This window comes from Petaurus breviceps, unplaced genomic scaffold, assembly GCF_028583685.1.
Source record: "Petaurus breviceps papuanus isolate PSGF00001 unplaced genomic scaffold, PetGlider_PUasm1.0 79, whole genome shotgun sequence".
NCBI lineage: Eukaryota > Metazoa > Chordata > Mammalia > Diprotodontia > Petauridae > Petaurus > Petaurus breviceps.
In genome coordinates this window covers 17,514,453-17,586,541 of record NW_027186523.1, presented here as the reverse complement: position 1 = coordinate 17,586,541, position 72,089 = coordinate 17,514,453, and positions in this window count along the sequence as shown.

Genomic DNA, 72,089 nt, shown 5'->3' with positions numbered 1-72,089 from the left:
CCCATTGCCTTCCTTTGTAATTTTAGATATGCTGTTTTATCACCTCTGATTGCTTTCAGTTGGCAACGAATTCAAACACTTTAAATTTCTGTGCCCTGGCATCTTCTCCATAAAGTAGCTACTGATTTATGAAAAAACACTTCAGCACAGAAGGGGAGCTCAGTATTCAGTGAATTCTTTATAAACTCTTCTTTTCTACACTAAATAATCACTCTGTAACTTAGTAATACTGAAAGGTCAGCCTTTTGTGCACTATGTTGTTTTTAAGTGGAGCATACCTCTTATTAACTGTTATAACTCTGTCTTGTGACTGTGGCCAAGTCACTTAATCTCTCTGATAGTTCATTTCCTTATCTTTAAAATAATGATTATGCCATTAGAATTTTAGGGATCTTAGATATTATCTAATCCAACCCCTTTACAGATGAGAAAACTCATAATATTTTTACTTTTTACTACTCAGAAATGAGAGAATTAAATGTAATGTTGTTAGTAAAGCAATGTATAAAAAAATTCCCATTTTGGAGAACCAGATCTTTGATTTCATTGATAGAGAGCATCAGTTCTCAAACTCTTTGGTCTTAGGACCCCTTTACATTCTTAGAAATTATTGAAGACCCCAAAGAGCTTTTGTTTACATGACTATATCTATCAATACTTAACGTCTTTCTATTACTCCAGGAGTTCCAGGACCATATTTTAAGAACCACAGATAGCGAGAATCCCTGATGAAAAAATTCTCCCTGCCATTGAAGATCAGCAGCACCTGCCTGGCAGCTTAGTTTTCAAGTTGCCTGAATAATAATAGAAATATAAAATATTATTCTAAATGAATAATACCTGGTTAGAGTATAATACTGCATGAATACATACTTGCATCAGAATTCATAGACTGTGATGAGATCAGTCACAGACTCATTGAATGTTGGTGTTCTAAGAGAACTTATAGAATATAGAGGTCGTTATGTAGTAATAGAAAAAGACAAATTTGGGATCAGAAAACCTCGGTTCAGCTTCTGACTCTGCCACTTAATCCAAGCGAATTTTAGCAAGTCACTTAACATTTGGGGACCTCAGTTTCATGCAGCTGTACTCACCTTAAACTCTTGAGGAGAGTCACCTATGTCAAAGGAATAGGGTATGATGGGAGTTAAAGGTAATTCTATCTTTTCAGCCTGCTGCATGCTATTCAGTTTCAGAGGGACAAGTGGTGCATAAACAATCATCCCATTTATTAAGCTAGTTTCTTCCAGTGGGTGGAGTATCCTAGGAGTACTTTGGGCACTTTGGGAGCTTCATTAATTGTTACAGGGAACCAGAGCCCCATTTAGCAACTGGTGCAAAATAATTAATGCCTCTTCCTCAAGTACAGTAGGAATAGCTTGCCCACTGGGGCAAAACTTGCTGGCTCATTGAGCACCAAGAGTGGGTTCAATAGTGTGCATACCTCATCTCTTGTGAAGCAGAGAGGAGAGAACACTGGTCCTGGATTCAGGCAGACATGATTTCAAATACTACCAGAAAAATTTAATGAATTGAGGATGGGTAAATCATTTGACCTTTGTGAGGTTTCCTTTTCTGTAAAATGGGGATAATAATATCTACTATACCTTACAGAGTTGTTAATAAGACTCAAATAAATAAATTAAAAGTAACAAATAATTAAATGATTAATAAATAAGTTGTTTATGAAACTCAACAAGAGTTTTTGTAAACCATAAAGTCTGTGATTATCAGACTCATAGAATTATAGATTTAGAGCCAGAAGGGACCAAAGCAATTATCTAATACTCTCTCTTTTTTTATAGTAGCCTTAGAGAAATTAAATGACTCACCTGTAATCACACAGCAGCTATTTTTATTGGCATTATTATTATTGTTATCTCATTCTTCTAATCATTTTTGTGGAGTTGAGATAAAAGATCTTGGGACAAGTCACTATCCTATTAATCTTTTATACTTAATGTTTTGTGGATTGTTGTATAAGTAGATAAAATGATGTGTCCCTCCCTTGGCCCTGGTCAGCTTAGAACCCAGATATTTCATATCTCCCATGGCTTAGATGAGATGAGATTCTTCAACTCTATTCCTTCTGGTGAGATAGAAGACTATTTGGCCTTACTCTATCTTCCCTCTCACTCTAAATTCTCTAGGCCTTACCACATGTTCTTTCTTTTCTCTTTCCAGAGTCCTACCACAGTCATATGAACTAATGATGTAATTTAAGGAGCTGTGGACCTTGCCATTCATTGCACTTTTAAGACTTTGCCTTTATATCCTCCCTGTAACTGAACTTTCTATGTGCTGTCATCTACAATTTGATGCAGAGACTGTCTCAACTTTTCTATTTTATCTTCTAGTTGTATTTTTTGGACTTAAGCATTTAATAAGCACGTTTTCATTCATTCAGTCTCTCATGTACTCATTCATTCAGAAATGTTGAGATGTAAGTTCATTTTCTGTAGGCTCACTGAACATCTTTGGGACAATTTCAGGAGTAGAGAAGATGATGTGATATTTAAGGTGGGTACTTCATCTTTTTCCTATATGTGATATAGATTTCTTACACTAGGACACTGTGTTTTGAAAGCCTTTCATACTATAGCTTAGAAATTATGAGTACTCTGTGTGGCAACATCTATTAAAACATTATTTTTACATTTTATGGATGATTGTTATTTATTGGTATTTATAGACTGCAGTCATGGTTCAGTTCCATTATGATTTATGTTTTGAATTCTCGAGAATGTTTTGATGTCTGCATTTAAAACATAGGAATGTCATCTGTTGGTTTATGAAAAATAGTGAACTTTGGATGTATAAATTGAACTACCAAGTCAGGCTCTGTTCAGTATCTCACAGGAAACTTTGGCAACCTACACTTATGTGCTGCTGAAAACAATTTCTATTGTTTCCTTGCTTAAAATGGGTTGATCATTTAGACCAAGCTCCTTACAGATAAACTGTCTTTAACCTCTGGTGGCAATGACATAGTCTTAAATTCCCATCATAGGCTCCTTTATTTCTATAAATAAACCCACATTTCAGTCATTCAATCAATGATTCTTTGTCAACATACTGTTGAGTTCATGTGGTTGTCTAGTTATATAGCTGAGATCATGTTAGTTGAGTTCATATGGTTGTTGTTTATGGTGATTTAAAAAAAATTCCATTCTTGAATCTTTGTCATTTCATAGACTACAAGTAAACTGTTTTTATTGCATTCCACCAATCCAATAATCTGTATTTATTATCAGCCTTTACTGTTGCTCAGTGAGGTGATGTCTTCTTGTTCCAAAATTATTTCTTTATTAAATTGTTTATCATGTTGTCTGAGAATGTTTATCAGTGCTCTTTCTCTTTTATAGCAAAGAAGCAGTAGGTGCCTGAGGGATGAGGCCTGAATTTTGTTAATTTTGTGCTTGATCTAGTTAGGATACTTTCCAGATTTGTTGTTGTTATGTCTTCCATGAAGACTTTACCTAGGGCTGGAGTTACGCTTTTTCCCCCCTTGAACATCTCTGTCCATAGAGAATGACAAAATTGGCCCCATAAAAATATTCAGCCCCTGGTTTTAGTTCCAACATAGTTGGATGGGAAAAAAGTGTAGAGTCAGGATTGTTCTCATTCTACTGTTCTGGGGGCATTTTGAAGATTAATGCAAGGCCATGTGTGAGATATTATGAAACATGCCTCTGAGAGAAGGGACTACGCAAATGAAAGGGGTAATAATAAAATTGATCCAGACACCTGAGCCCAGCATCACCTTCCCACGGCCTTCTCGGAAAGAAGGTAGCTGTTATTTAATAAAGCTCATGTTTTTAAGATGATTGCATGGAGGGAGACTTGTGGAGAGGATTTAGGCTTCAGTGACCTTTCTGTTACCCTACAAACAGCGTCAGAAGGTTAATGGAATGCAGAACATGGGTACTATGGCTGAGAAAAGGTCGTCTTGTTTTTATTAGTTTGTTGTGTGTTTATTCCTGTAAGACACCCAGTGTCTCAGTCACACTGGATTGTCCACTTGAATCTGCCTGAATTGGGGCCAGAAGATTATTCTCTGTGTGGAGAGAACCTGGTAATCATTATTGTGTCAAGGGTCAGTGAACTATGGATTGCAATATTTGGCAGAGTTATTGCCTATGCTTCAAAGCCACAGGCGCAGTCTGATTATTTTATCTGCCTCCAGTCATGTGGAAGTGGGAGATGCTTTTGTGCTCATGTATCTGTCTTTTTTTTCCCCTTTATTAACCCACTCTAAGCCATTCATAGAATCTGCCTACTAGGTGCTAAGACCTAATACCTGTGACTGTAACAAAGTGAGATATCCCCATTTCCTTTGGATGAGTTCTTTCCAGACATTTTCTCCTCTCTTGGTGCCTAGTTCATGATAGAGGGGGTGGAGCTAGCATCATCGTCACTTCTTGAGGGTTTGAGAATGAGGAAAGATCCTTGAGTCTATGCTACAAGAGGCTCAGTTGATAGAATTGAAGAAAAGAGAATATGGGAGGGGTGGGGAAGAAATGAAAGCTCTCTTGTCTTGTGGAAGAGTGATTAGGCCCATCTTTCAACACCTGGTTCATATGGTGCCCTCTCTAATTACCCTTTGTCAGAAATGATTGCTGCCTCACATGAACTCACAGAATCAGTCAGAAGGGAACTCAGATGCTCCCTCGTCCAACCAGGGACCTAAACAAGAATACCCTCACATCCAACAGATGATCATCTTATCTTTGCTTGAAGATCTTTCATGAAGAGGAAGATTCCTGAACTTCCTGGAGCCCCCCAGTCTACTTTTGGATAGCTCCATTGTTAGGAAATTTGCTTTATATTAAGTTTAAATCTGTTTCTTCCTAACCTCCACCCATTTCCTAGATTTACCTTCTAGGACCAAGATGAGCTAGTCTAATCTCTTTTCCATGTGTGGGCTCATTAAATACAGGAAGATAGTGATCAGAGTCTCACTAAGTCTTCTCTTCTCCAGGCTAACTGTTCCCATTCTTTCCACTGATCCTCATGTGACACGGACTTTTGGTCCTACAGAACTCTAGTTACTTTCCGCTGGAAGCTCTCTAATGTATTACTGTTCTTTTTAAAATGTACCCACTTACAATTGAACACATCAGTGTGAGCAGGGAGGAGCTCACTGAGACTATCAATTCCCATATTCTGAATACTTTGCTTCTCTGAATGCATATAAGATTGCATCAGTTTTCTTAGCTGCTGCTATTATATGATGATTCATTGAGATTGCAGCCTCCTAAAACCCTGTTTCAGACAATCTGCTGCCTAGCTCAAGTTCTACTATTTTGTCCTTGTGAAGATAATTTTGAACAACAACAATAACAATAACAACAACAATTAACATTTATCTAGTATTTACTACATACCAGGTGCTGTGTTAAGCACTAACCCTGGTAGGTAGGTACCATTATCATGCCCATTTCACAGATGAGAAAACTGAAGCAAACAGAGACTAAATGACTTGCTCAGGGTCACATAGCTAGAAAGTACCTGAGGTTAGATTTGAACTTGCATTCTCCTGATTCCAGACCTATCATTCTATCCACTGTGCCTAATATCTATCTATCAAATTCTATCTCATAATATTTAGTTCTACATTCTAACTTGTCAAGATCTTTTTGGATCTTTGCTGTCATACACATGTTAGTCACATCATCCTCCCCTACAGCATTGTTCTAGCTGTGAATTTAATAAGCATGACATGTATATATTTATCCATATAATTGATAAATATTGAACACCTTAGGGCTGAATGAAGATCCTTGGAATATTTCATTAATGATCCTCATTAATAACTACTCTTTGGTTCTGAGCATTCAACCAGTTATAGAACCATCTCACTGAATTCTTATCATGTCCATATGCCCTCATCTTGACCACAAGAGTTGCATAAAAGACTTGGTCATATGCTTTCCTGAATGTTAGGTAAACTACCTACAGCAATCCTTGGACCTAATAACCCTGTCAAAATAATAACAAAAGAAATATGACTAGTCTGCCGTGACTTGTTATTCAAGAAGCCATGCAAGATGTCAGGAATCATAGCTTCCCTTTTCCACATATTCCTAAATAATAATACATTCTCAAAATTAGACAGGAATCATACTTAACTGTGGGGATCTATGGTTTATAGGCTTTGTATTCTATTTTTATTTTTTTGAAAATCAGAAAACCATTTGCTCCTATTCACTCCTGTGGAACCTCTCCCATCCTCTTTGACAATGGCTCGGTCTCTTATGGGCCATTTCTTTCCATATTCTGAGTTGTAATTCATCTGAGCCTGGTGGTATGACCTCATAAAGGGTAGATAAGTGCTTTTACTATCACCCTTCTCATCTTGGGTGTCAACTTCTTATAAGTCATTTTTGTTCTATCCTTTCCAGTCCAAAGATTATTGTCCTTGAGGACAAAAAAGCAGAAGCAAAAAAGCAAAACCAGTTGAGTAGTTCCTTTTTCTCATCTAAAATCATTATAATCACTTTATTAACCCTGAGCAGTATTCTAGCTCTTCTTTTAACCTCATCTTTTTTTTTCCTGTAATTGCCCCCCCCCCCTGCAACAACAAAAACAACTAAATCCAACTTTTTATTGTCCCTGGCCTTATTTGACAGTCAATCTGTCTTGAATTTATTCTTCAAAGATAAAATTATACTTAATGGTTTTTAAGTGACTTCCTTTCTATCTGCATTATATACCTTTTAAAAATACATTTATCAATGAATTTCTTGTGTTTCTACATCAGTCCTATTGATCACAAGCCTTAAATAAAGGACTAATAAAACAGTAACATGACATATTTTTTTCTTACATTTCTCTATTATAATCATCATGTTCTCTTTCCCCTTATTGTCTTCCTCTGAACTGAAATGTAAGCTGTTTGAGGGCAGGGATTGCATTATTTATTTATTTTTTTATTTCTAGTACCTAACACTATGCTTGTTCCAAAGTAGGCACTTCATAAAGTCTTGCCAACTTAATGAATCAGTGATTTATAGTTAGTTGTGTATGTAACATCTCCTCTACAAGAATGCACCTTTTTATGGCAGGGACTACCTCTTAATTATCTTTGTAGCTCCTTTTGTATTTAGTAGAGTTCTTTGTATACAGGCGGTGTTCAGTAAAGGTTGTTACGAGTTTAACTGATTCATGTTCAAAACACTAAATGAAGTAATGGCTTGCTTTGTGTCCTTCCTCCAATGCATTGACTTAAGGGAGTAACTGAGAACTTAGGAGATCAAGAAATGGAAATTTTCTGAGTCTTTTACCAGCTTGACTTAGGTAAATTAGCCAATCTCTCTGCAACTGTAATTTGAAATTTTCAGATAACTGAAATGAGCATAATATATACTTTACAGTAGTGTTTGGCAAAAGAAAGAGGAACTCTGGCTTGATAAGGAAGATCTGAATTAAACTTGCAGGTCAAGCCTCTGACATTTACTAGCTGTGTGACAATGTTAGGCTCTTTTAAGCTCTCTGAACCTCAGGAAACTTTCTTACTAAGTTTTACCAAGATGGCTTGTGGCATACCAGACAGATAAAAACACAGATCTTTGATAGGATTGGAGAACTAACAGCAATTAAGAAATTTGCCTACAAAGACTAAATTCCAAGAAGTATGCAACCCTCCTTCCTTAAATATTTAAATTATAACTTAGCTAAGAAATTGGAGTATCACCAGACTAGACAGGATCTCAAAATGTTATCCACTTCCTGCCTTTGCTTTTTAGATATGTATAACATTACTCTTCACAGGTTGGTGCTTTCCTTTCTTTGAAGATCTCAGATACTGAGCCCTTGGCAGGGATTAGCAAAGCCATCTCAGACAGACACTCCAGAGGCAATTGTCAATTTCAGTGTGAAAATTATACCTCAGAAATTGACAAATATTACAAATCAGGTCTTTATTATTTCCTTAATTGGGTAGACTTAAGAAAGTCAAACAAAATATCAACAATACAGCTTAAACTTAAAAGTATGTCACACACACATAGCCATATGTGTGTATGTTTTCAAATATTTTTTTTAAGATCTCAATGTTTCTTGACTAAAGGGTCATACACAAGGGAAAAATTGTTAAAAGGTCAGCTGCATGTTATTCTTCCTGTTGAACCCTTGCCTTTCTTGAGACCCCTTGCTCCATGGTGAAAAGCCATTTAATCCTGACTTCTCTGATTTCCTCTGAAAATGGAGGTTAATGCTTCCCTTCTCCATGGGAGTCTAGCGATGATTCTCATGGTTAGTTTGTAAAGCACTTTGCCTTAAAGTTTTCCCATTGCTCAGCAGTGATGACATTAAAGCATTAAAACTCAATTTCTCCCAAGCCTAAGGTTTACCACTCTTTGTGTTGTCATTTTTTCTTTTTTTGTGGGAGGTGGAATGGGAGGCTGGTTATTGAAGAGAGAGTATGGTGGAAAGAAAATTGGTAGAAAGAAAAACATTGACAACTGGATCTGCTAACATAATGCTATCCAAGGGTTATGTTATAGGAAGAAGAAACGGGGGTGGGAAAACTTAGTATATTAATGATATAATCACTGAAAAACAGGACCAGCTTTAAGAGAACACAGAAAGTAGATTTGGAATCAAAGCACAATCTCAGTTCTGCCACTTACTACCTTTACTATCTTGTATAAATCATGTAAATTCCTAGAGCCTCAGTTTACTCACCTATAAAATAGAGTTAGATCAGATGAGCTCAGAGATTTGTTCCTGTTCTAAACCTTTGATCCTATTACCTGAGTTTCAATTATATGAGCAGAGGTAACACGACCTATTGGATGGAGTCCTGGCCTTAGAGTCAAGAAGACTTAGGTTCATATCCAGCTGGATTATTTCCACTAATCTTGTGATAGTGTGATATAGAGAGGAAAGCACTGCCTCAGGAGTCAGAAGACCTGAGTTCTAAATTTACCTTTGATGCTCATTGCCTATGGGACTATGGGCAAGCAATTGAACTTCCCTAGTTGACAGCTACCTGAGGCAACTAGGGGACCAGAGAGTGGGGACAGAGAGAGGAACAAAAGGGAAGAAAGCTCTAAGGAAACCACTAATTCATAAACAGACAAACAAAAAACCTCTCAGCTGTCTTCAAAGTTGTACAGAGGACGAGTCTAGCTAGTCTAGAAATTCAGAGTAACTTGAGGAAAAAATGTTCTTTTGAAATCTAAATATTCATGTTATTATTAAGTTTAAAGTTCAAGTTTCAGGTGAAAGGGAGGAGCAATGTATGTCCTGAAACTCTATATTTAAGAAAGTCATTCATTTTTCTTGCTGTTTTGGGGGGAAGGGGAGTGGAGTTGCATACCCCATACTTTCCTTGGAAAGCTTCCCTATGGGGCTTTCCATAGTCCCCATACTTCGACCTCTAATCTAGTTGGATTGAGTATTGTTTTTAGGATTAAATTTTAGATTTACACATCATATATAGCTGCTTCCTAACCCCAATACCCTTAAAGTGTGGATGGATTATGATCTCCAAGGGACCCATTTTCAGTTTGGGTAAATATTTTGCTGGCGTTGCAGTGAAAGTGACTGATGGCATTAGGGGCAGGGACTTCCCCTAGCACTTAGCTGGAAAATGCTGCTGCATGTCTTCCTGGTGCTTATTGCATATCCAGAGAAGAGTGAGGAATTTAGAATGGCTCTGCTACTATTTATGTAGCCTTTTCCCTCATGACAATCTCACTTATTATCTTTTTTAAATTTCCAGAGGCTTTTGTCTTTATATCATCTTCATTTTCCAATATATCCCTTCTCCTTCCAAAGAACCAACCCTTATAAGAATTTTTTTTTAAGAGAGAAAGAAATTACTTCAGCAAAACTAACCAACCCAGCAAACTGGTTGTTACATGCAATATTTTACAGCTGTGGTCCCCCACCTCTGCAAACTCTTCTCTGGGTTCAAGCTTGGTTATTGCAATTATACAGCTAGACTTTTTGTTTGTTTGTTTGTTCTTTCCATTTACATTCATTGTTGTAAATCATTCTGTATATTGCTTTCCCGGTGCTGCTTACTCCATTTTGTATCAATTTATCTGCCTCCTTACGCTTCTAGAAGGAGCCTTAGAGGCTACTAAGTCCAAACTGCTCCCACCCCCATTTTACAGATGAGAAAACTGAGACAGAAAGGTTAAGTGACTTTTTTGAGTTGCCACAATATCTGATGTGGGATTTGATTCCAGGAAAATTCTGCTCATTTCATTCCACCGTCTATGAACATCTACTTTATTTCTTTGTAGAAACAAAAATACATATATTAGCATCTATATGTGTATATCATATATGTATAATATCTATATATCATATGTACATAATACATGTATATATGCACACTTGCAATATGCATACCTATGCATATATAATATATACATATACATACATGCATATATACATGCATTTCACATATATAATACATACATACTAAATAGATTGAGACAGAGGGTGAGAGAGAGAAATAGTCTTCCTGTTTATCTTTGACTTCCTTAGGTTATGTACTTATAGCATTTGGATCTCTTGGTCAAAGGGTACATGCATTTTTGTCATTTTCTTAGCATAATTTGAAATTGGCATTTTCCTAAGCCATTGCTTAAAAGGAGGCAGCAGTGAATATTAATAACGCAATTTGAATCAGAAAAGTTGCACTGGCAAGCAGCCTAGTTGCTAAAGATTTCTCAGTTGGATGGTTTGACAGTATTGCTGAGGGATGTGCTTCCAAAGTTTTTTCTCCCCCTCTCCCCAATTCTCCTACCACTCCCTGTTTATGTAAGTGAAATTCTAGGTAATTGTTGAGGATAATAGAATCAGCCATAATCCTCCTCTCTTTTTAAAACTGCAATTGCCCAGCATATAGAGAATATAGAAATGACGCAGGAAATACCTACTAGGCATCTCTAATTGCATTTCTTAGCCAGCCAAATTCACATCCATATACTGAGTCCAAGAAGAATTGGAACTTAAATGTGAATGGTGAAACTTTGGAATGTAGAAGAGAGATTCAAGATTTAAATTAGCATCAAAATATGTGCGGAGAATTCTAATTTTGCACATGGTATATTTCATGTCTTTGATATTTGGAGAGCTCCTGCAACTGTTTCCAAATCCACCATTTTGTGCCTTTGTCTTGAGTCATATGTGAATGGTGTTTCTAACTTGGACTTTTATAATTGAATCCAAGACATATTTCCCATCTCTGTGTTTATTTGTGTATCACAGGATAGCAGCATGGTAGAGTCTAAAGAGCACTGACTCTGATGTCAAAGGACCTAGGTTCAAATTCTCACTGATATTTTCTACTTTTTTGGCCCTGGGTAAATCAGCTCTCTGGGTCTCAGCTTTCTTATTTGTGAAAATGAAGTAGTTGGTCAAGATGGCTGCCAAGGTCCTTTGCATCTCAACACCTATTATACTGTAAGAGCATTAAGGCAAAGTGGCAACCTGGATCACTGACAGCAAGTAGGTGTTTGTGCCTGGCCCATGGAGTTGGGTTGGGCTACCCCAGAGGACAACCTGGCATTTGTGGGCTCACTTCAGTCAGTCTGGTGACTGTTTTCTCTCCTAGCTATCAAACACAAGACCTTGTTGCCTACAACTGTACATATTGCTTTCTTCCCTGCTCAAATATTTGTTTTATTTTAAAGCTATATGATACAAGAATAGAGGAAGAAGCTTTACATTGTACTATATAAATCACTTTTGATTAAAGTCATATCTTCTATTCCTTTGCTAAAATAATTTGCATAGTGGTAATCTCTGGTATGCTTCTCAAAAGTCTCTCTATCATGTTACCTACTCCCATTTTTCTTCTCTATCTACTTTAGTGTTTCAATATTTCCAAAAAAATTATGATTTCATAGGAATAGTTAGTCTTTCCACTGAAGCAGATTGTAACTTCTCCATTACTTGAATGGTCTTCATGAGGTACTTTGTATGGAAAAAAAACAGTTATTGCTGGTAACCAACCTATTGGTGATGAACCCCTCAACATTTAGCCAGATTGATGATGACTTGGTTGGATCTACCAGACCTATCAGACTTATTCTCCATCAACACATCCATTAAGAACCCAGGATCACCTTTACACTATTTCATCAGTTTCTTTCTGTGCTCATACAGAAACACTACATTCTAAACTTATTTGCAAATAGATATAAGGATCACATAGATGCAATCTGTAATGGTAGTACCTTAAAGGGACATTGCCTTGCATAGATATTAAACAATACTTGGTGGCTAGGAATGAAAAATTAATTAGTTCCCAAATGTAAGTAATTAGAATCGAAAAGTTAGCAAAATACCAAAAAATGGTGTCAATTTTTAGCCTGGGACGGTGAGATTATGTAATGTTTCCTGAATTTCAGCACTAGATGTGACCTTGGAGATAGCTGCCTTCTTACTCCTCCTCATACATCACACTCTGTTTCTTGACCTTGTGTCTTTGCATTGGTGGTTCCTCATGCCTGCAATGTATTCCCTCCTCAGCTCTGCTTCCTTTCATTCCCAATTATCTTCAAGATCTCTCCACACATACACTCACATTATTAACAGCAGAATCTTTTCCTCTTTTCTCATTGATACCAATGGCCTCGACATGGTGCCCAGAACATAGTAGGCAAATTAATTTTTGTTGATTGATTGAACTCCTCTTTTATATATGAGAAACTTTAGACCCAGAAACTATTCAAGTAGCACAAAAAGAAGACATTGTACAATAACAATATTTTAAAGCTCTGTTTGACATTCTCCATGCTTCAGCATACACCTCCCTCTTCAATTTTAATTCATATCATACCCCTCGTACATTCTCAGTGCTAGTCAAACTGGGCTGTTTAGTTGATCCCCAGATGAGATGTTCTGTATGTAAATTCTTTGTGTATATAAATTTTTTGTGTCTGTAGTAAAATGTGCATTATATGCTGAAGGGGACCCATTCCTAGAGGATAGGGAGTGTCAATTCAATGGTAATAAAGGAAGTTTAATGATTAATAAAGAATTTTCCAGCAACACTCTTTGTAGTCTCTTAGAAAAAAATGAACCTATTTTTTTTTAAACCCATGACCTTGAACTCTTCCAGGACATGTCAGTGATATTTGAGTTCTTGTAGGTCTAGAAGGTCCTATTAAATAGAAAAGACTTCAAGTACTGACCTTGGGCCTAGCACTTGTTACATGTCTATTTCCTGCAAACCAGCCTGAGTAAGGTGAGAAGAGCCTCTCAGTATGTGTGTTCCAGCTACTCATGGGAAATAAAGAGAATGGGTTATCTGTGTTGGTGGAGAGAGAATGTTATTGTTGTTGTTCAGTCATTTCAGTCATGTCTAACTCTGTGGCCCCATTTATGATCATATCTTGGTGGTTTGCTGCAGTGGTTTGCCATTTCCTTCTCCAATTCCTTTTGTAGATGAGGAAACTGAAGGAGGCAAGGTTAAGTGACTTGCATAGGGTCACACAGCTAATAAGTGTCTAAGGCTAGATTTGAACTCAGGAAGGTGAATCTTCCTGGCTTTAGGACCAGGACTGTATCCACTGTGCCACCAAGATGCCTGACAGTCTCGGCAAGGCTACAAAGTCTAAAAATGAGGTGCATGTGTGGGCAGAGAAGAGATAGATGGCAAAAGTATCACTAGGCAACTTCTTTTTGCAGTTTTATCCCTTACATGCCTGGAATTTAAACTTTCCCCACTTCTGCTTTGATGCTGATAGATAAAATGTCAGACAAGCACAAAGGTGGTGTGGTACAATGGGGATTTGGCCATGGATTCGGGAAGACAAGTGTTTAAACCCTATGTCTGATACTTATTAGCTGTGTGACAGCAGGTAAGACTTGGGATCACAGATTTAGAGTTGAAAGAGATCTCAGAGGTCAACTAGTCCAACCTTCTCATTTTACAGATGAGAAAACAGACCTAGAGAAATTATTTGCCTGAGATCCCATGGATGGCAAAGTCGGGATTTGAACAAAGATCCTCTCACTCCAAGTCCAGGACTCTCTCAGCTGAACTTTATCACTGTCCATAAATCACTTAATGATCTGAACTTCAGTGTCTTTATCTGTAGAATGGGGACAAAAATATTTTGTAGGGAAATAACCTATCCCGTGAAGTCATCATGAAGCTCAATAGAGATAAGATCTGTACTAAACTTTTTAAACTTTGAAGCGTTCTATAAATGCAAGACATTATTATTCCTCCTCAGATGTCTCCATATCAGACAAGCATATTTCACATTGTGAAGTCTGCAGGCATAAAGCTCATAGTGGGTAGTGAGCCCTGCTGTTTCTTAACTCTCCATTCTTCAGCATTTTTCTATTTATTGCTTTTTCCCACAGCCCCATATGACTGAAAAGTGTGGTTTGTTTCATGTAACAGATGGGAGTGAGTGAAGAAACTGAGCTGGAAGCCTGGGGCAAAGCTAGGGTGAGGATTTATTAGCTTCTGTCTCTCACACCTGCACTCCATTCACCGATTCACCGAACTGGTCTGCCTCCCCATGGCTATTACTCGTTTTATTAGAGTCAGCTGGGAAGGATGAATCATTATTGTTTGTGCATCACATATGTAAGCAAGATAGTTGACTTTGGGGCTCTTTATGATGCAAGGCATGACTGACCTGTTTCCCGTTAGGATCTGGGTCCAGGCCTTGTATCTTTTGGATATACATATGTAGTGTTAGTACCCTTTTAATCTGATTGGTTATTTTTTCATGAGTATAATTGTGTATGTTTGGCCCACAACATTAAAAAAAATGTCTTACTGGTTCTTCTCTTGGGAGGAGAGAATTAGTTATGTAAGTCATGGAGTATATTGGGCTTGGAGTCAAATCCGACACTTGTAGAATTATAATCGTCTCGTAATAAGCTATTATAGCCTTTGAGTAATTGCCAAGTCATTAACAATTCCATAGACAAGGTAGTTTATGGATCTGATTCCTTATTTGATGTCTTGTGACTATACATGATAAATTTTAACCAGAGGTTACTGGGCAAAAAAGCAATTTAGGTTACTCAAGCCTACTCAATGCCAGCCATGCTTCCTTTTCCAGCCTTTGCAACCATGCTTTAGGTACCCTCCACCCCTTCGGTCCCCTTCTCCAGCTCGAGGGTTCCCCTCAAACTTCATTTCTAGGAAGGGCCCAAACAAACCATGTTTCAGGGTCTGGACTTTACCATATTCCTTTGCCTTCTTCCTCCCCTCCCTCTTATGTTAGCTTCACAGCGCAATCCTCTGATGTAGCTACTACTGCTACTAACTGACATCTTCATTTTAATTTCTTTTGAACCTGATTTTAAAGTTTGCAAAAACACTATAGATGCATTAGTTCATAAAAGCCTCATATGTATTATAATCTACTTTTTGTAGAAGATAAAATAGACTCAGAGAGGTCAGATGACTTGCCCCTGTTCGCACAGTTTGTAAGATTCTGAGAGAGAATGTGAGCCCAAATCTTCCTGGCTCTAGGTTCCTAATTCTATTTATTTCAACTTCAGATTGTTCACCACGACTTCTATAGACAAAGCTTCTGTGTAATATATAAACCTTTGACTACTTTTGTTCCTTATGTATCATTTTCCAATAACTTTTGTTCTCCTCTCCTATGCCCATCTCTATATTGGAGTCACTAATTGTCAGGTATGATGAAAATTTAACTTGAGGGACTTTCATCCAGTTTTCCATAAAACTTCTCTATCTCCCTACCTTCAGTAACAGATGTTGGCACATAAGCTGCAATTATCTTCATGGTTGATTTTTTTTTAACAAATGTTCGTTATGATTGCTGAGCATCCCATCCAACGATGTTTCTTCTTGCCTTTGAATGCTGGATAAAAACAGCGTAGTACAAGACAAAGAACACTGACTCCCTGGGATTAGGAAGACTTGGGTTCCAGTACTATCTGCTACTTTCTACCTGTGCATGACCTTGAAGAAGTTAGCCTCTGTGGGACTGTAACAGTGAGCACCCTAGCATATCCGGGATGGCTGCTAGCACAGGTTCTTTGATCTGCTTTTCTAAAGGAAAGCAACTCAAAAAGTGTTAACAATATTACTTTAATCAATCAAACATATATCATTTACCTAGTTTAGGGGAAAAAGTCAGCACCCTGAACTTCAGAGAATACAAACAGAAGTTACAAGCAGACAAAAATACAGACAGAGAAAATAACACAATTCATCAGACAGGGTTTCTAGCTGTCTGACCATTACATGCATACCTAGTTAGACACCAGAGAGAGAAGCACCAACATCTGGATTTTCAAAGGGGGCTCAGTGGCTGCCCAGACTCTCATCTGACCAAATCGCACAATTCTTCCCAAAGTGAGCCCCAAAGCAAAATCTCACCTCAGAGGTATGTATAGCCTTCTCCTGGGTCAGAGAACATCACAGGCCTCTTGACCCACTTGACTACAAAGTAACAAAAGTTGTGCCTACCTGAAAAACAAGCGTCCTACCACAGGCTCCATGTGAACACATGCAGCCTATTAGGGGCAGAGTATATTTTCAAATCAGGACAGGTCCTCAAATTCACCTAGCCTTATTAAGGGGCAGGTAAGATCTTCAAATTCCTATTACCATTACAGGGACTCATCTGCACAGTGAGGTGGTTGGGCAGGATGGCCTCCAAGGACACTTTCAACTCTGGGCCTATGACTCTCCTGACCCCTCTATTTACTTCTCTAGGAAGAACAGTGAGGCATCTTTCAATTTTGTTGTGACTTCCTTTTGTTGTATGCAACCATTTATAGCAAGAATATCAATGTTGATGTGATTCAGTTCCTCGATTTCTATAACCATTCTCTGGGAATGAGGAAAAAGAAGTTCTATTTAGAGAACTAACAATTAAGTTTCAATCTATAAATGATTTAAAACTATAGTTCTTGGTGTAGGAAAGTTAGGTGGTACAGTAGATAGAAATAGTGGTCCTGGAATCAGGAGGACTTGAGTTCAAATCAGGCCTTAGATACTTACTAGCTGTGTGACCCTGGGCAAGTCACTTAACCCTATTTGCCTCAGTTTCCTCATTTGTAAAATGAGCTGGAGAATAAAATGGCAAACAACTTTAGTATTTTTTTTATCAAGAAAACCCCAAATGGGGTCACAAAGAATCAGACACAACTGAAACAACTAAACAAAGCAACAAAAAATGGTTCTTGGTGTCAGGTAATGAGCAATAGACAAAAAACCATTTTGATAAACACTGCAACTAAGCTGCACCTTTCTAGGGGCTCCCATCTCTGATCCTTAAAGCATTTACATAATGAATTTTATAGTATTAATTTTATAGTTCTATAGATCAAGAGCTAAAAGGAAGCCATCTAGTCCAGTCTCTTTATTTTATTTTATTGCTCTTTTTGGAGGGGCTATTGGGGTTAAGTGACTTGCCCAAAGTCACACGGCTAGTAAGTGTTAAGTGTCTGAGGCCAGATTTGAACTCAGGTCTTCCTGAGTCTAAGGCTGGTGCTCTATTCACTGCACCACTTAGCCACCCCAGCCTCTTCATTTTAAAGATGAAGAACCTTGGACCTGGGGAAGTGAAAAGATTTGTCACAGGTCATATCAAGTCACAAGCTTCGGAGACAGGATTCGGCTGTACGATGTGTCAGACGAGTGACTTCTCATCGGGGAAGGGAGAGAGGGAGAAAGAAATGGAAGACCAGGTACAGCACCCTTCCCCTCCCCAGCCTCCGCCAATTTAGAACCCATGATGGGTATCCCCAGATTTGGGAGGTGGGATTGGAAAACAAATCTGAAGTTGGGCCTCTGGGTTGAAGAGATAGCAGGTATTTTTTCAGAGGCTTCAAAGTGTTTCCTATTGCAGCCTAGGTGGGAGATTGGTTCTTTTAGAAATGATTGTTTGGGGATCCCAATTTTGTAAATTACTATTGCTACTAACTATAAATTAATGGTTATATGATATTGATATCCAACTTGTAAGTTTACAAAGCACTTCTATATAACAGTATCTTATTTAAGCCTTACATTAATCTGGAGAGTTAGAAAGTATAGGCATTAACAAGCCCATTTTACAAATGAGGAAACTGAGGCTCAGTTATTTGTCCATGCTCACACAGCATGTAAATATCACAAGTAAGATTTAAATCATGGTGTACCTGACTTCAAGTCTAGTATTCTGTCCACCTTTCCCACCCCTACCACTAAAGTTTTAAAAAGTTCCTTGGTGATCCCAGATATATTTGGATTCTTATTACTTCTCTCATCCCCATAGAGACATTGATTTCCCCCAAATTGCCCCCTCAAACTGGACACTTTCCTGTGGATAAGCTATCCCTAGGGGCAAAGGAACAAACTTCAGAACATCATTTGAAATTGTGCACACACACAAGGACATTGAGAGTGACCTCCAGTAGAAAGCCAGAAGGCTGTAATCATCTTAATGAGACATTCTGAAAAGAAATCTCCTTTCTGAGTGGGCTCCCCAGGGGGTGTAAAGAAAGGCAAGAGAAGAGTGTGAGAGGTGGGGATGAGGCTGGCTGTGCAGTGGTTTGTTATTATTGTAGAGGGCACAGCTCAGAGAAGCAGCCTTCCCAACACCCTGGAATTTATGCTGTGAAGGGAAGAGGTTACTACTCTGCTTCTAGATAGGACTGACTCTAGCTTCCAAATGGAATGTAGGTGACATAACAGACATTAAATTTACATGGATCCCAGAGCAAACAAACTTTAAAATGATTGTGTTCATCTGTACTAATTCTTTGTGAGACTGGAAGTAAAAGTCTGACATTTGTGGTATAAATTTGGTATTAAAACAATCCTATGATGTCTTTTGTTCATGCCAGACCCTGCCTTGAGTGGTAGGGGAATGTTCTCTTCATATGTTTGCCTAAGTCATTCATTCATTCATTCATTCATTCATTCATTCATTCATTCATTCATTCATTCATTCATTCATTCATTTATTCATTCATCCAGCCAGCCAGCCAGCCAGCCAACCAGCCAGCAATTCATCTAGCCATCCAGCCATTCAACAAAACAACCGATCTATATCTTGCCACTGGACCCAGATGACTCCAGAGGAGAAAGTGAGGCTGGTGACTGTACAGCCCAGCCCCACTTAAATCCAATTCACTTGGTAGTCATGACATCACTTCCCCAATGTCATCATCCATTTTGAGAAAGAAGGGTAAAACAACAACAGCATTTGAGAAACATTTCTTAAGATTGTTCTAGGTGCTGGGGTTAGATATGAGATTTAGCTGAGAAAAGATCCTTTACTTCTCCCCATTAGAGTTTGAGCTCCACAAGGTCAAGAACTGGTTTTTTTTTCTTTTTTGCCTTCCTTTATATCTCCAGAACTTAGCTCAGTGACTGGCATATAACTACTTAATAAATGTTTATTAATTGATTGATTTGGATAGCTATGTGAGTAAAGGCATGGAGGTGAGAGAGCACAGGGCATTGTCAGATGACTTAGTAGACTAGCTAGGCAGATGTATAGTGAGTATAGAGGGGACTAATATGAGGTAAGACTAGAAAGGTTTTGAGGAATGCCATATTGTGGAGGGTTTTATAAGCCAAGCAAAGGAAACTAACTTTGTCTTAAGCCCAGGGAGCCAGGCTAAAGATTTTTGAACAGATGAATATTATGACTAGACTGACATACATGTGAGGTAATTCTGGTAATATTGTCTGGAGGAATGGATTGGTGGGAGTAATTGGGAGCAGGAGAATGCTCCTAGACTGGTCACTATGGAATATAAGAGATATAAGAGATGTTTCAGAGATGGAAGTGTTAGACCTTGGTATATAACTGAGTATGAGGATTTTTTTTAAGCAATCGGGGTTAAGTAACTGTAGCAGCAAGCACCCCAAGCCTCCCCAGGGTGGCTGCCAAGAGAGGTTCTTGGATCTGCTTTGATAAAGGAAAGCGACTCAAAATGGGTTAACAAGCTTACTTTAATCAGTCAAATATGTATCGTTTACCTAGTTCTTTCTGGATCACTTAAATGTAGATCAGAACACACTTTACTGAAAATGCAGTGTGATTCAGTTGTGGTTAAGGGAAGAAAGAAGGAAAGAAAGGAAGGAAGGAAGGTAGGAAGGAAGGTAGAAAGGAAGGGAGGAAGGAAGCAAGAAAAGAAGGAAAGAGAAGAGATGAGAAGAAAAGAAATGAAAAGAGAAGAAAAGACAAGACAAGACAAGACAAGACAAGACAAGACAAGACAAGACAAGACAAGACAAGATTGGGGCCTCCCCGACATCCCACATGGAAAATAAAAGTCAGGCCTTGTCAGCAGTGGGGACTGCTAGGAAGTATAGTTCTATTGATGAGGCTTATGGGATAACCTGGACCACATGGTGTCACACCTTTCCTTTATAGATAACGTGATTAAAGAGGTCTGGTCACATGAAAGAAAACAGAGAATTTACAGCAAATTCAAACAGCTTTAAGAAACATCTGCTGGAAAATGGTATAAAATATTATTGTTGCTTGTTCTTGTGATGCCTTCTTTGCATTTTCTTTGATTGTGTGTGTATGTGTGTGTGTGTGTGTGTGTGTACGTGTATGTGCACACGCAGGTGCCCATGCGGTTGCTCTGTGTCTTTTGCATAGGCTGAAAATATTCAAATAGCTACCGTCAGCTGGAAACAAGACTATGGAAACGAAGGCATTGTTTGCAAAGAAACACAACAGTAATGTATTCAGAGCCCTTACCTGATCTTGCCCAAGTATACCGTCAAATATTGTGTAATTTTGAAGATTCTCTTAGGACTCTTATATTCTCTAACCATACTGGGAAAGTGCACCTTTTTGAAAGTCGAGACAGTGCTTTTGTTTAGTTTCTGTGACATTTTTTCTGTTTGTTTACTATCTAGTTATGCCTTATTGTGCTAATTAAATTATAAGCTCACAGAGGTCAAGGATATGTTGTATCTTTTGTATCTCCTGTCACTAGTCTCAATGCAAGTGCTCAATAAGTATTTGTTGATTGGGACTATTTGTTGACCAATCCATTAAATTACTTGGCTGTTTTTTAAAGCACTCTTTTCTGTGGAAGAAAAATTCATCTTTTCCAACCTGCCACTACCTATTAGTCTATTCCTTCTGTTTTTCTTCTGTATCCCTTATTGTTGAATCATTTTTCAGTCATTTCTGATTCTCCGTGACCCCTTTTGGGGGTTTGTTTGGCAAAGATACTGGAATGCTTGCCATTTCCTTCTAAAATGATCTGGAGCTCATTTTATAGATAAGGAACTGAGGCAGACAGGGTTATATGACTTGCCCATGGTTTCACAGCTAGTAAGTATCTGAAACTGGCTTTAAACTCATGGAGAGGAATCTTTCTGACTCCAGGCCCAGTACTCTATCCACTGTGCTACCCTATGGATATTATATCCCCAAATTAGAGATATTTCTTTATTTAGAGTGGATATGGAAGATTCATTGAAGAGGTCATATAGTTATTTCTCTTACTTTTTGTTCTAATGCCACCAATCTTACCTTAAATGACTGCAGACTATATTCGTTTGTTGGCAAAAACAAAAACAAATCTCGCAAATCCATCATCAACTTGTGTGGGCTTAGAAAAGTTTTAGTGTTATTTCTCAAATTGCTTTAGTTGTTTTTTATTTTCTACACACCCATGTGACTGTAATAGAAAATGAGTGGTGTGACTCTGGTTTCATTTGTTGTCTAAGGAAGGCAGAATCAAACACTTCAATATCTATGACAGGAATTATTGTGAACAGAGGGTGTTCATGGCCTTGAAAGAGAACTGGAATTTCTCAGCATTGGGCTGAGAAACTTCAAATGACTATCGAAGTCTATAGCAGCAGCATGCATGCATTTTGATTGGCTTGTAGAGTAATCAATTTCTCTGTTGGCACTCAGAAACTATTTCTACCTTAGTGGCTTATATAATGATCATATTTGTAAAGTAAATGGAGTCCAATGTGACTAGTGAACATGCTCAGGAAAGTAGAGAGTTAAGCTATTTTAGGAAAGATATTCTTAGAGATTGTAGGAATTATCAATGGTTGTAAGTGCAGGCCAAAAGAATATGAATGATGTAACTTCAAAGTGGCAGTCACTGAAACTTCCTGAGATTTAATGGAAATGAGTCGCAGCCAGTGGATTTGAAAAATTTAGCCTTAGATCAGTGACATGATTTACTTTTGAGAAGAACATACAGCTGTAGGATGGAAGGATGCTATAAAGTGAGGTCAAACAAAACAACATGTGACTTGGTTGGATTTCACTCTACACTATGGGCTCAGTAAAGCAAACATCAGTCCTGATTATTTATCACTGTGTGCCATATGAACCTGAGATAGAAGTGATATTTCTTTCTGCTTGTATTTGTTCCATAAGGGAAAATAGAATGGTTGGGAAAAAGAAATTTAGCAGGAGGGAAATAATAGTTTTTCTGACAACCAAATGAAACGGTTGTGAGGAGTACCTAATTGGGCCACTTTGAAGAGATGATGGGTCATTTATACCTCTATCCTAATCCTGGAAAAGTGGAGGAAAAAGTCACTAGTCACTCCACAGGTCAATTTGAAGCTTTCTTATACAGTATATATCTTATAACATGCTGAAGTGCATGCTTTTTGTGTGAAGATAGTTTTAATTCTTGATCCTTAATATGTGGGTTCAGCAAAAGATGGCTATGGTTTAACAATTTTTCTTTCTTTTTTTTAAGCAATTGGAGTTAAGTAACTTGCTCAAGGTTACACCACCAGTTATTTCTCGGTGTGGTGCTAAGTATCAGAGCCTGGATTCGATCCCAGGTCATCCCGACTCTGGGGCCAGTGTTCTTACTCACTGTGCCACCTGGCCGCCCCAACAGTTTAACAATTACTATAGTATCTGATAATAGATTATTTTATAAATGTCCAGCTATCAAAATTGTTCCTGCACACCTTGAAATGACCTTCTCTACTCTCTTAAGACCTTGTAACAGCAAGCACCCTAGCACACCCAGGATGGCTGCTAGCACAGGTTCTTTGATCTGCTTTTCTAAAGGAAAGCAACTGAAAGGGGGTTAACAATCTTACTTCAATCAAACATATATCATTTACCTAGTTCAGGGGAAAAAGTCATCTCCTTGAACTTCAGAGAATACAAACAGAAATTACAAATAGACAAAAAATACAGAGAAAATAACACAATTCAACAAACCAACAGACAGGGTTTCTAGCTGTCTGACCATCACATACCTACATAGTTAGTTACCAGAGAAAGAAGCACCAGAGAAGAGTTTTCTAGAAGCTTTTTTTTTGGCTTTTTGGAGGGCAATTGGGGTTAAGTGACTTGTCCAAGGTCACACGGCTAGTTAAGTGTTAAGTATCTGAGGCTTAACTGTATTTGAACTCAGGTCCTTCTGACTCCAAGGCCAGTGCTCTATTCACTGCGCCACCTAGCTGCCCTGAAGCTTCATATATATAACATACATATATAATACTACGTAGTTTTATATAGTTCCATTTCTGACAGGTACTGGATATGTGATTCTGAGTTTATATATAAAAGTTATATTAAAAGTTTTCTGAGTCACTTATATTCTAATACTGCCCCTCTCCCTTTTCTTTTCTAAAATTTTCAGGAGAATTGTAGACAATGACTATGTACTGGTGGTATGTGGTAAATATTTAACAACTGGCTCTCTGAAGGAAAAAAAAAGGAATGCAGGACATATTTTAAGTTTAGTCTGCTTTATTAATATTTTCTCCATTACTTTCTTAATTCTAGACAATAAACAAGACAATAAATCAAACTCTGATTAGCAATGTTTGCTGATTTCCAAGGTGTAAATGTTTATGCTGAAAATTTAGCAATCTGCTGTTAGACCTGGCTAGACCCGACTCCAGCACAATCCTGCTGCTACATACCCTTGGTTGTGACTGAAAGGGAATCATCCCCTTCAAGCAGTTGATTTTTTTTAAGAGACAGGATTTGGCTTTCTTCATCTTGCATTTAATTGGGTCATATCCCACCTGAAGATCAGCAGGAGATGGGAATTTCAGTATTGCTTTAAAAAATAGCATCCATCCCCCTGATGGTTCTATATTCCAGCAAATGCCAAGTTGCCTGAATCATCTGATATTGGTGTAGCAAGAACAGAAAATTGCTTCTGACAGTTTCAATGTTTGTGTACGTAGAATTTCAATTTAAATGACAATAAAGTTTTCCATTTTCACAGGGATATTGTGTAGGTTTTATAATGCATCAAATACTTTAGACTTTGCCCAAATATTAGCTTATCTTTGCTTGTTTGCTAGAGTCCATGGCAAAAGCACAGAACATGAAAAACTGTAGCAATTTTACTTTCATATTTTTCTTTATGAAGATCAATGAAGAAAGAAATAGACAGGGGATGTCCTACAATATATTACATTTGCAGCATTTAGGTCTGTTTGTCAAAAATAAATAGATTTAGTGCTAAAGCAATATGGATGGAGGGCATCAGAGGTGTTCATTGATTGGACTTGAGGGATCAACAAGCAGTAATCATGTTGAATGATCTGTCATTCATGCTCATCACAGGCAGTGTAAGTGGTCCATAAAGGTGGGTGCTGGGGATTATTTTTGAGATGCATCACTGCTCTTTCTTATGTGATTTTTGGTTAGGGAAGGGCAATTTGTTTGCTGGTTCAGAGCTTCACTTCAAACAGGCAGTAATATATAAGATACGAAACACAAAATATTTAACAGCACACGGGACTAAAGATAGATTCTTTGTTTTTATAGGAAATACATGGGTGTCTATAGATGCTTATCTTTTTAAAGCTTGGTTGATTATTTTATACACATATATTTATTGATGTACCAACTTGATACTTATAGAATATACACATATAGACACAAAAGGTATCTAGGTATAAAAAATAAGGAATTAGCCTCATAAGAGGAAGACCTAGATTCAAGTTCCATCTCTGACATGTACCTGACAAGTCAATGGCCAAAGAGAAATTGAGGATTAAAAAGAACAATTTCCAAGGCAGACAGGAAGAGACAAAATCAAGGCTACAAGTAGAGGGGTTGGATGCCATATATTTAGAGACTGAAGCAAAAGATAGAGAATGAGGCTTGATGAGGAACAGGAGGAGATTTGAACAGTAGACTTAGGAAGAAGGGAGGAGCACATGATGAATGGTGTCAGTTTTATCATTGTATTATATAGTGAGCTCTAATGCTTATTAGGAAGGGAGAATGGTGGCATGGGTAGCTTGAAGAAAGAGGAGGTTTGGAATACAACACTGCTGAAATGGTGCTAGAGAGTCAAGATGAGAAGAAAGATTGTTGTGTGGCTGTCAGGATAAAATTGAGATAAATTAATATGAATTTGTAGTGGACTCAGTCAATCCAAGTATTAGACTTTCTCCTGCAAAATTCAGCAGTATGCAAATAGGAACAGAAAAGGCAGATGGAGGGAATAATCCAGGTTTGAAGTCTGGAAAGAGATAAGTAACAATAGATTCTGGGGGCAAGACATTCAATAGTAGGGTAGATACAGGTACCTATAAGGTCAGGATCACAAAGAAAGAAAAATAAGGTAATGAAGATACAATGGAACTGAGAAAGTAGGGAGCAGTGCAGTGACTAGAATTTGTGGAAGAAGACAAAGAATTGTTTATAGGTGCTTAGGCAAGGGAGAAATAGAAGGATATGTAGTTATGGTTAGAAAGGGAAATTTCAGATCTGTTTTTTAAAGTATTCAGACTCAAGTCTTCTGATTCCAAATCCAATAATGAAAGCAATATGGTAATTTGTATATCTCAGATTAAGAACACCTACGAAAAGTGAAAAGTCTTATTTATTAATGTACTTCTATCTATCTATCTATCTATCTATCTATCTATCTGTCTGTCTGTCTGTCTGTCTGTCTGTCTGTCTGTCTGTCTGTCTATCTATCTATCAAATGTCTCCTACAGAATATAAAGTCCTTGAGGGCAGGGCCTCTTTAATTTTTATTTTTGTATTCCCAACACTTAGCACATCATAGACACTAATTAAATGCTTATTGATTGATTATTGGCACTTCAGTATACAAGATTTGACCTTTATAAAGCACTTTAACATGCACCATCTCCAATGAAAGAGGAAACAGACCTCCATGTACAGTAATATTTACAGCAGCTCTTGTTATAGAGGCAGATATTTGAAAGCTAAAGGAGAGAGGTGCCCATAAATTAAGGAATGGCTAAACAAATGATAGCATATGAATGAATGGAATATCATTCCTTGATTAGAAAGGGACAATTTCAGAAAGGCCTGTGAAAACACGTATGGATTGATGCAAAGTGAAGTCAGTAGAACTGATTTACACAATAATATTATGAAGACAACTTTGAAGACTTAAGACCTCTGATTGGTGCAGTGACCAATCAGGCTTCTAGATGACTGATGACGAAATGTCATGCCACCCATCTCCTGACAGAGAAATGGGAGATTCAAGATGCAAAATAAGACAGATTTTTGGACATGACCAGTGTGGTTGGGAATTTGTTTTCCTGTACTATGCCTGTTTGTCGGGGCAGCTAGAGTGCTGGACCCGGAGTCAAGAAGATTGACCTCCATGAGGTCAAATCTAATATCAGACATTTTACTAATTGTGTGTCCTTGGGCAAGTCACTTAACCTTGTTTACCTCAGTTTCCTCATCTGTAAAATGAGCTGGAGAAGGAAATGGCAAATCACTCCAGTATCTCTGCCAAGAAAACCTTAAAATGGGGTCATGAATAGTCAGACACAACTTAAAACGATCGAATGAAAGAATTTGTTTGAAAGAGCAGTATGACTGATATGGACAAATGAACTCCTGGTTCTCAGTCTTATAGGGCACATTTCACTAGAAACTGTGTTTCTTTTTCACTCCTTTCCCTTTCTTAGCTGGTAGCTTTGCTATCTGACCTGGCACAGTCCACATATGCCCGTATCCTATATATGTCTGTCTTTTTGTTCTGCATCTATACAGACATTCCAGTACCTAGGAGGACATGTGCTTTGCCAAGAAACCACAATGTCATTATTGGGTGAGCTTTTTTTTTTTAGCTAACCCAAGGGAAAACACTTATGTTCATGACTTGTTGCAGGAGTTCATTCTATATGATGCTAGTTCAATGGCGCATATCTTATATTGACTCCTAGTACATTTATGCACGGCTATTTATTCTAAAGTGGTAGATTTAACTTTCCGGTGTACCACGGAGAGCAATAAAAGGATATAATTTATTATTGTATAATTAACTTTTGAATACATTTGCAACTGGATTTCTTTGATTTCCCCTCATGGAGAAAAAGAAAATACAAACAGCTAAAGGAATGTGCATTCCCGTGGAATTAGAAGTGCATTTCAAGTATGAAAATGAGATTTCCTCTGCAAATCTTTTTAATGTTATGGGAAGAGAACAAGGGAAAGTTATTATATTGTTTTATAATACTTCTGTCATTCATCTTCTGGGAAACATATTTTAAACATTTTTGTGAGACCACATGTAAGAGAACAAACTTGAAAACCAATGAATCTGCCATTAGATTTCCAAGCATGGGAATTGTACAAATTACTTGTGTGTAGAAGTTGGACCACATACAATGGAATAAGATGCTGGCCTGTGACCAGGAAAACCAATATATAAAGAAACTGAATTTTATCCTAAGGTATCTTCTCAAACTCTTATTGACTTCCAGAAACTATATAAGAATGTTTAAAAGGTAGGATTTAGCCCATGTCCAACTCTGCTCAGCAGTTCTGGCTGTCCATCGTGGTACCCCACACTTGATGGGGACACCCCACTTCTAGTTACAGAAGTTACTTTAAATCTAATATATGTCGTTCACTTTTCTGTTTTGCATTGTTTGTTCTCCAAGGAACATAAACTTCTTGAAGGCAAAGATTGTCTCTTTTTTTTTCTTTATATCCCCAGTGGGTAAAACAGTGTCAGAGCAAAACAATAAAAATAAAAAAAATAGAAGGAAAATAATCTTTCTAGTAAATTTCATATAAAATGACCAAAGAATACCATGGAAGTTGCAGCATTGCAGGGCAAGGAAACACAACCTGTGTGTATGTGTGTGTGTGTGTGTGTGTACACATATACACATATATCTACATATACACACATATGTATATAAAAGGAATGTCTTTCTATTGTTGGAAAATATAGTTAGGACAAAAATTCTATGTCAATTGACATTCAAAGACTAATTTAAAAGCAATGAATTAAAAGAAGACTAATGTTCTCTAAGGTCTCAGAATCTTTAAGCCCAGAATGGATAACCAGAACTGCTAACTGGAGTTGGACATGGGCTAAACCCTGACTTTCAAATACCTTCATGTAGTTCCTGGAAGTCAGTAAGAGTGTGAGAAGATACCTTAGGATAAAATTCAATTCCTTTAAAATTGTTTTTTCTGGTCACAGACCAGCATCTTATTCCATTGTAGAGGCCAGCTACTACATACAAATAATTTCTATAACTCCCATTTTTCAAATATTTGAAGAGGTGTTATAGAAAAGAGGGCTTGGCTAGATTCTATTTGGTCTCCTGGGAAGAAAGAGGAACAATTGACTGAAGTTTCAGAGAAGCCAATTTAAGTCTGGTGTCAGGAAAAAAAAATTCTTAACTATCAATGGTGGGTCCCCCCCCTCATTAAAGATCTTCAGACAGCGGCTAAATCACTACAAGTTGGGTGTGTTATAGGGCAGATCCTTTTCAGGTACAAATCGAATTAAATGGCTTTGAGGTACTGTCCAACAGTATAATTTTGTGATTCTTGTAATCCTTCTGATATAGTCAAATAATAGGGTGTTCAAGAATAATTTCTGTGGGATTGACAGGAATCCATGTAGGATGAATCAAATTTCATTTTCTCTTTGTTTTGTTGTTGTGGGTTTTTTTTATAACCAAAGAAACCTCAGTCTTATTTGTGGCTTTATTTACTTATATTAATATAGAAAGGACCATGGCATAGCAGATAGATAGTCAGATTTAAAGGTGAGAATTCCTGAGTCAAAATCCTGCCTTGGCCACATGCTAGCTTGTGACCTTGGGTAAAACCCTTTACTTCTCAGTGATCTAATCTAGATAACTTTCTAAGACAATAAATTGCAGATAAGGTGCCAACCTGCATTGGTGATAGGAGTTTCTTCCTTCTATGTCAATGAAATCCTAGGTTCAATCCCTATCCTTGCATTAGAATAACTTTTCAATACCTAACAGTGTCTTGCACATAATAAGACCATAATCAATCAAATTCATGTTGATAGATAAAATCATACATGCAGGTTCTTGCTCTGAACCTCATAGGATTTCCTTTCTTATTCAGAAGAGTAATTTGTCTTGCTGGAATCTAATATAAGCCATTTGAGACCTTCCATCTCTTGACAAACTTTTAAAAATGAATATATAATCAGACTACAGACCTCCAGAGAGAGAAACAGAGATAGAGAATGTGAGCCATGATCTGTTCATGTTAGGAATAGGCTTGAACTACAGTAAGTCAGGTGAATAGTTAGAGCGGAGGATAGAAGCAGATTCCTTGCTTTAAGGAAGAACTCTGTCATCAAACAGTTATCACGCACATTTCTAAGCACCTTAAAGTTTACAAAGGACTTTCATTGTAACAACCCTATGAGAGAGGTGGTGCAGATATCATTCTACCAACTTGACTGGTGATACTCAGAGAGGAGGACTGACTTACTCAGTTTACTGGGATTTGAACTGAGGTCTCTTAGCTCTGTGTTCATAATTCTTTTCACTACCCCACTTCAGCTTTCTTAGTCAAATATTAGGCACAGTCAATAAAACAACTAGAAATTCCATGGATGCTATGCTGTTTTCTTCTTCCAAAGTATCTCTGTCTCTAATACAAGTCCTCATTAACTGTACTGCCCACTGTGACAATATCAATTTTCTGGTCCACCGACTGATGGTGCTTGTTCCAATTGGCATCTCTGTGTGGTGGGCCTCTGTACCTGGCCTGTGTACTTGTAGTGATTCCCTACAGGAGCTCTGTATCTCTTGGTCCATCCCCCGCCCCATATTGAGTTTGCTTCTTGGTTTAGACAGGAGAATATTCTAGAGAAATAACAGTCTTTCACAATCAATGAGCAAAGGAAAGAGTCCATGCCCAAGATGATAAGTAGTTCTGTATTTTTATCCAAGACATGATCAAATATTAAAGGATTTCAATATGAAAATTATGAAATTATGACATTTAAACCCATGGACCAGGTATGATGTTTTTGGAAAATATTGTGTAGGTAATCATAAGAAAATAGATTGATATTAGAAAGTGAATATTTAGTCCAATCCTCCCAGTTTATGGATAAGTAAACTGAGTTAGAGAGAGGTGAAATGTCTTAAGATCATAAGAGTTGTAAGTAGCAGATGGGAATTTTAACCCAGATCTTCTGACTAGTGCTTGGTCAAATCCTATTATGATAGATTTCAAGGAGCTGATCAAATTGTTATTATTTATTTTTAGTAAAAATTTAATCACATTGGAAGTATTATAGGAAGGGAACTCAAATACTTTGAATATATTACAATGAGAATTTTTTTTGTAATTATAAATGTCTTTGAATGGAAATCACTGGGATCGGATGAGGTTCTAACCCAGGGGTTCTTAACCTTTTTTTGTGTCATGAACTCCTTTTCAGAGGATTGTTTATAGATATATAAAGCAAAATACAGAGGATTGCAAAAAAACAAACGCCAAATTCTATTGTATATGATAATCTCTTGTAATATGATAATCACAACCATATAATTATAATCATATAATTATAACATGATAATCCTAAATCAAAACCTTTTAAAAAGTTTGTAGACTTCAGTAAAAAAAAAACCTGCTATAATGCACAATCTTTTTTTCTTTCTTTTTCCCTAGAATGCTAGTAGGATGAATGGGGAAATTGAGTCTGGATGAAAGGAGGGAAGAACACAATATAGCTCAGAGCCCTTGTACATTAAAAAGGGTTGAGATATACCCTCAAGGACCTAGACAGCTTCTTAATCTCTGTTTCAGTCGCCCTATCCATGAATTGGGCATAATAATAATTACCAGATTCATGGGAGGGCAGTGTAGATTGATGAGCCAATCTTTTAAGTGCTTGGCAGGTGAAAAATTCTTGAGAAGTCTTCTCATTATGCTCATTAGTTTTCTTCCCCTTGCCAGGAGTGAGATCGGAGCAAAGAGGGGATGTAATTAATGAAAAAGCACCTGGTGTTAGCTCACTAAACCCCCTGCTGTGGCCATTTGTGCTTAGAATGATACTCTGTGAAAAGAGGTTCCAGACTGCTTTTGAATTGTCTCTTCCTTTTGATTCCCAATGGCTGCTTGCGGTTTGCCCCAATGCCTTCCTGTGTTGCTCTCTTACTAATGGGATTGAACAACCTCAGGGCTTTAATGAGGTTGGTGATTAGCTTGTAAGGACAAGTGAGTCATCATAACTGAGTTCAGAAAGTCTGAAGTCTCAGAAAACTCCCAGAATGATCCCAGAGGGATTCCTGAAGATCTTTTTTCTTGCTCCCATTTTCCTCTCATCAAATAGGCATGAGTAGAGTTTCCTAGATTAATATTAACAAGACCCGTTCACATTTACATAGCCCTTGTGGCACAGCACTAGAAAAACTGCTAGACCTGAGTCTGTAGTGAAGCAGCTATTTCACCTTGGGGAGCATCCTTAAAATGAGAGGCACCATGGTATATAGTTGAAGGAGTTGGGTTCTAATTGCAACTCTGCAACCATCTGTATGACCTTGGTTAAGTCACTTACATCCAGCTCCTGTCACCTGTCAGGAGATGATTGTTAAATTTTCAGTGTAATCATTTACACTTTGTAAATCATTAAGTGCTACGAATTAGAGTTTGATTTATTGTTTTTGTTGATTATCTAGGCTTAAGAAAGTGATGGAGGCATATTAAATTTAAGTGTGTTGTGCATATGTTTTGCTCCTCCCTTCCTCCCTCTCCATGCTTATTGTTAAATATTTACCAGTACACCACTCCTGATATCTTTTGGGAGGGGTCAGTCTCCCCAACTTTAACATGAAGGGGTTAAACAAGATGATCTGCTATAATCCTAGGAACCTCTCTGAACCTCAGCTTCTTCTCTGTTATAAAGGGATAAGAATTGCACAAATAAGGATCACAGGAGATGTCTCTAAAACATTTAGTAAACTGTCAACTTCTTTATGTTTTGTTTGTTTGTTTGTGGTGTGAACTTGTGATTTCATTAGTGTAGGGAAACTCCTGGTGTAAGAATGCTTTCCATTAATGTATATTCACACTGATTGCATCTTATAATTTTAGAAAGGTTTCTCTAGACTCTGCGAAACGTGACTTGTTCAGGGTCACACAGCTAACATGTGTCAGAGACAGGACTTGAACCCAGATCTTCCTGATTCCAAGGGTTCCTACTTCTCTATCCATTGTACCATGCTGCCCTCATATAAATATTAGACATTACTTCTTACAACATGCTTTTTTTTTCTCTCGTCAAATTCGTAAGATACATAGTTGAGATAAGAATAGAAACTGGGCCTGTGATTTTACTGGGAATTCCCAGAGGAGGAAATTCCTTTTACTGATGCAGGTTGGCACCTTTTCTACAACTTTGAGTTTTAAGAGTTGCCTAGAGCACTAGATATTAAGGGAGTTCTTCAATCACACAGCCAGGCTGTTTCAGAGATAGATGATAGGAATATTATTATTTTTTAGATGAAGAAACTAGGACTCAAGGAATTTAAATGACATAGCTAGGGTCATATATATCTGGGAAAGGAAAAAAGTAAATATGTGAACTTGGTTGGGTCTTCTGACAGCAAATATATAGCCTTTTCTACGTCTATCAACTTAGGGTCCTGATATCAAAGACCACTTGTGGTTGGTGCCTCAGTTTCCCCTTCTCAAGCAGTAGGAACAAATGGACAATGGTATATATGAGATATTTATATTTCTGTATTAGATCACTCAATGGATAGAGTGCTAGACCTGGACTCAGGAAGATTTGAGTTCAAATGTGACCTCAAACATTAACCAGTTGTGTGATCTTGGGCAAGTCATTTAACTTTTGTTTTCCTTAATCCACTGGGGAAGGAAATGGCAAACCAATTTGGTATCTTTCCCAAGAAAACCCCAGACAGCGTCATGAAGAATTGGAGACAACTGAACACAACAATTATGTATTTTTATACATATTTGATTCCTATATAAGGTATATAATATAATGTGTGTTATATATAACTATGTATTATAAAATATGTGTACCTATTATGTCATATACAATATAATGTAGAACATACATATAATATTCCATATATTTATATACAGTCCTATGGTCCTGTTATGCATTCTTCTTATCAGCCACATTTGAAAGGGAAATAGATTCAGAAAATTAAACACATAAATGTAGCTGCCTTTGGGCAAGTGACTTTCAGTGACAGGTGAAAGTGGTTCCCATGGACACTTCCAAAGCCCTTGAAATAAATCCATGTTAAAATCAAGAGTTAATGAAAGGAAGAGTAAGGGAAGGCTCTAGAACTCCTAAGTAAAATTAGAAAACTTTTATGGTAGTGCTGCACTAGTTAGGAAAGAAACTGTAGGTCCTGTCATTGAACTCATGTAAACCTGGCTTCAGAGCCTGAAGGGATCTTCTACATCATCTTGTCCAACCCCCTCATTTTATAATTGAAGGAAATAAGGTCCAGAAGGTGAAGTTACTCTCCCAAGGTCATGTGGGGGCAAGTGAAAGAGGCAGGATTTAGACACTTGACCATAGGAGAGCTTACATGAGATGGTTGTGAGGTCCCTTCTAGTGCCAAGATTTTGATATGCTGAGACTTCCCTTTTCCCTGCTGTATAGTGGGCTAAAAGGAAACCCATGAACTCTACTTCAATCCAGTGGCTCTGGGCTATTATAAAGAAAAGCAACCTTTCAAATGTGACTGGTAAGAAGGCTAAGGAATAGTGCCATAGGGTTGCCTAGATGCTAATACGTAGAATAGTATAGAATATATTAGGTTATATATAATATGCATAATAATATGTATAATAGATTATGCTTTATATATAGTATTATATATAATATAGAAATAAAATGAATTATATATGTATATATGTATGCATTTTTATATATAATTATATGTATATGTGTGTATTTATGTGTGCATTTATATATATATTTGGGGTGGCTAGGTGGCACAACAGTTAGAGGACTAGACCTGGACTCATCTTCCTGAGTTCAAATCTAGCCTCAGACAGTAGCTGTGTGACCCTGGGTAAGTCACTTAACCCTGTTTGCCTCAATTTCCTAATCTGTAAAATGAGCTGGAGAAGGAAATGGCAAACCACTCAAGTGTCTTTGTCAAGAAAATCCCCAATGGGATCCCAAAGAGTTGGGCACAACTGAAAATGATGAAACAAAAAATATCATATATATTATATTTTATAAAATATTATTTTGTATTTTTATATTTAATTGCATACAATATTTATAATATATCATAGTAATATATAGGCAGCCCTATGTCTTTGTTCCTTACTCTTTAATATGAGGGTAAACTTTTTTTCCACAGTCACAGCAATCATTCCCTTTAAATGCTGCCTTTAGTACAATGGGAACTTCATGTTCTTCCCAACTCCCTCCATTTATTCATTCTGAAAAAGAACTTCTGAACAAAGATGGGAAAGGGACCTGAAAACTTAGAAGCCTGCAAGTTTATTTCTCCCTTTTGCCTTGTTTTGAGTGATGGAATGAGAGCGGGAAGGGCTTTTGGGGTCTTTCCTTCTTTTACAGCCTGCCCGCTGGTTCTCTTTATGAATTGGAATCCTGTTCAATATGCTGATCTGTTTTATTTACTCATTCAGAAAAATTCCCTTTAGGATGTACTTTGTAGCATACAACTTCTAGTAGACTGCTATTTTCTGGTTGTGGAGGCAATGGAGGGGTGGGAGGGAAGTTATAAAGGCAGGGATTTCATGGCCCTCTTTCCCACCATCTGAGCACTCTAGTTTGCTTCTCAAGTTTACTACACTCATCTCAACCTCCCTCTGTTCATTGACATTTAGTATGATATTCAGAGGAATGACCCATGGGCCTCTGACAATGGAGAGGGAACAGCTAAGTCACAGAAAAAAATAGAACAATACCCTCAAATCTCAGGATCTACTTACCCTCTAAGTTTTACGTGCTACATGAGCTTAGGATGTTTGGGGAGATGGAAACATGTTCACACAGGATGCAGGATCTCCCTGGCATGCCCCAGTGCACACAAATGGCTGAGTCCAAGAAGACAGGTGTGTGAAGAGCCAAGCACAGTTTCTCAAATCAAGTCCCTCATGTAACCTACTATGCCTGAGGAAGCTACAGCCACGTTTCACTTTACTTTTTTCACCATATTCTTTGATTTACACTTTTCCATATTCTTGAGCCTGACTTGTTGGTCAGATCAAAGACCATGTGCTGGACAATTAATCCTTTGAGCTCTGGAACTCTCAAACTGGAGTTCCTCTTGAAGTCCTTAAAGGTGACCCTTTATACTTAAGCTAGTCCCATCCTTGTTTCACTCTGCTTCCTATTTTCTCACCTTGTCATCCTTGCACACCCTCTGTTCTCCCCAAAGCCCTACTAGTTCAAATCATTACAACTGTGCTGTTGAAAAGATGAATCCATCTGTTTCTCTACGGTTTCAGTCACCATTCTTGTTAATTTTCCAAATCAAAATACAGTTTCCTGGACACCATTCCCTTATATGCATTACCTTTCCATATTAGAATGTGAGCTCCTTGAAGTGAGGGGCTGTTGTCCTTTTTTGTGTATTTGTATTCCTAACACTTATTACAGTGGTGGTCACTTAAGAAATGCTTTTTTATTCATTCACACGTTCACTGGGTAAAGCAAGCCCTTGTCTCTAAAACCCTAAATCAGGGGAGCGCACAATAAAGGTCTGCTGTCAAACTTTTATTCTTAGTTTGATTTGTTATGAATGGGGTAGCTTGAATGAAAGGCACAGTGTGAATTATGGAAAATCTGAACAGAGTTTCTATTATACAGAGAACAGCAATCCACAATTCTGGAAGAGAATTGGGCTATAGATTTGAAATGGCTCGGTCATGTGTGTTTTCATGAGCTTGGGTGTATGGGAAGGTGGAGCGATCCAGTCTGTGTCCAGTTCATCCTAGGGGCCACTGCACTGGTACCCAAATAGTACATACAGTTAGAGCTCTTAGAATGCATAATGGACATTTACCTATTCATATTTAGATTTGTTAGGCTAAATTTAGATTTTTAGACTATTAGAGTTTGAAAAGATTTAAGGGACCACGAAGTCATAGGATCATAGAATTATAAGACCATAGATTTAGAATGAGAACTTAATTATCTTATAACACTACTATCCCCTCATTTTTTAAGGAGAAAACTCAAGCCCAGAGAGGTGATGTTACCTGTGTTTGACTTTTAAAGAACTTGATAACCTGGATTCTTCCTACTGATTCAATCTTTTTACACCTTATTCTCCTCAATTTAGTAACAGTGGACTCCTTGGTTATGCTACATGCCTTTAGCACTTTCCCTCATCTCTGTCTCCTTGCATATCTGGATTCTTTCAGATCTCTGCTAAAATCTCCCTTTCTATAATAAGCCTTTTCTAGTCTTCCATAATCTTAATGCCTTCCCACTGAGATTACCCTCAATTTATTTGCTGTGTATTTTGTTTGTACATGGTCGATTATGTTTTGTCTCTTCCATTTGACTGTGAGAACTTTGAGAAGAAGGATTCCTATTTGCCTTTCTTCATATTCCATATTCCTTAATACAATGCCTGGCATACAGTAGGCACTTAATAAATTCTAGTTGACTGACCTACACAAGGTCACAAGGCAGTGAATAACTGAGTTGGGGTTTGAACTCATCTTCTCATGACTAATAGATGCTCTGCTTTCTGCACCATAGTAGTTCAAATTCTTTGTTTTATACATTAAGAAACTGACCCCAAAAAGGTTAAATGACTCAAGTTCACTTAACCTATTAATTTAAATTGACTAGTGACAGGAACCCTTTTACAACCCAGATCTCTTGATTCTCAATTCAGTGCTCTTCCCAGTATATCATATAGCTTCTTAAAATATGAGCATTAAAGAAGACTTAGGAGGATAGCTTTATGCCTGGCATATGGAGTCCATTAGTCCTATATCTGAGGGTGTGATTGGAGACTGGGACATTTGCGGAACTGCTTATCTGATGGTACCTTTAATAATAGAATTGACTGTTTTGGCATCAGTTCTTATTGATTTGGTGTGAATTTCACAAAGGAATTGGGGGAAGAGGTAATTCAGGCTGTTGGCGACGAGGTCAATCTTCATCTTACATCCATAGATAGGTAATTCAGGACACAACCTGGAGGGGTAGATAAGCACAGCGTCCAGTAAGCCAGTTTTTCTCCAGCAAATTCCATGACACATCATATCATTGTTTAATTGTCACCAGGTCAGTGATAGAAAAAGTAATCTCCTTAAGAGAGGATTTATTATAAGGTGATTCAGGAAGCTGCCTTCTGGAAGACAGAGGTTCCAAGATGACCCAGGACTTCTATTTCTATTGAAATAATATTTAGAATTTTCTTCATTTCTCTCTGCAATCCTTTCACTTTCCAAAACATTGATCCATGGAGTAATTTTAGTATTAGCTTGTGAGCAGATGGAGTAACTTACATGTAGAAAGTCAAGTAGAAAGGCAGTTATAATACTTATATTGTATAGTTATAATACTTGCATTACTTACATGTGTTTTATTATAAAAATGTTTTATCGTCATTGTCTCATATTCTCCCCTCAAAATAAATGCCACCAAGGGATCAAATTAGTAAGACAGTGTTTCTAGGTATTATCATCACCTTTTTATAGATGAGGAAACAGGATCAGGGAGGTTAAGGGACTAGTTCAAAGCTAACTAACAATCCATAATGCTGACTAGAAAACAGTCCTTCTGATACCCACTCTGACATCTTTTCATTATATTACATTGACCCTTTTTGTAGATGTGCTGATGGATTCTGGGAATCAGAAAAGAATTAACAAGTTATTTATAGTATTATAGTATAATATAATATTTATAGTATTGTAGCGGCAAGCACCCCAAGCATCCTCAGGGTTTGCCGCCAATACAGGTTCTTGGATCTGCTTTGATAAAGGAAAGCAACTCAAAATGGGTTAACAAGCTTACTTTAATCAGTCAGACCATATATCGTTTACCTTGTTCAGGGCAAAAAGGTCAGCACCCCGAACTTCAAAGTATACAGGCAGAATTATCAAGACAGAAACAGATCAAGTAGACAGCTTTCCAAACTGTCCAGCCATTACATCCATACCCAATCAACATCTGGGTTTTTCAAAGCCAGGGGACTCTCAACAACGGCTTCCCAGAATTCAGATCAAATCACAGAATACTTCTCAAAGTGAGTCCCAAAACAAAGCTACACATCAGGGCTTATATAGCCTTCTCCTGGCTCAGAGAATGTAACAACCTTATTGACTCACTGGCCAATCAAGAAGTATCTACTGAAAAACAAGCCTCCCTCCCCAGGCTTCAGGTGCATTTTAGCCTAGGGGCAGGGAAGATCTTCCAAATTTGCATTCCCATTACAAGTATAAAGTGGTCAAAAGTGCTCCTGGAGAAATTCTGCTCAAATGCCACCTCCTATGGAATGTTTTCTTTGATTCTCCCTATTGCTAGTACTCTTTGCATCTCCAAACCAAAGTTATTTTCTATTTACTTGGCATGTTTCTTCTCTACTTCCACCCCCTTTATTACAAGGAGGACTTTTTGGTAGCTCTGGAAGATACAGACTTCTCATCCATTTCTCAGTAGTGTTCTTGGACCAGAAGTTACCCCTGGAAGTGCCTATATCAGGAGCTGAAGGCAAACCAGATCCCCTGAGGAAAAAAAAATAGCTCTGGAACTCTCCAAAGATCCCAGCATCAATCTACATTTTTCCTAAAGGGGAATCTATGAGGGCCATAGATCAAGAAAGTTCTTCTAGGAGCTATGACTTACCCTGTTCCTAGATGACCTCTCTGATCTTAAACTTACTTTTTCCTGGATTCCATATTTATGTTATGTAGAGTTCATCCTAGACTTGGAGGAGAATATTTTGTACAAACTTTTTACTATATTAGTTTTGTTAATATCCCTAAACTAAAAGCTAAGTAAGTCTAGTTCGCTAGTTTTTGTCATGCTTGCATGACCTTGGGCAAGATATTTAATTAACCTTTCTATACCTCAGTTTCCATAATTCAATTCAACAAAGATTTATTAGTACCTACTATGTCCTGGGCACTGAGTTAACACTTTTATAAGTCATATTTATTATTATATATTATTATATAAGTCATATTATTTTCCTGCTTTTACTTGACTAGAGTTGGACAGTGTTGGTTAATTTGAAGGGATGGTGATCTGTTTTTGACCATAGCTACGGTTGCTGTGCTAATAAGAAAAATAATGGCAAATTTTCATTTGGATGTCATGCCATGACAGAAGGCACTTCTTTACCCACAATTTAATGAGCATTTAGAAAAACTGATCATCCTTTAATTGAATCAGCTGCATGAACCCGAGTCACCAAGAACATTTCATGACCTCATTGTGTTATTGCAGCTGCTACTTTGCTTGACCTGGTGACATCGTCACTATTTGGTGTCAATATTTGAAGCTGTCAGGAAGCCCTGGACAATCTTTTCCTGCCAGATTGTTCTGTGACATTGACTAAGATCTTCCTTATTAGTTTACACATAGCTAGATGGATGCCCCTTCAAAATTAAGATGGATTTAATGCACACTCTACAAAAATATCAAATGAAAGACAGTATTCTATTTTTGAACAAACGGGTTAGGACTCTGATGGTAGAGCCTTTGAACTATCCCTGAAGTGTTACATCATCTGAAATGAGTCATTTCAATAAGATATGTGTCCTTGGGAAAGTCATCTAACCTTAATAAAGAAAGCTCATTGTAAACTTCAATGTTATACACACACATGTAATATATATGGAAATAATATGTAAATGTAAACGCATTTATATGTAATATATGTAAATAGATGTGTATATGAATATATATGTACATATACTTGTATGTATATATATATATGTGTGTGTGTTTATATATGTCAGTGTTCTCAATGGAATACTACATATAGTAAGGTTTAATATGGTTGGAAAGTGCAAGTATCTTTCCCCCATTTTACAGATGAGTAAACAGAGTCCAAGAGAGATAAGTAATTTCTTGATGGCCAACAAGTTAATAAAATCAGAGTAAAAAAAAATCAGAGTCAAGATTGAACTTACATCTTAAGTTTCCAGTTTCATGTTCTTTCTACTATACTTGGCTTCTTTTCTGAATGAGAGAGCTGCACTAGAAAATAGAATTATAAACTGAAAAGGACTGTATGTAAACAGGAATACCTTCAATAACATCCCCCACAAAGAGTCCTCCAATTTCTACTTGAAAGCCTCCATTGATGGAGAACTTCTTAATCCCTGAAGCAAACTATGCTACTTGGGGTAGCTCTAATGTTAGGTTTTTCCTTACATCAAGTTGAAATCTGTCTTTCTGAAACTTCCATTCATTGTTTCTAATTTGTCTTCCAGAACTAAAAAAAAAATCCAAGACAAAAAAACAGCCCAAGTTTAATCCAAACATTTTAGAACAGCTATCATATTGCTTCTAAGTCTTCTCATATCCAGTTCTTTTAACTAATCCTTGTATTTCATGTTTTAGGGCCTCTTCTTCATCCTGATTAACCTTTCTTGGGCATGTTTAAGTATTCCAATGTTCTTTCTCAAATGTGGTATCCATAATTATGCACAGTACTATATATATATAAGGGCTAATTAAGTCAGAGTACAATGGAATTATCACCTAAATGGTGATATTCTGAACACGACATTTCTCTTTTCTTTTTTTTTTTTTAAAGCAATCGGGGTTAAGCAACTTGCTCAAGGTTACACGGCCAGGTGTTTCTGGGTGTGGTGCTGAGTATCTGAGCCCGGATTTGATCCAAGTCATCCCAACACTGTAGCTGGTGCTCTTACTCGCTGAGCCACCTGGCCGCCCCTCTCTTTTCTCTTTTTATTAATTTTAATTACTTCCTATTTTTTAAAAAAATAGTGTTTTATTTTTTCCCCAATTACATATCAAGACAATTTTTAGCATCCATTTTTACAAGATTTTGAGTTCCAATTTTTTCATCCCCCCTCTTTCTTCTACCCCCTTCCTAAAATGGTAGGCAATTTGATATAGGTTATACATATACTATCATGTAAAACTTATTTCCATATTAGTCACAATTCAGAAAGAAGAAACAGATCAAAAGGAAATAAAACATGAAAGAGAATAAAGTAAATGAAAAAAATATGCTACAATCTGCATTTAGATTCCATCAGATGTTTATCTGGATGTGGATAGCATTTTCCTTTGTGAGTCCTTTGTATCTGGCTTGAATATTGTATTACTGAGAAGAGCTGAGTCATTCATAGTTGATCATCCCGCAATGTTGCTGGTACTGCCTACATTGTTTTCCTGATTCTGTTCATTTCACTTTGTATCAGTTCATACAACTTTTTCCAGGTTTTTCTGAGACCTGCTTGTTCATCATTTCTTATTGCACATAACATTCCATTACATTCATATATCACAGCTTGTTCAGCCATTTCCCAAATGATGGGCATCCCCTCAGTTTGCAATATTTGCTGCCATGAAAATATTTTTGTACAGGTAGGTCCTTTCCCATTTTTATGATTTCTTTGGGATACAGAGTTAGCATTTGTATTGCTGGATCAAAGAGTAAGCACAGTTTTATAGCCCTTTGGGAATAGTTCCAAATTGCTCTCTAGAACAGTTGGATCAGTTCACAACTCCATCAACAACGTATTAGTGTCCCAATTTTCTGACATCCTCTCCAAAATTTATCATTTTCCTTTTCTTTTTATCATACCAGCTAATCTGTGTAAGGTGTAAGGTAGTACTTCAGAGTTGTTTTAATTTGCATTGCTCTAATCAAAAGTCATTTAGAGCACTTCTTATGCTTATAGCTTCGATTTCTTCATCTGAAAACTGTCTGTTCATATCCTTTGATCATTTATCAATTGGGGAATGGTTTGTATTCTTATAAGTTTGACTCTGTTCTCTATATATTTGAGAAATGAAGCCTTTATCAGAGATACTTGCTATGAAGATTCTTTCCCAGCTTTCTGTTTTCCTTCTGATCTTGGTTGTGTTGGTTTAGTTTATGCAAAAGATTTTTAGTTTAATATAATCAAAATAGTCTATTTTACATTTTGTAATGCTCTCTATATCTTGTTTGGTCATGAATTCTTCTCTTCGCTTTAAATCTGACAAGTAGACTATTATTTGCTCTCCTAATTTGCTTATGGTACCACCCTTTATGTTTAGGTCTGGTACTCACTTTCACCTTATCTTGGTATATAGTGTAAGATGTTGGTCTATACCTAGTTTGTGCCTATTGTTTTCCAGTTTTTCTAGCAGTTTTTGTCAAATAGTGAGTTCTCCCAAAGGCTGGGGTCTTTGGGTTTATCAAACTCTAGGTTACTATGGTCATTTACTACTGGGTCTTGTGTACCTAATCTAATCCATCACTCTATTTGTTAGCCAGTTTTAGGTAGTTTTGATGATTACTTCTTTATAATATAGTTTGAGATCTGGATTGCTAGGCCATCTTCCTTTATACTTTTTTTTTTGCTTTTTTGGAGGGCAATTGGGGTTAAGTGACTTGCCCAAGGTCACACAGCTAGTTTTTGTGTTAAGTGTCTGAGGCTATATTTGAACTCAGGTAGTCCTGACTCCAGGGCCGGTGCTCTATTCATTGTACCACCTAATTGCCCCACTTTGTACTTTTTAAAACATTAATTCCCTTGATATTATTGACCTATTGTTCTTCCAAATGAATTTTGTTGTTATTTTTTTCTAGCTCCATCAAATAATTTTTGGTAGGTTTATTGTTATGGCACTGAATAAATAAATTAACTTGGGTAGAATTGTCATTTTTAATATATTGGATAGACATACCCATGAGCAACTAATATTTTTTCCAGTTGTTTAGATCTGCTTTTATTTGTGTGAAAAGTGTTTTGCAATTATGTTCATATAGTTCCTAGGTTTGTCTTGGCAGATAGACTCCCAAGTATTTTGTATTGTTTACTGCTATTTTAAATGGAATTTCTCTTTTTATCTTTTGCTGTTGGACTTTGTTGGTCATATAAAAATGCTCATTATTTAATCTTACCTCCTACAACTTTGTTAAAGTTGTTAATTGTTTCAAGTAGTTTTTTAGTTGATTCTCTAGGGTCCTCTAAGTGTACCATCATATCGTCTGTAAAGAGTGATAGTTTTGTTTCCTCACTGCCTATTCTCATTCTATTTCTTTTTCTTCTTATTGCTATAGCTAACATTTCTAGTACAGTATTGATTAGTGGTAGTGATAATGGGCATCCTTGTTTCACCTCTGATCTTCCTGGGAAGTCCTCTAGCTCATCTACATCATGAATAATGCTTGATGATGGTTTTAGATAAATATTGCTTATTATTTTAAGTAACGGTCCCTGTATTTCTATGCTCTCTAGTGTTTTAAATAGGAGTGGGTGATGCATTTTGTCAAAAGCTTTTTCAACATCTATTGAGATAATCATATGATTTCTATTGGCTTTGTTATTGATATGGTCAATTAGTTGATAGTTTTCCCAATATTGAATGAACCCCGAGATAATCATATGATTTCTATTGGTTTTGTTATTGATATGGTCAATTAGTTGATAGTTTTCCCAATATTGAATGAACCCTGTATTCCTGGTATAAATCCTACCTAGTCACAGTGTATAATAATATAATCCTTGTGATATATTGCTGTAATTGCCTTGATAGAATTTTGTTCAAAATTTTTGCACCAATGTTCATTAGGGAAATTGGTCTTTAATTTTCCTTCTTTGTTTTGGATCTCCCGGGTTTAGTTATAAGCACCATGTTTGTGTCATAAAAGGAGTTTGGTAAGATTCCTTCTTTGCTTATTTTTCCAAATAGTTTATATAGTATTGGAATTATTTGTTCTTAAATGTTTGGTAAAAATCACTTGTGAACCCATCTGGTCATGCAGATTTTTTTTTCTTAAGGAGTTCCTTAAAGGCTTGTTCAATATCTTTTTCTAAGATGAGGTTATTTAAGCATCCTATTTCCAGATATGTTAATCTAGGTAATTTATATTTTTCCAAATTTCATCAATTTTGCTCACATTGTCAGACTGATTGGCATATAATCCAGGAAAAATATGTCCTAATGATTGTTTTGATTTCTTCTTCATTGGTGGTGATTTCATTTTTTATACTAGACATTTGGTTTTCTTCTTTCCTTTTTTAAATAAAATTTTAACCAATAGCTAATCTATCTTATTTTTTTTCCATAAAGCCAGCTCCTACTTCTATTTATTAGCTCAATAGTTTTTTGCTTTCAATTTTATTAATCTCACCTTTAATTTTCAGAATTTCCAATTTGGTGCTTAATTATAGGTTTTTAACTTGTTCTTTTTCTAGTTTTTTTTTAGTTGCCTGCCCAATTCATTGATCTGCTAATTCTCTATTTTGTTCATGTAAGAATTTAGAGAAATAAACTTTCCTCTAAGTATTGCTTTGGCTGCATTCTATAAATTTTGCTGTTTTGTCTTGTTGTTGTCATTCTCTTTGATGAAATAATTGATTGTCTCTATGATTTGTTTTTTGGCCCACTTGTTTTTTAGGATTAGATTATTTAGTTTCCAATTAATTTCTAATCTATCTATCCAGTGCCCTTTGTTAATTGTAATTTTATTGCATTATGATCCCTAAAGAAGATATTTAATATTGTGCCTTTCTACATTTGATCTTCAGGTTTTTGTGTCCTAATACAGTGTCAGTTTTTGTGCAGGTGCCATGTGATAATTAGCCGAAGTATATTCCTTTCTGTTCCCATTCAGTTTTCTCCAAAGGTCTGTCATATCTAACTTTTCTAATATTCTGTTCACCTCTATAGTTGCTTATTTCTTTTTTGTTTTGGTTTTTCAAGTTCTAAGAGGGAACAGTTGAGGTCCCCTACTAGTATAATTTTTCTATCTGCTTTTCCCTGTAACTCACTTAACTTCTCCTTTAAGAATTTGGATGATATACCACTTGGTTCATATATGTTTAGCTGCTTCTTTGTCTGTGGTACATTTTAGCAAGATGTAGTTTCCTTTCTTATCTCTTTTAATTAAGTCTATTTTTGCTTTTACTTTGAGATCAGGATTGCTAGGCCTACTTTTTTTTTTCACTTCAACTGAAGCATAATAGATTCCACTCCAGCCCTTTACCTTTACTGTGTCTCTTTACTTCAAGTGTGTTTCTTTTTTTTTTCTTTTTTGCTTTTTGGAGGGCAGTTGGGGTTAAGTGACTTGCCCAAGGTCACACAGCTAGTTCTTGTGTTATGTGTCTGAGGCCAGATTTGAACTCAGGTCTTCCTGACTCCAGGGCCAGTGTTCTGTTCACTGCACCACCTAGCCACCCTGAGTGTGTTTCTTATAAACAACATATTGTAGGATTCTGGTTTTTGATCTACTCTACTATCTACTTCCATTTTATAGGAAAGTTTGTCCCATTTACATTCACAGTCATGAGTACTAACTGTGTATTTCCCTCCATCCTGTTTTTCCTCTTATTTGTCCCCTCTCTCCTTGAACGCTTTCCCTCCTCTATAGCGTTTTGCTTCTGTCTACCACTTTCCCCAGTCTGCCCTCTCTTCTGTCAGTCCCCCCTGACCCTTTTATTTAATCATCTCCCCTCTTACTTTTCTGTTGGGTAATATAGATTTCTATATTCAACTGACTGTGTATATTATTACCAATTTGAGCTAATACTGATGAAAGTGAGGTTCAAGTAATGTCCATTGCCCACTCTCTCATCTCCCCCTCCATTGTAATAGGTCTTTCATGTGAAATAATTTGCCCCATTCTACCTCTCCCTTCCTTGGATCTGGAGTCAGGAAAGCTAAAATTAAAATCCTGCCTTGATACTTATTAACTGTGTGCTCTTGGGAAGTAACTTAATTCTCAACTTCAGTTTCCTCATAAGACAGAACACACATCACAGATTTGTTATGAGAATCAAATTAAATAGCATATGTAAGTGTTTTGCAAATCTTAAAGCGCTATATAAATGCTACTTATTATTATAGCTATTACTCATTTTACTACTTGTGGTCCATTGTTCTAACCTGTCAATAGTTTTTGGATCTCCATTCTGTAATCTAGAATATTAACTATTCCACCAATTTTGTGTTATCTGAAAATTTTATAAACATGCCACCAAGGCTTCAATTGAAGTCAATGATTTAAAGCAAAAAAGTCCTACAGAATAAGGACAAGAACAACTCCCTGGGTATATTGTTAGATACTTACCTCTAAGCTCATATTTATCAACCAAGTAGACATTATCCATCACTACTGTAGCAGGTTGTTACATGCTGCCACATGTTGCCACTTTAAAATAGTGAGGTTGACCACATCCACTTATATGACTCTCCTCATCCCATGACTTGACAGGGTCTCTTATTTTCTTTTATCCTTCAAAGTTCTAAAGAAATCCAAGATTATGTTTTGGATAACATATCTCACTGATAAAATTATAAACTTCTCATTAATTAACTCGACTCCAATTTTTTCCAAATAGTACTGATTTTATACATAGGAAAAAATAAATACATACATTTATTATATAATGAATAATAAAGACATATAAATTATTACAATATTTTAGTTATGTGAAAATTCAGAGTCACTTCCAATCTTTAATATATAGAAAAAGTTTTTGTTTCCAAACACCATCTCACATCATTCAATTCATTGCAGATACTGATTAAGGCCTTTTACTATTTTTTTCATATTTTCCCTAATATGAAAGTTAAATCCAGCCTTTTAGGAAATAAACCAAATTGATCTTTCTTTTCTTTGTTTTTCTTCAATAATTACAGAAAACAGATTCTCTAGACACCCTGTATTTGCCAGTTTCTCACAAATTCTTCATAGAATTGTCTCCATAAGAATTATTTACAATATATCACTTATGACAGTTCTATGAAGAAGAAGATCCACATCACCTTTCTTCTCTCTGTCCTTTCCACAGAATTCTCATAAATCTTTGTATCACCAATAAAAACTTTCACTATCTCACTGACTCTATAGGGAAATGAACATTCACATCAAGGTATTTCTCAACTGTCATTTCAGAACTTTCAGCACAAACTACTTCTCTCAGCATTCCTTTTGGTTCTTAGCAGTTTTCATATATTCTCTGTGAGACAGATTTTCAAAACAAGAGTTATGCTACTTTTATAGTTCAATCATTTAAATATTTTCCAGGCTACATTTCTCTATCATGTTTAGAAGGATGTCATGGAAGGCTTTGTAAAATACTCCAGACAGATGTACTATATTTTCAGCGATACCTTGACATACCAGGTTAGTAGCCCTATCAAAAAAATAAAAAGAAAATAAGATCAGTCTGGCTTGACCTGTTTTTGTTGAGGCCATACTGGCTCTTAGGATCACTCTTTCAACTTCATAAAGCATGCCTTTAAGAATATATTCTAAAACTTTGCAAGAATAAAAGTAAAACTCACTGACCCATAGTCTACATTCTTCTCCTCCTTAAAAACTAGAACTTTGTCTCCAATCCTATGACACCTCTTCTGTTCACTACAATTTTTTGCAGTTCAATGTCAGCCCCTTAGCATTCGTAGAATATTACTTGGTGAGTTGTTCTTACCAGCCTGGTAATTTGAACTTATTAAGGGCAGCTTAGTATTCTTATAGTATTTCTGTGACGCCTCTTAAATGTAAAATTCTATTCTAATTATCTCCTACCCCATCTACACTGCTAGAACCTGACTATAATATCTGCTCTCTAGGTATGACTTCAACTCTAAGACAAAGAGGTATTTCAGTGTGCAAATCCCTAATAAGAATACTGGAAATTGGGCGGCCAGGTAGCACAGATGACCTGGGGATAGAATCTGAGCTCAGACACTTAGCACCCACCCAAAAACACCTGGCCGTGTAAACTTGAGCAAGTTACTTAACCCCAATTGCTTAAAAAAAAGAATACTGGAAATGAAATGTAATAGAAGGGATGCTATATGTCAGATTCTTTCCTTCAAGTTATAGATATGGGGTATGGTTATGGTCGAATGACATGATTCTCTCCCAGAAACCCTTCCAAAAGAAAGGCATGGCAATGAGATTTAGAAATCCATTGTGTGAGGCTTTGAAGGTGATATTTTGCTCATAATCCACTTGTTAGAAAGTCTGTCATGAATAGTAAAGGCTTTCTCCGTGGCAGGGTGGGACCCTCTGATCTTATTTTTATTAATACTTTGTTTCCTTAGAAATCCAACTCCTCATCTCACCCTTTTATCAGGCACATGAGGATTAAATCTCCAGTGAGAATTAAAGAACATTAAATTTCTACTCAAATGATTTTTCAAGGCATGGAGATCACTTTGGATTCTCCGATAGCTATACCAGCCAAATACAGGTTCTGACAGGCTCTACCAATATGGGAAGGTTCTGAGAGTGTAACCAATGCCTTCCATTGTCTAAGGAAGGGCCTAGCTAAATTGGAAGAGCTTTATTTACAGAAGGTTGGCCACTGAGTAATGGATTTCATTGACTATAGCAACTCATGATTCTTGTGTGTGTCCAAGTCTTGTCTCTGATGCTTAATAATTGTGTGACTTTGGAAAAGTCACTTAGTCTCCTGGGCTTCCTCTAATGTTTCAGTTTCCTCTAATGTGAAATGAAAGGTTTAGATTAGATGACTGAGCTGCTTTCCAGCTCTAAATATATGATTGTATCCTCTTATGATCATGAATCCATCTCCTAAGACACAGAAATTCTGGGATCTTCATTACTGAAGGGACTTTCCATACTGATGAAATCATGAATATTTTTAAAATATAGAAATAAGAGCTTAATACAATCTATAAAGAAATGCTTGGATGGAGTCCTGTGTAATATTTTAAAGTAATGTGGCCATGCTAGACAAAATCATGGCTTAAAATTAGAGTAAAACTGGGATCTTTTAATAAAATTCTTAGGGGATATGCCTGTCATTTATCTTGAATTTGCTATCCTATTCTGTGGCAATGATGAATAATAACACCAATCCAGATTCTCAGTCTTGGTGGTGACCTTGACTGGAACATAAGTGGGAAAAAAAGCTCAAATCTTAATTCCTAAGATATCTCTGCTCTAATAAAAGACAATTTGACTGTGTGGCAAATATAACTTTTAATTATATCACTAGATGCTTTCATCACAGGAATATTTTATACACAAACATAGATATTCAGACTTATTTTGGGTTTAAAAAAACAGTATTATTAACTTATTTAAGTCAATTGTTGCTGATTTTTTAAAAATTCAGGACCTAAGATGGACCCAATATTTCAAACCCATTGCTCTTGGCACCATTCACAATCTCTCTTTAGTATTATTCTCCAGTAAGAGTTTATATATTAATTGTATGAGAATTTGGCTGGACTTTATAAGATTTAGAGTTAAAGAGACCTTAGAAACTATCAAGTACACCTTCCCCCCAAACTCCCACCTCCAACCCCGCCCACACACACACACCTCCTGGTGCCATTTTAGATAAGAAAACTGAGTCTGAGAGGAGCTAAGTGATTTACCCAGGGTCACACAACTGCTAAGAATCTGAGTCAGGATTTGAACTCAGTAGTCCTGATCACATGAGCTGCACATTATCCCCTGTCCTACCAAGATGCTTGATTTCCTTGGAAGCTATGACTTTTTTCAGTTATTTCTGAAGCACAGTGAAAGTGATCAACTTGCTATGACCTGGGAAATTTTTTAGTTTTAAGAAGCAATGAAATTTAACTCCCTAATCCAACAATTCTATGTCTCAGACACCTTCATCTTCCTCTCTGTATGTCCTCTGTGGTTATCATGTCCATCTCCTTGTATCTGCTCTGGGTTCCTAAGTCATTTGAGAGTTACTATTGAGGATACAGAGGGACTAGGTGGGGTGGTGGATAGAATTGTAATCATTAACATTCATCTTCCTGAGCTCAAATCTGGCATCAGACATTTACTATTTGTGTTACCCTGGGCAAGTCACTTAACCCTGTTTGCCTCAGTGTTACTCATCTATTAAATGAGCTGGAGAAGGAAATAACAAATGCCTACAGTATCTCTGCCAAAAAAAAACCGAGATGGGGTCACAAAGAGTCAGATATGACTGTGAACGACTGAAAACAATGGAAGATACGTCTCCTTTGCTGAACTTCTGTGATATCAAGCTTAGCACTTAGGACAACACCAGAGTCCCCATTTAGGGTCCCATGGTGCCAAGATAATGACTGTGCTTATGGACACTGATTGTGATCTGGAATTCTCTCCTTGTTTCCCTATTTAAGCAGAGGGTCTAAGAGCTTCAGAGAAAAAACTTTTCTCCCCACTGCAACTTCACAAAATGTACCATCGTGTCTGTGGAATCAGAAAGAAATGCCTAAAGAAAACATGTTTTTGCTAACATTTCAGCATTGTTACCCTAAGTTGTTCTCTTTAAAAATTTGCAATATTGGGATGGCTAGGTTTCACAGTGAATAGGGCACTGGCCCTGGAGTCAGGAGGATCTGAGTTCAAATCTATCCTCAAACACTTAACACTTGCTAGCTGTGTGACCTTGGGCAAGTCACTAACCCCAATTGCCCCTCCAAAAAAAAAACAATCTGAGATATCGATGTGTGAAAATAATAGACTGTGTGACTGACACAAAGAATAGTGGCTTTGGAGGCTGGGGACCTGAATTCAAATTCTGCCTCTGTCACTTTCTTTTCTGAACTTTAGTTAATCTCTACTACAGTCCTACCATTTACCTCATACATCCTCCTGGGCGGTCTCATGACTGACCTGTGATGAGATTTCTGCTTGTTAGAATCATTCCTTGGGTTTAGATAGAAATCTAATTTAGTACAGTGCCTACTATGTGAATTGCACAATACTAGGCCAGGTGGGGAACATCATCTCCAGAAGGACACTTTTGAATGTATAGGTGTCTCCCAGAAAGGTAGACAGCACTTCTAGCAAAACTTCAACCTAAGGTAATTGATTGCTTTGGGATGCAGAGAGCAGAAAATGGGGTTTAGGATGAATAAGTGCTGCTGAGGGTGCTGGTGGTAGAGACAGACCCTAGGAGGGCAGACTTAGGAAGGGATTTGCTTTGGGAAGCCAGGAAGCCTATCAAGGTCCTGGCTGCCTGATGGGATCAAGGTGGGAAGCAAGCGTGTCCCAGAAGAAAGGGTTCAAAACAGCAACTTTGTCTACTTCACCAAACTGCCCAGGCTGGCCTCTGGCCTTGTTTGAGACAGTCTGCTTTCAATTAGCTTTCTTTAACATTTTGCTTTTTAAAACCCACTAACATGTTGTTTCATGTGGTTTATATGATCTCAGCAGAGCTTTCTGAGCACTTGGGTAGTTCTTTGATGCCATTTTATTATAAACAGCAAATCCTATTTCATTTACAATGAATGTAGTTTGAATGTGGATTGATTTGACTTTTGTTTTCAGAGCTCAGAACCCTAAAGCTTCAGGATGGGGTTGTTAGCTTCATGAAACAGAGCTATAGACACACACACACACTCACATACACGTGCACACGCTTTCCATTTTCTTTGTCATGGACTGGTTTCTTAACTATTTTGACAGAAGGTGAATGAATGTGGCATTTTCCTACCAGTCTCCTCTGCCAGGCTAAGGCATATGGATCTTCAGGCCCATCTCCAGAACACAGTGATTTGGGAGGGGCAATAGCCTCTTGTTAAAACAGAGGACTTTTCTGCATTTGAAGCTAGCAAGTTTAGCAGAAACAGGAAGTGGCAAGAATATTAATGTGGCCCTATTTCTTTTGACTAGAGATATGAGCAGAATTCTTAATTTGTCATTGCTCCAGAGCCAATCTAGGTGTTTGTATTACCAATGACTGGAGCCTCACTCTAAATTCTTAATGAAGCCTGACTCCAAATCCTTAAAACCCCAGGCTTCTGTGCACTGGCTATTTTGAAGGAAGTTAACTTTCTTTCTAAAGCTTCTTTTTGGGCTGTGGCTATGATTATGGGAGGTCACCCATCTGCCATTTGCCAAAATGAAATAGAATCTGACTCCAACAGTGAGGAAGGCTGTTGCTGCAGTGGCCATCAATGATTTCTCCAGGATGCTAGATAATCATTGGAACCATAGATTCCACTGGAAGTACGCATGAAGGCTTGTGAAGATTGGGGAGCAGAAGGGAGGGTGGACCATATTAAACTCGTTTAGCTCTGCTCTCAATCCATTTTGGTGCTTACATATTTGGTGGGACCTGTGTCCCTGCAGATGCTGTGAAGCTGGAGCCTGACATCTCTATGGCTATTTTAAAGGTGTCATGGTGTCATTAAGAATTGGCTCAGGATGAAGAAAACTTGGGTTCAAATTCCTTCTCTAACTCATACTGGCTGCGTGACCCAAGGCCTCAGGAAACTCTGTAAACCTATAGAACAATTGCTGATATGGTAGATAAGTCTTGTCACTAGGAGTTTCTTGAACAAATGAAATTGCAGGTGCAGACCACCCCCAAAATTAGGAAAAAATAACCACAAACTTCCTACTAAAGATGATATCTGTGTAGACAATTCCCATTCATTTAGTAATTCACTTTGTTTTGGTTGAGCTTATGCAGAATGAGTGTTTTCTCCTGAATATACTTCTCCCTTATCATTCAAAAAGTCTACTCTCTTCCTTTATTGATGACTAGATCTGCTATCTTGATATTCTCTCCTTTCTAGATATTTGTGACATTTCTCTCTCCTTCCTATCTTGGCTATACATTCTCAGTCTTCTTTGTTGGGTCCTTATCCAGGTTACCCCCTCTAACCATGGTTGTCCTCTAAGGCACCATCCTGGACCATCTTCTCTCTTTCCTCTCTACTATTTCACCAGCTCTTATTGGTTTCTATTATGACCTCTATGCAGATGACTCTCACATCTACTTTTCTAGCTTTAACCTCTCTCTTGACCTCCAGTCTTAGATCTCCAACTGCCTTTTAGACATCTTGTACTGTCCTGCAGACATCTTAAACTCAGCATGTACAAAATGGAGAAGACCATTATCTTTTCCCCTCAAAATGCTCCTTTTTGTGGGGGCGGCTAGGTGGCACAGTGAATAGAGCACCGGCTCTGGAGTCAGGAGGACCTGAGATCAAATCCGGCCTCAGACACTTAAAACAAAACTAGCCATGTGACCTTAGGCAAGTCACTTAACCCCAACTGCCCTACCTTCCCGCCTCCAAAAAGCAAAAAAAAAAAAAAAATGCTCCTTTCTTCTGAACTTCCCTATTACTGTTAAGACCACTGTCCCTTGTCACCCAGGCTCACAAACTGTGTGTCAGCCTTGACTCCTTACTCTCAACATGTTCCCCATCCTTGCCATTTCCAGTTAGCGGTCAGATAAGTACTGTCATGTCCACCTTTATAATATCTCCTGTAAATGTCCCCATCTCTCCTCTGACAACACCACCACCATGGTATAGTTCCTCATCACCTCATACCTGGACTATTGCAATCGCCTTCTGGTTGTTCTCCCTACACCATCTTTCTCCATACCAATTTGTCTTCCACTAAGCTATCGAATTGATTTTTCCTACAACCTGACCATATCATTATTCTATTCAATAATAAACTCCAGCGGTTTTCTATCACCTTCAGGATCAGATATAAAATACTTCATTTAGCTTTTCAAATCCTTTATACCCTGGACTCTTCTACCTTTGTGGTCTTCTTATAGCTTATGCCCCTTCAAATCTATGTGTGATACAGTGACACTGGCTTCTTACTGTTCCATGAGCAAAACAGACAATCTTTTTCACTGGCTGTCCTGCCATGCCTGGAACACTCTCCCTCCTTATCTCTACTTCCTACCTTCTCTGGCTTCCTTCAAATCTCAATTGAATTCCCACTTTCTCCAAAAAGCCTTTCCTAGTCCTCCTAAATTATAGCACCTTCCCTCTAAGACTACCCCTAATTTACACACACATACACACACACACACACACAGGCACACACACACGCATACCTCCTGTGTGAGTAGTTATTTGCATATTTTCTCCCCAGGAGACTGAGTTCCTTGAAAACAGAGAGGTTGGATTTTGTTTTGTTTTTTTGCTTTACTTTGATTTCCCATTGCTTAGTGCAGTGCCTGACACATTTAACAAATGTTAGTTGGCTGAATGACTTCCTTCTTTCTTCCTATTGTCCCTGTCCTATTTCTAGATGCCACATTTTTCTCTTTTACAATGACTGTTTAAACCTAAAGTAGACTCTCTGTTCCCTTCTTGCCTTATAGGTGGTCTTTATTTCACTGATTCCTTATTCCTGATACCAAGACCTACTTTTGCAGGTTTCTTTGAAGGTTCTCTTGACCTAGTAGAATTGGTATATACCAAAACAATCAGTAGAGTCATAGGATCCTCAAGCAGGAAGAGACTTCAGGAGTCCCCTAATTTAACCATATCCTCAATGCAGGTATTCTTTCTTCCTCTGCTTAAATACTTTCAGTAATGAAGAGTTCACTACCTAATGAGGAAATCTTAATTATTGACATTACTTGTGCCAGTGACTTAAAAAGCTGTTTCAAATGAATGAAAAATCATTTATTAAGTGTGTATTATGTGCTGAGTACTGTGCTAAAGTCTTTGAAACTTAAGATTTACAGGAGCCCCTGACCTAGCCACTCTTATGGACACAGTTGTTAGAGATAATTTATTAACTCATTAAAAATACTTAGCATTTTGCAAAGGCATTTGTGGACTCCATCAAATGCTACAGCATATTTTCTTGACAGTGTTTCAAACATATTTAATTTGAGTTGTAGGCTGTGGTGACTTTCTAATATTTATGGTTTATATATTTATTTTGTCACTGTTTCTTTGTTGCTGTCCTGATATTGAGAACTCAGGTCTTAATTGGATCTGAAACAGCACAAGCAGCTCATGGAGGTAGCCACGCATAGACATGATATATTTCTGAAGGCCTGTGTCTGTGCTTGGGAATACATCAATCCTTGTGGTTTGGGATAGGAGTTCCTGGGCCAGATCATTACAATATATCAGGTAGCACTTGGAGGTTTTGCTGTCTATACTCACCGTATGGTTATTGGGAGGGCAGCAGAACAGCATGTTTCTAATTGTCTCATAAGCCAATATGCTTCTTTTATGTGTCTTCCGGGCCTTGTAGTCACTTTGTCCTGCCTAAACATCATATGAGGCTTTTTGAAGCTGCTTTTTTTCACTGGAGTGCAATAGGAAGTCCCAAGCAGTTTTCAAGAAACATTGCTTTGCTCTATGCCAATGACAGAAATGTTGGGAACTAGAGTACCTACCAGTAGGCAGGGCTTCCTGATGATCTGATATAATCAATTAGCACTCAGGCAATGACTCAATAAGGGCCCCTACCGTGAGGAAACCATGTGCCTGTCAGCAGATAGCCCTTCCTTTAGGTTGCCCCAATCCCTACCCATTTCATTTACATGCGTTTCCTTGTTATGGGAAAGAGGAAGTCGTGGGGGACCATGTGCCCAGTCGCCCGTGTCACACCCTTTCCAAAATCTACCAGTAAATAATGACACCTCATATTCCTCCCAGAATGCTTTCTCCACTTGTTTCGCTCTGCCTCTGATCATTCACAGACCTAAAGGATATTTCATCTCCTCCAGTCTCCGAGATCCCATTCAGGACTTGGTTTTGGTTGTGTGATTTTATCTGACCCACACTGATACCTTGGGAAAACTAGTTGTTTTATTTTAAATGAATTTATTATTTATTCTTTCCCTTGTTTTAACCTGTAATTATCATCAGAAATCTCATGCTGGAAGCTTAAGTAATATGATACATTTTTAAAACAAACATTTTATGGGGAAGAGAAAGAAGCCACAATGTTTTTAGCTTTATTGTTTATCTTTTGTCATGACCTGTTTTTACTTACTATTAATATGGTATGTGTACCTGTGGGGTATTTGTCAATGTTATTTATTTCCCCCAACATCTGTCACCCAAGCAACTAGGTGCTAGGGACCACTGATTAATCTAATACAGGAAATCAGGCCTTTGGAGAATCTTAGCTATGAAATTAATGCGGTGAATGCTCCTAGCCTTCAGTGAGTGTCTGCCCCTTTGTGTTTTACATGCATAAGCATGAAGGAAAGAGCACTGATTGAATATAGATAAAATTTCTGAAGCGTTTTCTTTTTTTCCCCCCTCTTCTCAATGTAATAGAAAAGTTGACATTCTGCAGAGAAACTTGTATCTTGAATCTTAGATTTTCTTAAGGGTAGATATTCCCTTTTCTGATGTGAAGCTACAGGTTTTCCTCTGTATCTTAGGTCCCAAATCTTACCAGTTTTTAAGTAGCTAAGATTTCCATGCTTAGACCTGTGAGAGCAAGTCCAGATGCCTCCAGGAGCCTGTAGAGAAAGGGTGACATTTAGTTCATTGTTAGAGTGGTCTGTCCAGCTCCTAAACCGGGCGGCTGCTGTAGCAAGCAGGAGTCACATGCTAATCACACATGATTAGCATTCTAAGAAAAGCAATGCAACAGTGACACAAACATTTAGAAACAAAGGAAATTCAAGCCATTGTATCTTCTCTTCAGGTCACTACAGAGAGCATTAACATTTAAGTCCTATTTCCTCCATCTGCCTATCCAGAGCTGCTGCACCCATAGGAGGGGCTGCAAAGACAAAGTCTGGACATCTCTCCTGTTGATTTTCTTTGCAGTCTCAGTACTCTCTAAAGTCACCATTTCACTTGAAGTTGCACTTTCTTCAATTAAATTACATTGAATTCATCAAACCTTCACTAAACAGCTCCTATATGCTTTGTGAATAGAAGAAAAAATCAAAGTTGCCGAGGAGGGTTGGTGTGGGGAAGTCTACCCAGCAGTGTAGAAAGGGACTGGAGTCTGTAGGATGTTTTATGTTGTCTAATAAGGTCATTTTAAACATCATGTAAGAATGGGAGAAACTGTGAATTTAATCTTGTCTTCTACACACTTTGCCATCTTTTAGACTTTAGGTTCTTATTTTCAAAAATTATTAAGAAAAAAATCATAGAATCATACATTTAGAACTGGGAAGAATGTTAGAAGCCATATAGTCAGATTAAGAACCAGAGACATTTGCTCAATTGCTCAAAGTCACACAAGTGATAAATAGCAAAGTCAGCATTCAACCCAAAGTCTTCTGATTCCAAATCATGTCTTCTTTCCCCTATATGATACTGCTCCCACTTTCTTCTCATCATTTAGACGGAAAAATTTTTTATTTCAAAAATCAACCTAAATTATTGCTGAATGAATTCCACAAACACTTGTCTTTAGAATGAGTAATTTTTATAGTCAACTTCAGCTAAAAATTATTGTGCATTAAAAGATTCTCATCTATTTAAAATCAAAATATACATAAATTTCATGGCTTTTTAAAAAAGTTACCACTCACTTTTCCTAGCTTGTAGAGTTTAGTGGCAAGTTAATATCACTCATTTTCTACTCATTTTTTTTTCTGAATGGAACAGAGTAACTTGTCAATTCATAAATGTGGTGACATCAAATTAAACTTTGTATTCGAGGGAATATCCATGTGTACAGAGAATTGCATCTTGGTGGAAGACATTCCTTTCTTATTCAAGGGGCCTAAACCAATGTAGTCTGAGTTACTTTCCACTAGATAAATCTGTAACAGAGTGTCTTCTTTTGTGCTAAACCATTAAGAGGATCAATCAGTAGGGGGAGTTATATTCTAGAATAAGGAAATTTGGAGCATATTCCCATAATGTTGCTCCTCACACATTGTTTTAAGAGTACATTAAAGGAAAGCATCCCAGCGGGGGTCAAATAAAAGGGTTTCTTTATCCTGGGCTTCATAGGTTTGCTAACCATTTTAAAGATGATGTTGTGAATGTTAAGTAGGGAAGGGAGAGAGGGCAAGCTGTTGTGCGGTTACAGAAATCTGTTAACAGCCTTGCACTACTACATATACGGAAGGTATGATATCTCTAGGATGACAGTTTTGATTTTGGAAAATAGACAAATTCATTAATAATTGCTGAGTTTTATACACACGTAAGGGAGATTACAACTATTGTAAATCTGTGAGGGCTTCCTTTTCTCTTGGGGATAAGTGCTAGCCTCCAAGTCTGAAGCAGCCCTGTTGCCACTGAATTACACTAAAGATGCTGGTGTTGCCCATAACAACAGTTGCTAGGCGACCTTTGCCAGCATGTGGAGGGATTGAAATCACTGCAGATCATGGTACTATTTATCATCATATACCAACAGTCTTGTTTAGGAAAGGCCTGACATATATATTGAATGTGCACATGATAGACATGTCATGCATACATTGAAAAAGGAAAGCATTAGGAGAATGCGTGGGAAATCATAAATTGGTGTCATGCTACATGTTATCTCATTGCTGCTTTTGTGATTTCTAGCTAAAACTTCCACAGAACATTGCAGGTGTACGACAGCATTAAATTAACTATTTGACAATTCTACGTCTAATAGGAAAATCCTTGTAGGGGAAGAAAAAATGGGCACGAATGGACAAGAAATAAGGAAAATGTCTTTGTTACATCAGCATCGCAATGATGATTACTTGGGAACTGGGAATATACATGAGATCTATTTACATTGTAATATTTTTACATGTAATATATTTACAATCAATAGTTTAAGTGAAGACATAATTCAGGGGTTTCTTTAAAGAGAGACATCAGAGTACAGTGGGGTAGGGAACCGGTCTCAAAGACAGAAAGCTCAGAACCAAGAAGGCAGGTTGAAGTACTGTCTCTGATATATGCTAGCTGTGAGACTCTGGGCAAGTCACTTAGATTCCCAGAGCTCTAGGAAACTGTCTAATGTTATAAATCTAAGAGACATTGCTAGTCAGTGTTTATTGAAGAGGTTTTTTCATTTTGGAATACTCAACTAATGAGATCACAGGTCCGGAATTGATCCCTATCCCTTTTCTAACTCAATAGATGCTTTGAGTCAGGTATCTCCAAACAGCTGGTGATCTCTTTAACTTACTTCTGATAGTAAAAAAAGACTCATCCCAGTCCTGGTTTGTGTGTTAATTACTTTGCTGTGCATTCTATCATAAACTTCATTGCTGTTAATTGAGCACATTATCTAGTTGTAATTAGAGCCAAAAATGAGTGTCCCACATAGGAACAACCCTATTTGAGCCCAGAAATACTGGGATAGGAATCTTCCCTTTTCCATTATCCTTTCTAGCTGTCTAATCAATAGTGTCTCAGTGGTTGGGTTGAGATTCATGTGGTGCGGTATAGTGATGATCAATGGAAATGTGATTGACCCCACCCAACCACTTTTTTTTTTAACAAAAAAGTCTTAACATACTTTATCTACTTAAAATAACCTTTATAATAGCCAAGGAAAATCTCACAGCTTTCATGACCAGAAGACACCTTCCACTTTAGGACTTCTAAATAGCAAGGTCCCTATCAGATAGCTAGTTCCAAACAAATGGAAAGAAAACTGAAATTAATTCCAGTTCATTTTGTATGGAGAGATTAAATCATTCAAATGATTGTAGAGGTGCCAGAGTAAAATGTCATACCTACCTTTCTGTTCCATTAATGTTAGGGCTGTGCTTAGGTAACATTTTTATAGGTTACAGGCAGAGTTGGAAGTAGATTTAAATCAATGAAAATACTATTGAATATTTCTTAAGAAAAATAAAGGGAAGATAATAAACACATTTAAAAAGATATTCCTGGGAAGTGATGGGGATTGGCATGATAGCTTATGTAAAAGCTGGAGTGAATGTTGTTTCTCTGGGAAGGACCATCCTTTACTATTGTCTCAAAGAAAGGCAGCCCTGTTCTGAGGGGGAGAGTCAAAAAAGACTAACTCAAGGACAGAAGGCAATAGTGTCAGTAAGGTAAAATAAGCAGAAGAGGAAGCAAATGCATTCCAAGTCAGCCCAAAATGGGACCTGAAAGGGTAGGGTTACTTTACTCTGCTATGATGTGAATAAATCATAGGCAGCAATTTAGTCTTCCAATTTCCCCCATGGTAATCTAGTTTATGATGTTTGTATGACAAGTACTGGAAAGGGTCTTCTTTGGTTTTCTGGCCTGTTTCTAGGGATGCACTAGAGCCTGTTCCTACCAGCCCAGGAAAGCCAATTGTTAAATTTCATTATAGGGACAGCTAGGCAGCACAGTTGAAAGAGCACCAGCCTTGGAGACAGGAGGATCTGAGTTCAAATATGACCTCAGAACTTGACACTTACTAGCTGTGTGACCATAGGCAAGTAAATTAACCCCCCCCCAAAAAAAAAATCATTGTAAACATTTATATTTCAAATCAGTATACACTACAAATCATTTATTTAGAGTTTGGTTGATTGTCTAGATTTAAGAAATGATGGAGAAATTTTTAATGACGCAGATTAGGCTTAAAAGTGCATTGTGGATAATCTTTTGAGAGCTAGTAACAACCAGCTGGTAACAAAATATCTGCTAGCATTTCCCTGCTTTTTACAAGGGCTCATTTTCAAAATAACTTCAAAAGATGAAAATTGACCCTACAAAATTTGGGTAAAAACACACACACAAAATTCTTCAAAGAAGGATCTAGAATCTTTATTGCTTCAATAGGTAGGGAGTTCAAGGCATGCTATTATCACATAAGTATTATTTATATCTAGTTGTATTAAATTTTTTACTTTATTGCTTGTGTTCTTAATGAGGGGATAAGGGAGGAGAGAATTTGGAACTTAAAACTTTTTTTAAAATGAATGTTAAAATTGTTTCTACATGTAATTAGAAAAATATTTTATAAATTTTTTTTTACTTTGTAAAATGAATATAAATCTAATGGGCAGTCAAATTGGACAGGGAAAAAAGAAGCTATTTATCAGGTGGATCCTTAAATGCTAGAATATGTGATCAGAGGGGTAGCAGTATAGTCTTCATGGGAGGTGATCAAAAGTTTTTCAGAATAGAATTCTACCACATTCTACCACAGTAGAATGATAAGCTTTTATTAGGTGATGTTCTTCTTTCCCCATTCTTCCCCTGTAGGCATAGGGTCATAGGTCTAGATAAGACCTTACAGGTCATCTTATCCAATCTCCTCATTTTACAAATGAGGAAACTGAGGCTTAAAGAGGTTGAATGACTTGTCCATAGTCAGGCAGGTAAGAAAATGACAGGGCCAGGACTTAAATCAAGTCTGGGAGTCGATCTGGGGTCCTCTGGGTTCAACTCTAGCAACCTTTTCTTTGAAATACACTGCCTCTCATAGTGATAGTTCTGTTAGGCTTTTCTCCCTGGAGCAATGTCCCTTTGATACCTTCACATTGAAACTTAAAAGGCAAATTGTTGGCTTTATCTTACATCTACCATTATTAATATTCAAATCACAAAAATAAGTCACTGTGTATTATTAAGTACCTCTTACCAAGCAAGGAGCTAGTCAAAAAAGGATACAGTTCCTACATACAAATCAGCATACACTGCAAATAATAGATTTATGATTTTGTTACTTGTCTAGACAAGAAAGTCACAGAGACATTTCATTAATGCAGATTAAATTTCAAAGTGTTGTGGGTAAACTATTTTCTTTTTTGGAGAGCTGGTTGTTAAATGTTTCCTAGCACTTCCATGCTTTTATGAGGTCTCATTTTCAGACTAAGTCCAAAAGATGAAAATTGATCCAGCTTTGGAAAAACCAAAACTCTTCAAAGAAGGATCCAGAATCTTATGGAATCTAAATTCTATAGGGAGTGGGGGGAATATCAGTCACTGCCTGCCTTGCTATAATCTGTGATGGTAGCACCTGAGAAACTTGTGAAAGCCTTTATCTGAATTAGGCTGAAACCATTATTTTACTTCCCTCCCCCATTTTGTACAGCATTAGCATTACATTTATCTATCTGTCTGTCTGTCTGTCTATTTTTGGCGAGGCAGTTGGGGTTAGGTAATTTGCCCAGGGTCACACAGCTGGCAAGTATTAAGTGTCTGAGGCTGGATTTGAACTCAGGTTCTCCTGACTCCAGGGCTGCTGTTCTATCCAATGTGCCACGTGGCTGCCTCAGCATTACCTATTAATGGGGGTAGGAGAGGTCTTGGGACCACAAACTCCCCATTTTGCCATTCAGTGAATAGCCACAAACTCTTATTTAAATCATTCTGTAGGGTCTTAAGACACAGAGAGATATAAACTCATAGCTCTAGATCTGGAAGGACCATAGAGGTCATTTATTCCAACCTCCTCATTTTATAGATGAGGAAAATGAAACTCAAATAGGATAAGTGACTTGCCCAGGGTAACACAGGAAGGGACAGAGCTGAGATTCTATTTTGGCCCTTGTGATTCCATGTTCATCACTCATTCTGATGACTGATGAGTCATTTTAGCTTGTGGTAATTAAATATCACATTTCCTGAAATGCTAGATGAACCAGTCCTTAGGTGGGATATTTTGGAAGGTTATCTTTTACCTCTAGGCATTTGCAGTTTTACATCCAAGTTTTTCAGTGAGGAAAAAAAAAATCAGCTCTTATTAATCTAGATGGCATCTGTGCACACTGCTTTATCATTTTTGCTTGATTTAATTAGGCTACTCTGCTCTCTTGTGTAAATATAACATTAAAAATATGTACATATGTAAAACATGTAATCAATTAAGATAATCCAATCTATCCCTTTTATTGGGTAATAAACACTGTTTTATATAGGTTCCTATAGCATCTCCTTTCATTAAGGTAAGGATTGTTCTAAATTTCAAAGCATAATAGGCATTTAGAAAATGAAAGCTACTTAGCCATTGGAAGGTCCGATGGGTAAATAATATGTGTCTCATAACCTTGCTTAAAGTTACTGTCAAAAATTATTTCTATGTTGTACTTGGTGTCTTGATCTTTTTATAGGATTTTCTCCAGAGTAATCCATGCTCAGTGAATTTATAGTCTAATATCAAATCTCTATATTAATTTAATGCACGTCTTTCTTGTAGCTTCCTTGTTTATAACGCATATAACATAATAATGTATGAATACCACTAATGGCTCAATGATAGCTATTGAGCTCTCCTGTAGTATTGAGTAATGCTGTATATGGAAGGCATGAGGCCAATTTTTGATGATAGTGATGTCAAAGTGTGATCAATGGTCATCACAAATAGGATTTCCCCACGCTTGTAAGAGAAAGAAGTCCTAAATCAGGCATAATGGAAGCTGGCTTTTACCGAGAAAGTCCATTTCTAGTCATGTGGGTTGAAATATTCAGTATGTCAGTAAGACATAGTAGTTGGTAAAGACATACTTAATATTATATATACATATATTTTACACATGTATGGATATATGCACATAGTTATGTATAGATATGTAAAGATATATATATACATATATATGTTATATATGATTGATGGATAGATAAATTAAAAAGATTAATCTGGACCTATGATTTCATTGGCATACAGATCTTCTAATATGGAAACTTTCTTCACCAAGGCAGATCAGCAACTGCTTTCTCTTTATTTTTTTCCAATTTATTTATTTATTTTTAGTTTTCAACATTCATTTCCACAAGATTTTGAATTACAAATGTACTCCCAGTCCTTCCCTTACCCCGCCCCCAAGATAGTGAGCCTACTGAATACCGCTTCCCTTAATCTGTTCTCTCATATCCTCCCTCATCCCCCCTAAATTTCTAGTAGGGCAAGTTGAATTTCTATACCCCAGTGCCTGTATATCTTATTTCCCAGTTGCATGTAAAAAACAATTTTTTAGCATTTGTTTTAAAAACTTTGATTTCCAGATTCTTTCCCTTCTTCCCTCCTCACCCACTCCCACTGGGAGGACATACAATTCAATATAGGTTGTACATGTATAGTTACACAAAATGTTTCCATAGTAGTTATATTGTGAAAGACTAGCTATATTTCCCTCCATCCTTTCCTACCCCCCACACTTATTCTATTTTCTACTTTGACCCTATCCCTTTTCAAAAGTGTTTGCTTCTAACTACACTCTCCCCCAATCTGCCCTCCCTTCTATCATTTCCCCTCATCCCTTCCCCCCTACTTTCCTGTAGGGTAAGATACCCAATTGAGTGTGTATGTTATTCCCTCCTTAATCCAAATTCAATGGGAATAAGGTTGACCCTTTCACCTTCCTTCTCTTCCCCTCCATTGTAACAGTTTTCTCTTACCTCTTTTATACTAGATAATTTACCCTATTCTATCTCTCCCTTTCTCCTTCTCCCAATATATTCCTCTCTCACATTTTAATTTTATTTTTTAGATATCATCCCTCCATATTCAACTCAACCTGTGCCCTCTATGTATACATGTATACACATATATACACACACATATATATTTATGCACACATATACCCTCCTATACATACATATATATGTATGCATACACACACACACACACACATATATATATATATATATATATATATATATATATATATACATATATAGTCCCTTCAACAATCCTCATACTAAGAAAAGTCTCATGAATTACAATTATCATTTTTCCATGTAGGAATATAAATAGTTCAATTTTAATACATTTCTTATGATTTCTTTTTCCTGTTTACCTTCTCATCCTTCTCTTGCTTCTTGTATTTGAAAGTCAAATTTTCTGTTGAGCTATGTTTTTTTCATCAAGAATCCTTGAAAGTCCTCTATTTCATTGAATGACCATATTTTCCCCTGAAATATTATACTCAGTTTTGCTGGGTAGGTGATTCTTGATTTTAATCCTAGCTCCTTTGACCTCCAAAATATCATATTCCGAGCCCTTTTGATCACTTAATGTAGAAGCTAATAGATCTTGTCTTATCCTGATTGTGTTAATCAAATTGTTTCTTCCTGAGTGCTTGTAATATTTTCTCCTTGATCTGGGAACTCTGGAATTTGGCTATAATATTCCTAGGAGTTTTCTTTTTGGTATCTTTTTCAAGAGGCGGTTGGTGTATTCTTTCAACTTCTATTTTGCCCTCTGGTTCTGGAATATCAGGGCAATTTTTCCTTGAGAATTTCTTGAAGGATGATTATAGGATCTTTTTTTATCATATCTTTCAGGTAGTCCAATAATTTTAAAATTATCTCTCCTGGATCTATTTTCCAGGTCAGTGGTTTTTCCAATGAGATATTTCACATCACCTTCTATTTTTTCGTTTACTTGAATTTGTTTTATAGTATCTTGATTTCTCACAAAGTCATTAGCTTCCATTTGCTCCAATCTAATTTTGAAGGAATTATTGTCTTTAGTAGTTTTTGAAATTCCTTTTCCATCTGAACAATTTGTTTTTTTAAGGCATTCTTCTCCTCATTGGCTTTTTGGGCCTCTTTTATCATTTGAGTTAGTCTATTTCTTAAGGTATTGTTTTCTTCAGTCAGACTGTAGACCTGCTTTTCATGATTTTCTTGCATCATTCTCATTTCTCTTTCCAATTTTTCTTCCTCTTCTCTTACTTGATTTTCAAAATCCTTCTTGAGCTCCTCCATGGCCCTTGACTAGTTCATATTTTTCTTGGAAGCTTTTGATGTGGCAGTTTTGACTTTGTTGTCTTCTTCTGGTTGCATGTTTTGATCCTTTTTGTCCCCCAAAAAGATTCTATGGTCTGACTGTGCTTCTTCTGCTTGCTCATCTTGCCAGCCAGTTACTTAACTTTTGGGCTCTTTGCCACAGTAGAACTCTGCTTCCAGAGTGGAGACAGCTGTGTCCCAAATTGCTGGGTTTTTTGAAGTTGTTGTCAGAGCTATTAGGAGGGTGCCCTCTCTATGGCCACCACAAACTCTGGCACACTGGTGTTTCTTACCCCAGGACCACCATCCAAGATTGCAACCCAGATCCAAGCAGGTCAAAGCAAGAGTGATTACCCTCTGAATGGTCACTTGGTCCCCCTATGATGGTCAGGAGCTCCAGAGGCAGCCACCTCTTGCCCCAGGGGCCGGACTGTGCTCTTCTGTCACCTGGTTCCAAGTTCCAACAGAGTTCCCTACTGACCTTTTTCTTTCTCTTTGGTGTTTTATGGGTTGAGAAGTCTGGAAGCCACCACAGCTGCCAGTGATTCACTCTCCTGAAGTCTGCTCTGGCCTGTCTGGGCCATGAGTCTAGGCAGGCATGGCTTATGTAGGACTGTGCTTGGCTCCTAGCCTGGTGTAATGGACCCTTCCTGTTGGTCTGCCAGGCTGCCTTCAGTGGATGATTTGTTTCTCTCTGTTACTTTGTGGGTTCTGTAGCTCTAAAATTTGTTTAGAGTCATATTTTACAGGTATTAGAGATGGTTGGAGCAGGAGCTGAAGCAAGTTCCTGCTTTTACTCCACCATCTTGGCTCTGTGGCCCCCCTCCCATCCCTTCAGCAACTGCTTTCTTAGAGAGTGACCTTGAGTTTTAGGAGATTGTGACTTTCCCAGGGTCATATGGCCAACATATGTCATGATGGCACTTGAAACGAGGTAGGGCTTCCTAATTCTGAGTCCACATTTCTATCCACCATATCTTTTTATTTCAGGAATGCCTAAAAATCTTTCTTGTTCATTAATCCTGATAATGAGAGATACCAGGGTAAATAGTTAAAGATACATAATCTTCCCACCCACTACTCCTGATCTTTAGGTGGGAAGAAATAAGTGTATATGTTGCTTGAGCTCACACTCTAGTTTACTGTGGTGCTTTCCCAGTTCCTCAAACAGGAGCATGTCCAGTAGACATGTGAACATGCTGCTCCTGTAGGTGGCAGAAAAGTTTGCAAAACCATTGTTTTATGGTTCCATGCCACTTTAGAGTCCTCTTGGTAGGGTTAGTCATAGAGTAATCCTCGAGTCAAGAAACATTTATTAATTGCCTGCTATGTGCCAGGCATTTTAGAGATGCATCTAGAGATACAAAGACAAAAAGGAAGATCCATACTAAACCAAAAATAACACAACTTCCACATGGTGAAGATGACTGCTTCCTGGAACAGTGGAACACTGATACACCTACTGGTAGATATGGCCATGAAATCCTTATCTGACATGATAATGGAGGTTGTCATGCTCAACCAAGTTACTCACCTAAGAGTCAAGCTGTGTTGGCAAAAGGGTATGTCCATAGAGTTGAGAAAACTGGTTCATTTGAAAATTTGAAAAGTGTGAATCTGCCACCAACAAACACAAATGTTTCAAGGCATAAAGAATGACAAGAAAGCGAATAATATAAGCAATATCTTTTGTTACGTGCAGTTTGTTTTTAAGAAATATATGTTTATCTAAGTTTTAGCAGTATAGTAACAAAATGCTCTATTTTGATTCTCTTCTGAACTTTTTTTTGTTCCCTTTTTTGCATTAAAAATGTTTAATTAATACTTTTTTTCAAGTTCCTGTCCCTAGATATTATCTTAGTTTATCCTTCCCATCATCCAAGTAAAACTCTTCCCTTGTAACAAGTATGTGCAAACAAAACAAATGAATATATATATATATATATATAGCCATTATCTGAGTGTACATGTTTTATTCTAAACCTGAGTCCACTGCTTCTTTGCCAAAAGGTGGGGGATATATTCCAACATTACATTTTTGAAATAATGCTTCAGTCAGCATTCTGAGGTCTTTATTCCTTCCCCAAATCTGTTATATTTATAATTTCTTAGAAGTAGCTAAATGACACTGGACTGAGAGTTATAAAGACTTGAGATCAAATTCTGCCTCAGATATTCAAGATCTATGTGACCTGAGGAAATAACTTGACATCTATCAGCCTCAGTTTCTCCCTCTGTAAAATAGGGATACTAATAGCACCCATCTCCCAGGTTTGTTGTGAGAAACAAATGAGATTGGTAAAGTGTTTTGTAAACTTAAAATGCTATACGAATGCTAGTTATTATTATGACACAATAATACTGAATTATATTCCTATAATATCATTTGTTCAACCATTTATCAATCAATGGTCACATAATTTCTTTCTGGTTTTGTTTTGTTTTGTTTGCCATGACAGAAAGTGCTACAAATAAATACTCCCATACATTTGGGTCCTTTTTCTTTGTCCTTGTCCTTATTATGTGACTAAAAGTTGTTGTTTGTCCTTTGTTCTTAAAGTGGACCATGACAACAGGAAGCTGAAGTCATGATTTGTAAGTGAATTGGATTTAAGTTAGGCAGGACTGTACAAAGACACCAGCCTCACTCTCTCCTCTGGAACCATCTGGTTCCAGTGGCAAGATATAGATCAGGATGACTGGAGATGGCCCAAGATGTAGTGAGAAACCTTGGCTTTTTTAAGTTAAGATCTTTTCCAGGTCTCAGTTTGTCTGAGGCAATGCCCATTCCATGATTAAGGCTAGTTAAGAAATGGAAACCCTTAAGGTTTCTGGCCAAACAATGATCAAATAAGGCTTGACCTCTGACCTATATGGCCAATCAATGAGAACCAGAGTGCTTTGGGTTTAAAGTGTGGTCCTTAAAAAAGAAGTCTTGCCCATGAACCCCAAAATATTTTGCAAGGTTTTAGTGATCAAAATATAATTTATAAGTAAAAGATAAATGAAATGTTAACAGTCGGGGAAACATTAAGATATTAAAGCCCTAAGTTGTGGTTAGTGAAATTTCGCTATTTAAGGTAAAAATTCCTGGAATTATAATTTACTATTATTTTGAGCTTTGATTACAGGGATAGTTGTCTGAATTATCATGAAGCCTCTAGTAGAAAAATGGCATGTGCTGCAGTCTGAGAACTGCTAAAAGTGTATGTCTGTGCCTGGGAAAATTTTTGAGGACAATTTTGGTATGGTTCAAGGTTGGATTCTCCTGACTCTATTTACCCATTGTGCTATTTCCTTTCTGAAAAGGAAATTTCCACACCTGGTTAATTTTGAGCCTTGCTTTTAACATCTTGTGACTACATAGTTGTCTGAAAGATATGACTCATGCGTGGAATCAAACAGAGATAATGGAGTTTTTCCTTCTGTTATGTTATATGACGTTGTAACTATGTCCCTCTTTTCCCTTTTATAGCAAATCTCTATAATCAAAAAGTTTTTAAAGTACAATACTAAATCTATTAAATAATAGATTGATACTGGAACATCTCTACATTTCTGTAATAGGATGCAAGTATGAACATCTTAGAATTGTAATCTGTATTTGTGGTCAAATTATAGTATAGGGATTATATCTTCCTAAGGAGGAAATGATTAGACAAAGGAATAAGACATATGTGTAATATAAAAAGTTTTCCAAATAAATAGAACAGAAAATTTTGAGAAAGCAGCAGGATTAGATTGTTTTCTCTATGAAATATATACATCTATCTATGTATCTATCTATCTATCTATGTATCTATGTATCTATCTATCTATTTATCTCTCTATCTATCTATCTATCTATCTATCTATCTATCTATCTATCTACCTATCTATCTATCTATCTATCTATCTATCTATCTATCTATCTATCTATCTATCTATCTATCTATCTATCTATCTTTGGCTTCCAAATTTATCCCTCATGGAAATTCAGGTTTTGAGTATGTTTTAGTAATAAGTTATTAAAATTGGATTAAGTATTTATTAATTAAGGATTAATTTATTTTTACACATAAATTGTATTGATGATGGTAAAGAAAATGAAATTATTTTTCCATTTTAAGGTATCTGTCCAATATAATTAAAGGGCAAAAGAATTCATTTTACATTTGGACCCTCATGAATTTTTAAGGATTCTTATATCAGGTATATACAGGTGTCTTTGACTTCAAGGGCCACGTATTCTTTTTTTCACAGTGTACAATGTGTATCTAAACACACCATGTACAATGTATATCTAAACACATAATTTGAGGAGGGACAGGATACATACATCTGGGGGCATCAAGGAAGGCTTCATGGAGTAGGTGGCACTCAGCTGAGCTTTGAAGGAATGTAAGGATTCTGAGAGGCAGAGTTGAGGTAGGAGTGCATGCCAGGCAAGGAGAATGGCATATGCAAATGCATGGAGGTGAGAGATGGAATGTTGAGATTTGGGGGGAATTTGGAGTAAAGAGTTCATGAAGTGAAGAAGATTGGAAAGGTAAATAGGAGCCAGGTTGTGGAGAGTCCCAAGTGACAAGTTCAGGCGTTTGCATTTTATCTTAAAAGAGTTAGGGAACCACAGAAAGTTAAAGAATTACTGTGACATCTGGGTAGAGAATGGATTAAAGAAAGGAGAAACTAGGAGCAAGGAGACCAATGACGAGGCTCTTCCAAGTAACGCCAATATTAAGATATGAAGGACTTGGCCTAGATTGGTGGAAGCCTCGATGAAAGGAAGAGGAGGGATTTGAGAGGTGTTGTAGGAGCAAAACTGATGAGATAATTGGTGCATGATTAGCTGTGGAGGAGGGGTGAGGGCAAGGGAGAAAGATGAGTCAAGGATGATGACAAGGTTACAATTCTACATGACCAGGGGAAAAAATGGTATCTTTAGCAGAAACAGAAGTAATTGAATCCACAGGGCTGATATGATCACTCCTGTAGAGAGAAAGTAGAAGGCCTAGTGGGACACCCACAATCAAGCAGTGGGAGACAGATAATACTCTAGCAAGGAAATCTCAGAAGGAATAATTAGACAGGAGGACCAGAACAATGTCTCTGAGAAAAGAGAATATCACCTGTGTCAGAAACCCCAGAGAGTTCAGGGAGGGTGTGAGCTTAGAAGAAGCCATTGGATTCAGCATTTAAGAAACAATTTGTGGCCTTTGACAGAGCAGGGATGGAGAGGGTCAAAAATCAGACCAACAGAGATTAAGGAATGAGGGAGTCTAGGAACTTGGCCATGAAAGAGAAGAGCAATATAGGTAAAGGGAGCTTGAGGTAATGACAAGGTCAAGGTGAGGCTTTTTAAAACTAGTGGAGATCTAGGTGTGAATGTGGAATTGGGAAAGGAGCCATTAAATGGGGTCCTTAACCTTTTTTGTGTCAAGATTCTCTTTAGCAGTCCAGTATGAGTCCTCATTAAAAAAAATTGTAAATGCACAAAATAAAATACGTAGAATTACAAAGGAAACCAAGTGTTAAAATAGTTACATATAGATGTATGTGTATATATATATATATAAACCATATATATGTATATACAACACATATATGTATATGCACAGATATGTTGTATATGACCAGATATGTGTGCGTACAGATAGACACACACTACTCCAGTTCCCAGGCCTTAGGTTAAGAACCTAAACATTGAGAGGAGATATTAAGAATGAGATACAGCAAGGAAAGAGTGTTCTATGTGGCAAAGTCTTAGAGGAGGGGAGGAAGGAAAGAGAATAAGCATCTGTATAATGCCTACTAAGAGCTAGGCACTGTATTAACTAGTTTACAAATACTATCTCATTTGAGCCTCACAGAAACCCTGTGAAGTAGGTGTTATTTTCCCCATTTTAAAGGAAATTGAGGCAAACAGAAGTTAAGTGGCTTGACCAGAATTACACAGTTAATAAATATCTGATGCTAGATTTGAACTTGGGTTTTTCTGTCTCAAGTGTTAACATTCTATCTACTGCATCCCCTAGCTAGCTCTAAGACGATGAGAGATGACAGATTGTACCTAGAGGTGCAGGAGTTGATCCTGGAAAGACGCAATGCTATGTCTTTATATACTAATTCAGGGTTTGGGAACCTGTAGCCTTGAGGCTGCATGTGACCCTCTAGGTCCTCAAGTGTGGCACTTCAACAGAGTCCAAGTTTGGTCCAAGATTCTGTCAAAGGGACACATTTGAGGACCTAGAAGACCACAATGTGGCCTCAAGGCCACAGGTTTCCCATCAAAGGGAGAAAGAATGAATGGAAAAGTAGAGGGGTTTTGAAATAGTGGAGGAAGAGAAGTAGGCATGAGAGAAGACATTCTGGATGCCCTGTACTTTATTAATTAAATAGGAGGGAAAGGCATATATTGAGAGAAATGG